The following is a 70,633-nucleotide window of genomic DNA, read 5'->3' on the forward strand; positions in this document are numbered from 1 at the left end:
CGCCAGCGGCCCCGACTGCTCCCACCCAGGATGCCCCACGCTCCCCGCAGCCTCGGGACCAGGTGCTCAGCCTCAGCCCCAGGCGCTAGCCTGTCACTGGACAAGGCTCCCGGACAGAGCACAGCCTCTCCCGCACACTCTGCGGGGCCCTCACCCAAAATGGGTGCTTAGAGGACTTGAGGGGTCTGGGGTTTGTTCAGGCAAAACTTAAAGGAAGCTGTGCTTGGCAGGCTGCAAGCAGAGCAGAACCGTGTGTTCCTGTGTGTGTGTGTGTGTGTGTGTGTGTCCGTGTCCACTGGACCGACATGGGAAGAGCAATGTGGAATGCTCTTCCCTGTGCACTCCACATCATGAGTCAAAATGACTGGGGTCCCCAGGATACCATGGGGTTTCCTTGTTTTTTTTTTTTTTTTTTTTTTTTTAAATATATTTTATTGATTTTTTACAGAGAGGAAGGGAAAGAGATAGAGAGCTAGAAACGTCGATGAGAGAGAAACATCGACCAGCTGCCTCTTGCACACCCCCTACTGGGGATGTGCCCGCAACCAATGTACATGCCCTCAACCGGAATCGAACCTGGGACCTTTCAGTCCGCAGACCGACGCTCTATCCACTGAGCCAAACCGGCTTCGGCTCCTTGTTGCTGAAAGGATTTCAAACAGCGTGAGAGGACGGGGACCCACCTTCCTCCAGAGCAGCAGCGGGCAGGCACGCAGAGGGCGCTGCCAAGATCCTGTCCATGCTGCGGCCCCACAGAGGCCAGACTGGTTCTCAGGCAGAGCTTGTGTTTGCTTCCTCACACCAGATCCTCCGCGTCCCAGAAGGGAAGGGGGTGAGCCCACTCCGTGGGGAAGGCTGTGCTGGCTCCCGCCTGCACACTCCTCTGGAGACCGCACTCTGGCGCTGTGTCCTGCACCGAGCTCCCTCCCCTGCTCCCTGGGCCGGAGCCCAGCTCAGCAGGGGGCAGTGGTGCTCCTCGCAGTGGCCACATTGCCTCCTCACTTTCTCTAGCCCTGAAGAGGCAGGAAGGCCAGTGTCCCGCAGGGGGCCCAGACACTGCCCTCCACTAGGAACGGTGTTCGCGTGGCTGGCTCTTCTGTTCACAGATGAGTCACCTCAGATGTCACCTCTGGCCTGACCACCTCACCCACTGGTGCTCATGCACCCACCCACTCCTCTCCTCCGGTGTGCACCTCCTCCCGCTCAGAGAGCTGGGGCTGGCAGAATCTGCCTGGCAGATAGACGGGCTTGGTGCAGCCGCCCACTCCGTGGCTCCCGCTCACACTGCACCACTCAGCTTGGACAGTGGCTGCTCCACAGCCAGGCGTCCCGGGTCCCATTCAGGGTCTCGGAGCTCCTGCTGCAGCTCTGGACTAAGCCGAGAATCCACCCCTTACACATAGACGTTCTGCTGGAAGGGCTCTACCTCAGGGCCTGGGAATGCGAGTTGGAGGCAGGGTCCCTGCCCACGAGACAGGGACCCAAAGTCTAGGCCACATCGTTCTTTCCAGATCTGGCACCACTGAGAAATGGGGGTTTGGAGCCGGACACCATCAGAGGCCAGGGGAGGAGGAAGGCCAGTTTAATTAGAAATAAGCTTTGATCAGAGGAGCCTAAGGCCCCAAGTGGGGCGGGAACCAACTGCAGGGGAGCTAGCCCTGGCGGTGCCATGGAGCTGGTCCTCGCTCAGCAGACACTGGAGGAGCCTGTGGAGAGAGTGGGAATCAGGTCCTCACAACGTGGTCACTACACAGACGCCCCCTCAGCCCTGGGCAACCCCAAGGCTGGCTGGCCCGGCACGGTCCCGCCTGACACACAGCATATCATTTTTATCTCAAAGGCTGTGGCCACCCTGACTGACGCCCGGAGCCCCTCGGAGAAGCCCGCCTCACCTGAAGTGATGAGTGGAACAGCTTTCTCAGACAGGGGGCTGAGGGAGGAACATCAGATTAGCATACGTGGACCTTCTGTACCCAACCAAGATTCCTGGTGCCCCCTCCCAAGAGGTCCCTAACTGCCCCCTTGCTATTCGGTCATTTTAAAAAGGGCAGAGCTCAGAGCTTTCTCTGATGTGGGGCCCCTTTGGGTGGATTATCTGTGAGTAATCCCACCGCAGCCCGGGGAGCAGCCATGAAGCTGTCCTCTCTCTCCAAGTTACAGGGCTTTCCCAACCGTCTGCTCAGCTGGAGGCGCACACAGTAGGGCCTTATGCTCACCTTTGATTGCGATTGAGCTTGCATTTGCATTTGCCACCTGTGAGAGGAAGAGACACCCATGCAAAGGGCCTGGGGACCGTGCTCCCCCCGCCCCCCCCTCACATGTCCTCCCTCAGCCCCTTCCCGCCAGCCCCCCAGCTCACTCAGGGCGAACAAGATTCCAGCGATGCACAGGAGCCCAGCGCAGATCATCCCGCCCAGCTGCAGGGTCTCCCAGTCTAGGGGAGGAGAGGGAGCTGGGGCCAGCCTGCTCCACCCCAGCACTCGGGCAGGTAACCGTGAGCACCTGCCGGTGCAGCTGCACTCACATTCCAGGCAGAGAACCCAGCCAGTAGACATACACAGCACTAGTCCATGATCTGGTGGGAGCAAGGACTAGGAAGAAAACATTAAGCAGAAGAGCACAGGAAAAAAAAATAGGGGGCTTTTAAGGGATAATCAAGGAAGGCTTTTCTGCCGAAACCGGTTTGGCTCAGTGGTAGAGCGTAGGCCTGCGGACTGAAAGGTCACAGGTTTGATTCCGATCAAGGGCATGTACCTTGGTTGCGGGCTCATCCCCAGTAGGAGATGTGCAAGAGGCAGCTGATCGATGACTCTCTCTCATCGATGTTTCTAACTCTCTATCTCTCTCCCTTCCTCTCTGTAAAAAATCAATTTTATATATATATTTTTTAAAGGAAGGTGGCATGTGATCTGAGCGAGGGGGAGCTCAGGGCATTTGGGGGCATTGGAGGACAGTGCAAACCCTCTGGGAGGCTGGGGGGCAGCAGGGACCTGGGTGCTGAGAAAGGGGAGTGAGAGTGAGGGGAAGGAAGAAGGCTGGTGTGAGATACCTGGCCACCCAGCAGCCCAGTGCCTGCAGCTACTTCCCCAGAATCTGCTTCCTCAGCATGGCAGGCGCCTTCCTTCCATGCTGGAGGGAGGTTCTTTCCAAGACCAGGTTGCCTGTTGGCCTTTGTTCTTTCAGTTGACCACACTGGCCTTTACTCTCCAGCCCCCGCGCCATGCTGCCCCTCCTTCTCACCCCCTCAAGCCCCGCTACGTCTGCACTGGGCTCCACATCACCCCTCACCAACCGCTAGCAGAGGTCCAGGACAGGCGTGAGGGACGTCAGCTCTTACCGTAACAGAAGGCACTGTCTTCATCTGTAGGAAAGAAAAAAAATAAGTAAGGACCAAAAAACGTTGGAGGCAGGATGTGGGGTCTTAGAGGGGAAATGTGGGACAGCAAGAGCAGTTTGGGCCTCACTCACCAATCAGGTCGCTGGCTTCCACAGCAGGCAGGCCTGGGTGGGGGAAGCAGAGGATTTGGGTGGTCATGACACTGGTCTCATGGTGAATTGCAGGCCGACCTCAGCCCAAAGAGCAAGGACAGCCAGCTCACTGGGAGGCACCCTGGGGCTGGTTCCCTCCCTCACACCTTCAGCCCCGGCAGTGCTGCTGAGGTTGTCCCAGCCCCCGGCCTTTGGCCCCTCACTCAGCCCTTGCTGCTATTAGCAGGCTTCCTGCTATTTTTGCACTCAAAATGGGATGGCATGTCTGTATCTCTCCCCTCTCCGGGAAGCTTCCAACGCAGACCCTAGCTGACCCTCCTCTTCCTAAAAAAATGGGGACGCTATTCTCTTCATGCCAACAGATGGTTACAGGCTTCCCCGAGTTCATTAGCCCAGAACAGATTGTGCAACTTCCACTTCTTCCCTGAACTATTATCTCCTGTATTATCTTTTCCCTTTAAATCGACAGTGTAAACAAAAACACATTTATTTGAGCCCTAGCTGATTTGGCTCAATGGATAGAGTATTGGCCTGCAGATCCAAAGATCCCAGGTTCGATTCCGGTCAAGTCTGAGTTGCGGGCTCGATCCCCAGTGCGGGGCGTGCAGGAGGCAGCCCATCAATGATTCTCCGTCATTGCCAATGCCAATGTTTCTGTCTCTTTCTCCTCTCTTCCTCTCTGAAATCAATAAAAATATATTAACAACAACAACAACATTTATTTGACACCAGGCCCCCTTGAGAGATGCTGCTCTGCTTTTCACTGCCTCTGTGGGTATGAGGGACAGCAGGGCCCCCAGAGACTCACCTGCCAGCACAAGGAGAAGGCCCCAGGTCACTCCCTCCATGTCACAGCTGCAGGGCAGGGCTGTAGGGGGAGGGTCAGGCTGGAGTCAGGTGGGAAAGCAAGAGCCCCCACCCCAAAGGTGCATTTGCTTGTTGGGAAAGTGCTTAGAGCAGTGCCTTTGCATATGAATAACTATACAGCTTTGTTAAAATCTATGTCAGGCCCTAGCCCGTTTGGTTCAGTGGATAGAGCCTCAGCCTGCAGACCGAGGGGTCCCAGGTTCGATCCCAGTCAAGGGCACATACCTTGGTTGCAGGCTCCTCTCCAGCTTGGACCCTGGTCAGGGCGTATGCAGGAGGCAACCAATCTATGTGTTTCTCTCACATCCATATTTCTCTATGTCTTTCCCTCTTTCTTCTACTCTCTCTAAAAATCAATGGAGCCCTAGCTGGTTTGGCTCAGTGGATAGAGCGTCAACCTGTGGACTGACTTGTCTCAGGTTCAATTCCGGTCAAGGGCACATGCCCAGGTTATGGGCTTGGTATCCAGTGTGGGGTGTGCAAGAGGCAGCCAATCAATGATTCTCTCATTGATGTTTCTATCTTCTCTCCTTTTCCCTTCTCTCTGAAATCAATAAAAATATATTTTAAAAAATAAAATAAAATCAATGGAAAAATATCATCGGGTGAGGATCAAAAAAAAAAAAAAAAAAAAATCTGTCAGATGCCTGACCCAAGGTCAGGTGAACAGGGCTGTTGTTTTAACTCAGGTCCCCCCTCCCCTTTTTTTGTTACTAAAAGAAATTAAATTGCAGTTTACATTCAGTATTATTTTGAATTAGTTTCAGGTGTACTGACTCACGCTTTGATGCCCGCTCTCCTAACCGCACACAAAGGGCAGGTCCCGGGCTATTGTTCCCCAGGGCACGCCAGGTCTGAGCTGGGCAGGAGCCAGCAGCTTACCGGGGGCGTGGAGGACTGCTAGGGGCAAAGAGCCTCCCATCCCACTCCAGCCGGGCTGGGACTCTGCTCCAGGCTGCCCCAAATCCACTCCGAGTGCAAGCTGCTAATAGCAGGAAACTGGGTGATGGGGGGGACATCCATCTTTCGCCTTAGGGCGCCAGAACTAGTCCCTGGGGTGGCCCTCCCCTGGAGATAAGGCCCTTCCCAAGGCTTTGCACATTGTTGGCTGCGGGAGGGATAGGTGTTCCATGGGAAGCCATTGTTACTATTTGCTGGGCTCACCTGGCGGGGAAGCCTAAGCCACTGAACAGCCATGTAACTCGGAGTTACTGAATTTCTCTGTGCTTCTTTGTCCTGGAAAATCAGGATAACTAGAATAGCAGCCTCATGGGGTTACGACTGAATGAAGTAAGTTAATTTGTCAAGTCTAAGAACAGTAAAAGGTGTTACAAGAATAAATACATTAATACCTCGGTCCTACTGCCTTGAAGGGAGGGCCTTTCACATGCTGCCTCTGTAGGCAGGGTGTGTCCTTGGAGCAGTCTCTGAGCTGCCCTCCGGTAGACTAGCCTGCCTCTCCTCTCACGCCCTGGAATTCCTGGACCCTGAGGGCTGCAACTCCATTTTACATAATCTTTAGACTGAGGCTGGCTCCTGTTTCCGCCATCCATCTGACAGGGGTCACAGAATAGGCACCTCCAACTCTCAAACCCTCAAACAGGATCACTGTTCACGAGAGCATCCGGGCACCACCACCCCTTCCTCAGGCTGGTAGTCTGGGCCATTCCTCTGCCCCCCCCCCCCCCCATGCCCCCAGCTGCCAGAAGTCCTAGCAGTCGCCTGCTCACCTGAGAGCCAGTTCTGAGCTCACCAGAGGGCAGGGTGCGCAGAGCAGGTCTGTGTTCAGCTTGGTGGGTTCCAGTTCTTTAAACCCAGCAGCCTCGCCCAGGGCAACAATACCCTCCCACAGGAGGGAACCTATCAGACTCGGTGAGATTCCAGCAGCTCGCTCTCCCTGGTTTGCTTTTGAGGAGCAGGCTAGACCCAGAGCAGAGCTCCTGGGGGCTCCAGACACTGAGGTGGTGGTGGGGGAGAGGGATGGGCAGAACCTCTGACCCTTTCCTTAAGGAGACTTTAAAATTTTAAATATATATATATATATATATATATATATATATATATATATATTTGCTTGTTTATGTTTTTATTAATTTCAGATAAGGGAGAGAGAGATAGAAACAATGATAAGACAGAATCATAAGATTGGTTGGTTCCTTCATGCTCCACACTGAGGATTGAGCCCACAGTCTAGGCCTGTGCCCCAACTGGGAGTCAACTGTGGCCTCCTGGTTCATAGGTCAATGCTCAACCACCAAGCCACATTGGCCAGGCATGGCTAGCATTTAAAATATATATATATATTTTATTTGAGAGAAAGAGAGAGGGAGAGATTGAAACTTCAATGAAGAGTGAGTTCCTTGATCAGCTGCTTCCTGCATACCCCACACCGGGGTTCTGGCCCGAAACCTGGGCATGAGCCCTGACTGGGAGTTGAACCATGACCTCCTTCCTGCTCAACCTCCTGCTCACACCAACTGGGCATGGCTAGCATTTTTTTTTTTAATATTAAATTATTATCTGTGTACATATTTTAACATTGCCCCCCCCCCCACATACCCTCCCTCCCCAGAGTTTTGTGTCCATTAGTTGTACTTATATGCATGTATACAAGTCCTTTGGTTGATCTCTTATCTCCCCCAGATCTCCCTACTCTCCCTGGTGTAATTTTACAGTCTGCTTGTTGCTTTACTGTCTTTATATCTATCTTTTGGTTTGTCAGTTTATAATGTTTTTTAATGTCCATAAATGAGTGAGGCCATGTGGTATTTCTCTTTTATTGACTGGCTTATTTCACTCAGCATAATGTTCTCTAGTTCTATCCAGGTTGCTGCAAATGATGAGAATTCCTTCTTTTTTATGGCAGCATGGCTAGCATTTTTAAGGGCTGTTGCAACCACAATGCTCCTGGTAAAATAGGCCGCCATGCTAACACTGGGACAGCCACTAGAGGTCCTGACCCCACACTACGGTAGATTCAAAGGTTCTTACAGGGGGACCCTCACTAGATACCGGGCCTTACTCCTAGACGCCCCTGAGTGACTCTCAAAGTATGTCAAACCCATTGCAGCCACCCTCCTGCCTGTGAAGGGAAAGGAGGATATTTGGCACTCCTGTGTAAGAATAGTAGAACAAGTTTATTCAGACAGGCCTGATCTAAAATACCAGCTATTAGGCAATTCTGATAAAGTATGGTTTGCTAATGACAATAATTTTAGAAGGAAAGACATTAAGAAAATTAGATATACAGCCGAGACCGGTTTGGCTCAATGGATAGAGCATCGGCTTGGGGACTGAAGGGTCCCGGGTTCGATTCCGGTCAAGGGCATGTACCTTGGTTGCGGGCATATCCCCAGTAGGGAGTGTGCAAGAGGCAGCTGATTGATGACTCTCTCTCATCGATGTTTCTAACTCTATCTCTCTCCCTTCCTCTCTGTACAAAACCAATAAAATATATTTTAAAAAAAGAAAAAAGAAAATTAGATATACAGCAATAGACCATAATAGACCAGCCCTGGCATTGCCTCCTAATGCTTTTGACCGAAGGCTGAGCTCATTGCCTTGACCAGAGTCCTACAGCTGAGGAAGGGACAAAAGTCCATATTTACGACTCCAGGTATGCCTTCCTCCCCCATACAGCAACATTAAAAGGAAGGGGACTCTTAAAGAAAGAATTGCCCTACTCAGCATCTCCAGGAAATACTGACTCTCCTACAAACAAGAGGAAAGCCTGCAGAAGTAGCTGCAGTTCACTATAAAGGACATCAAAGGGAAACACAAACATTACAGGAAACAACCTCACTGATACTACAGCAAAAAGGACTGCTTTACAACCAGCCCCACTTCAGGCTGGACTATTCCCACAGAATTCTGTCTCTCACAGAGGCCACAATACACAAAAAAGAAAAGCAATAATGAACAACATAAACTGATGAACAAAAACAGACCCAGAGAAAGAGAAGCAGCGATCAGACTCTCAAATCTCAGAGGGAAAGTAGAAGAGGGTGAGGGTAAGGGGGAGAGATCAACCAAAGGACTTGTGTGCATGCATATGGGCCTAGCCCATGGCCATGGACAACAGGGGGGTGGGCATATGTGATACCATAATCAATAAAATTTAAAAAAAAAGAAAAAAAGAAAAATAAAACAATCGTGGTTAACAGAGCATGGTTAATATTTTTTAAAAAATATATTAAAAAATATATATATATATTATTGATTTCTTTTTCTCCTCTTTTTTTTTTTTTACAGAGGAAGGGAGAGAGTTAGAATCATCCATGAGAGAAACATCAATCAGCTGCCTCCTGCATGCCCCCTACTGGGGATGTGCCCGAAACCAAGGTACGTGCCATTGATTGGAATCTAATCTAGGACCTTTCAGTCTGCAGGCTGATGCGCTATCCAGCGAGCCAAACCAGTTTCGGCAGAGAAAATATATATATTTTATTGATCTCTCACAGAGACAGAGAGGAAGGGAGATAGATAGAGAGTCAGAAACATCAATTAGAGCTGAAACCGGTTTGGCTCACTGGATAGAGCCTTGGTCTGAGGACTGAAAGGTCAAGGGCATGTACATTGGTTGCTGGCACATCCCTGGTAGGGGGTGTGAAGGAGGCAGCTAGTCGATGTTTATTTCTCTCTCATCAATGTCTCTAATTCTCTATCCTGCTCCCTTCCTCTCTGTAAAAAAATCAATAAAATATATTTTAAAAAGAAAGAAAAACATCCACCCGGGATGTGCCCTTGACCGGAATGGATCCTGGGATCCTTCAGTCTGCAGGCTGACGCTCCATCCACCGAGACAAACCGGTTTTGGCAATATTTCTAATAACTACAGCTAGTCCCCAATATTCTATTTGTGCCCCTAACAATTGTTTTATTCTGATTAAAGATAGCGCATTCTTACACTGCTCGGAGTTGTAAGCCCCCGGGGAATCAATGTTGGAAGGCCATGCATATCTTTCAAGAATTGCCTTATTATCTTGGAAAGATTAACAGTCTTGTTGCCTAAATAATGGAATCCCACCCTAGCTTAATTGCTATTTCCCCAAAGCTATAATCTGCACACCCGTTCTTATTCTTTTTGCCTACTTCCCCAGGTAATCTTTGTCCTGCTCAAGATAAGCAGCTGGGTTATGGGTGGGGTGCAAAGCAGATTTTCAAGAATGACTTGCTGCCCTCCCGTGCTGCTTTCGTTTTGGAATAAATACTCATATGATTCTAACCTGTCCCTGCTTAATTGGCTCAAGCAGTGACCGGCAGCACAGACCCATTGGTTTTCCGGTTTCACAATCAAGGTTCACAAAGCATGATTACTATTTCTTATAACTATAGCTAGTCCCAGTATTCTATTTCTGCCCATAACAAATTGGCATGGAGCCAGCGACTGACATGGAGTCAATTCCCTCTGCTCAGTGCTCCCATTGCTTTTCCTTTGACTGGGTGACCATGGAGGAGAAGGCTGGGATCGATGCACCCCTCAGAATCATCTACCCTCTGACCAGGCCCCACTCTATCCGGGGAGACTGACAGCTGGACGTCAGAAAGCATCCAGCCCGGTTTCTCCCCTACCTTCTGGGCGGTGGGCAGAGGAGGGCTGCCAGCTCCAGGATAAGGAGTGGGCCGCCTTCCTCTGTGGGCCCCCAGGCCTGATTCATGTGCTGCTGGCCAACCCTCCTCTTGCCTCACATTCCACTGTATACCTTTAGGCTGTGCCATTGGCTCTGCGTGACCCAGGCCTCTCTATTCTGCAGTCCCCTCCCCCCAATTTCTCCCTGTTCACTGCTTTTCCCACTGCCTGGTGCCAACCGAAGGCAGGGAAGTTGCCTCCTTTATTTCCAATGCCCAGCTATGACCCAATAAACAGACTTTGACTGGATAGTTATTAGAGGAGGGTGTGGCTGCTGGTTGACCCTCGAGCTGGATCATGGCAGTCAAAGGTTCCTCATTTCATCCCACGTTCTTGAAATGTACGCTCTGCCTACCAACCCCACGAGGGGAGCTGTTCCAAGGACACATGTGTGTGTCGTACTGAACTCAGCCTATCCATAACCAGTCCTGTGGTTCTTATGATTGCAAGATGTCCTTCAGCAATCATCATCAAGAAACTGGAAAGAATAAGAGGTTTATTACTCATAGAACCTGGAAATTACACAGCACACCTGGGACCACTCAATGAGGATGGAAAGAGAGAGAGAGAGAGAGAGAGAGAGAGAAAGAGAGAGAGAGAGAGAGAGAATGGGCCTGGGTTCTGAAGTTATTAGGGTTGAGGGTGGGAGCCTAGGGTTTCACAGGCTCACACTTTTTTGGTGGATTTAAAACATCACAGCAGGAATTTAAAGTCCAGGAAGAGAAAGAAAAACAAATAGCACTAATGGCCAATTACTGAAATAAAATTTCTTAGAGCAAAGGAGCCTGGAAGGGAGGTGACCTGGTTCTTTATCTATCATAGCTCTTTATCTACGTGACCAGCCATGTGTTTCTCTGAGATAACCTTCTTTGAAATGGATATTTCATACCTGGACAATCAAGCTTAAGTCAGAGGCTTGCATTACAAGAAATAAATACAGTAACTGTCAGGGCTAACACTAAACCTTTTTTAAAAAAAAAAAAAAAAAATATATATATATATATATATATATATATATATATATATATATATAATTGATTTTTTTACAGAAGGGAAGAGAGAGGGATAGAGAGTTAGAAACATCGATGAGAGAGAAACACCGATCAGCTGCCTCTTGCACATCCCCTACTGAGGGCGTGCCTGCAACCAAGGTACATGCCCTTGACCGGAATCGAACCTGGGACCTTTCAGTCGGCAGGCTGATGCTCTATCCACTGAGCCAAACCGGTTTTGGCTAACACTATACCTTTGAGAGAGAAAGGTGTTGTTGAGAACACTTTCTTTTTTCTTAAATACATTTTATTGATTTTTTTACAGAGAGGAAGGGAGAAGGATAGAGCGTTAGAAACATCATTGAGAGAAAAACATCAATCAGCTGCTTCCTGCATACCCCCTGCTGGGAATGTGCCCGCAACCAAGGTACATGCCCTTGACCTTTTAGTCCATGTGCCGAGCCAAACCTGTCAGGGCTGAGAACACTTTTTGATGGGACTGTACCACTGTGCCCAGTTAAGGGCTCTATATAAACGTTTAAGTTTCTGGTGGGCAGATGTGGATATTTACTCCTCTTGTACTTGACCGAGACAGTAAGTTCCCTTGCTTGTTAACCTCCGCCTGCCCGTCTGGAGTGGTCTGCCTCTTTCTTCGGTCTCCTCCTCTCTTCCATGTAGGTGGCCAGTTTTCGAATGAATGATGAGTCAGTGAGGACAAGAAGTCATCGGATGCTCCCAGTGCTGGGGGCAGGGGACAGACAGGACGGGCCCAAAGGCAGGGCAGGGGGGATAGGAAGGGAGGGGGGCATTTCTCCTGTGAGTATGTTGCATTTCCTCATGAAAATTTTCCTTGGAGCTCAGTTTCCAAGATTCAGCTTCTGCACAGAGTCTGAGCAGAGGTTCTGAGGTCAGAAAGAGCTGGATGTGAAGCCCAGCTCTGCCACTCGCTTTCTGAGCTTCATTTGGTTCCCTCTCCCACAAATGGAAGGATGGCAGGTTTTCCCTGGGAGGTTTGGGTGGCAGTGCTGCAGGGGCTGGGGGCCACCTCAGTAGCCCTGTGTGTACTTGGGGAATGACCGCCTCTCAGGCCTGGTGTGTGGAACGTTGTTAAGCTCAAGACTCAGAAGAAACACTCAGAGCCACATACTTTGTAGTCAAATGCAGGCTCTGTTGGTTGCTTGCTATGTGCAATTGAGGAACTGACTGGACCTGTTTACTTATCTATAAAGTGCCTGCTTTGAATGTTTACGGTACGATGACATCTGATTACGCTTCTGGGTTCCCAGGAGCTGTTAACTGGAATTAGGAATGGCCCTAACGTACACACAGAGATCTGCAGCATGAGGAAAGGGGATCAACATTGGGAGAGATCCCCGTGGGAAATCTGCTTTCCAGAGAAAAAAAAGGTCTTGCACAAGGTCACACTCTGGACACTCAACCAAAGTTTCTAGGCTCCTCGGGGAGTTCTTCTGCCCTATCAGGCCACGGTTGGAAATAAGCAGCAAGAAAGCAGGCATGGTAGGAAGGGGACACTTTTAAGTCCCAAGGACTTAAAAGGCTTTGCTTTGGAAGGTCTCCATGAAATACGAAAAGAACTTCAGATCCACCGCTCCAGAGGGTCTAGTGCTTTTGCCCTACAGCTTCTGACCTCTTGAGGGATTCACCCGCTACTCTCCCTATTACCACAGGGATTTTCACCTTCAACAAGTAGAAAGAAAAAGTCACTGAGCCAGGTGGTATTGACACTGATCTAAGGCAGGGGACAGGCTGAGTCTGGGGCAGATCAGGAAGAGGATCCCAGCAACCTGTGTGATGTCTGCAAGCACAATGGTGATCATTGCCTCATCTCTTCCTGCCCAAGTTGGCTGGAGGTGCAGGTGTACCATGGCCAAGTCCTGCGTCTGACCCCTCTGAGAGGCACCAAAGGTGGTCTACACACTCAGTGATGGTAGCAATGAAGTGGTGTCAAGTCAGTTCCCAGGTTAATGAATTTTTTTCTTAGCTATTAAACCCAGTACTTATAAATGGTCACAAAACTCGGTATAGAAAGCATTAGAAGCTTTACAAACTAAGAAGTATTTACTATACAGTGGTGCCTCATACAACGAACTTAATTCGTTCCAGGAGCAAGCTTGTTATGTGAAAAGTTCGTTATGTGAAAAGCGTTTTCCCATAACAATACATGTTAAAAAAAATAATTCGTTCTGTAGCATAAAATATGCTAAGATGACATAAAAAAAATATGCTAAGATGACATATTTTTATTTAGATACATCTAAAAACATAATTTTTTTAATTTTAAGACAGACTAAGTAGAGTCTACCGAATCTTGCACATCTTCATCCATTTTCTGCTTTTTGGCCGATGGTTTCATGAAAAACCTGTCCAAAGTTCGCTGTGCGAGGCGTTCGTTATGCAAGGCACCACTGTACTGTCCTTTTATTCATTAGGAGTGTTTAGAATGAACAACCATTCCAGTGGCTGGCAACCTCAGCTCAAGAGCTACATGCGGCTCTTTTGCCCCTTGAGTGTTCTAATGCCACTTCTTCAAAATAGACTTGCCTAGGCCAAAAACTGACTTCTGCACATAGGCCACGAAATGCCCGCATGTGGTATTTTGTGGAAGAGCCACACTCAAGGGGACCAAAGAGCTGCATGTGGCTCATGAGCCACGGTTTGCCAACCACTGAACTACTCTCTCAAGATGTGATTCCTAAAAAAAAAAAAAAAAAAAAAAAAAAAAAAAAAAGATGTGATTCCTGAGGGCTGGACTGGTAGGGAAGGATATTTTCAGGAAGTCACGTTCAAGGAGCATTGCCCACTGGCCCTGCTTCTTGGATATGCATTTCTTTTTGCTGTTGTTAATCCTTATCCAATGATAGTTTTTTCCATTGATATTTATTTAATAAATATATTTTTATTGATTTCAGAAAGGAAGGGAGTGGAAAAGAGAGATGGAAACATCAATGATGAGAGAGAATCATTGATTAGCTACCACACTGGGGATCAAGCCTGCCACCATTAAGCATACAGTCTCTGAAATAAAGAATATATAGAAACTCAACTATAGATCAACGTACCCCAAGAATCAAACCAAAGATCTGGAATATAAGGAAGAAAAAATCACCCAACCAGAGAAGCAGAAAGAAAGAAGAATCCAAAAGTGTGAGGATAGTGTAAGGAGCCTCTGGAACTGCTTAAAACGTATCAACATCCGGATTTTGGGGGTGCCAGAGGAGAGCGAGCAGGATATTGAAGGACTATTGAAAGAAATAATGATAGAAAGCTTTCCCTACCTTGTAAAAGAAATAGAATTACAAGTTCAGGAAGCATACAGAACCCCAAACAAGAGGAATCCAAAGAAGAACACACCAAGACACAACATAATTAAAATGCCAAAGGCAAAAGACAAAGAGAGAATCTTACAAGCAGCAAGAGAAAAGCTAGTTACCTACAAGGGAGTACCCATACGACTGTCAGCTGATTTCTCAACAGAAACTATGCAGGCCAGAAGGGAGTGGCAAGAAATTTTCAAAATGATGAACAACAAGAACCTACAACCAAGATTACTCTACCCAGCAAAGCTATCATTCAGAATTGAAGGTCAGATAAAGAGCTTCACAGACAAGAACAAGTTAAAGGAGTTCATCAACACCAAACCAGGATTACATGAAATGCTGAAGGGTATTCTTTAAGGAGAGGAAGAAGAAGAAGAAAAGTAAAGGTAAAAATTACGAACAACAAAAAGACATAAAATACATACCTACCAACAAGTGAATCTAAAAATCAAGTGAATAAAAAATCTGAAGAACAAAATGGACTGGTGAACATAATAAAATCAGGGACATAGAAAGGGATTGGACCAACAATTCTCAGGGGGAAGGGAGTCTGAGGGGTGAGGAAAGAGATTGGACAAAAATCTTACATCTCACCGCTGCCGAGGGCTCCGGCTGCCCGGGTGTGGACCTTTGGTCCCTGCCGGCGGTGCCCTTGCTGTCCGGGGGCGGCGGGGAGTGAGTGGCCGCGGCCTTCCGGGCTGGGATGAGCCGCACTCTCGGCGGAGGCAGGGGAGCCGAGCCGGAGCCATGGCCAGTACAGTGGTCGCAGCTGGATTGACCATTGCTGCTGCAGGATTTGCAGGCCATTATGTTTTGCAAGCCATGAAGCATATGGAGCCTCAAGTAAAACAAGTTTTTCAAAGTCTACCAAAATCTGCCTTCGGTGGTGGCTATTACAGAGGTAAGTTTGAACCCAAAATGACAAAACGAGAAGCAGCATTAATATTAGGTGTAAGTCCTACTGCCAATAAAGGAAAAATAAGATGCTCACTGACAAATTATGCTGTTAAATCCACCCAGACAAGGGAGGATCTCCTTACATAGCAGCCAAAATCGATGAAGCTAAAGATTTACTAGACGGTCAAGCTAAAAAATGAAGTAAATGTATGGTGAATTTTAAGTTGTTAGTCACATATATAAAAACAGCTTTTTGTAATAAAATGTCCCAAAGCTACACATTTAAAAAAATGATTTAGCCGAGACCGGTTTGGCTCAGTGGATAGAGCGTCAGCTTGCGGACTGAAAGGTCCCAGGTTCGATTCCGGTCAAGGGCATGTACTTTGGTTGCAGGCACATCCCCCAGTAGGGGGTGTGCAAGAGGCAGCTGGTCGATGCTTCTCTCTCATCGACGTTTCTAGCTCTCTATCTCCCTTCCTTTCTGTAAAAAATCAATAAAATTAAAAAAAAAATGATTTAGCACAAACTAAGTAAAAAAAAAAAAAAAAAAAAAAAAATCTTACACCTATGGATGAAGACAGGGGCGGGGGTAAGGGCATGGGGTGGAGTTGGGAGTCAAGTGGAGGGAAACTATGGGGGAAGAGGGGGGAAAGAGGAGCACCTGTAAAGATTTATTATAATAAAAAAAAGAAAAAGAAAGAAAGAAAGGTCAGAGCCAACCACTCCCTATCTAATTGAGACAATGGTAACTGAGGCAACTTCTCCATCTTATAATCATGTAAATCCTTACTGATATGATAATCCGCTTATTACCTGCCTAAGGGCTATGGGTGTATCCCAAACCTGCTTAAGGGTAATGGGTGTATCCCATAGTCTCAATAAAAGGAATAGCAAGGCCTGAGCCTAGTGGTAGTCCTCCCCCTAGAGGTAGACTCCCACTTGCTTCCCATTTTTCCCAAATTAACTTTTTTCCAGTCTGTTTTCATTTCTGTGCGGCCTTCTCCAGAATTGGACTCTGAACCGGAATCCTGAACCACGTGGAATGTGATAAGGGATCCCACATCTGGAGCCCAACGTGGGGCTCCTGGGGGAGATGATATTTTCCGCCTAGAGCAAAGGAGGAAAAATTCACCGGAAAAGGTGATGGAAATTAACCGCACTCAAAAGCCCACAGACCAGCTGAAGAATCTATAACTATGGTGGAACATCTTTTCCAGGCTAATGGGGAAGAATTAGGTTATAAATATAAAGTAAATTGTATTATAGAATTTTGGTTTTATGCTTAAAGAATGTGGTTTCTTTCTTTAAAAAAAATATATATATATCTTATTGATTTTTTACAGAGTCGAAGTTAGAGGGATAGAGTTAGAAACATCAATGAGAGAGAGACATTGATCAGCTGCCTCCTGCACCCCCCCCACCCCCCCACTGGGGACGTGCCCACAACCAAGGTACATGCCCTTGATCGGAATCGAACCTGGGACCTTTCAGTCCATAGGCCGACGCTCTATCCACTGAGCCAAACCGGTTTCGGCAAGAATGTGGTTTCTTGTTCAAATTTAAATATTGGTTTTTATTTGGAATTTGAAATCTGTAATAAGTGAAACTCCACTGCTGAAACCACCTCTGATGTGGAAAAATTCAAAGGTGGCAGGAGAGGGCAAGGCTATCTGCTCTCCCACAATGAGATTACTCAGTGCATTGTTTAAAAATTATTAAAGAATTTGCAAATTGGGTGTTATCTTGGCCAAATTGGGGGTTAGTTATTACTTTGGAAAGCAAAAAAGAAAGAGAAATTTAAGATCTGTCTGTCTTTTAAGGATGAAAAGAAATCCGGCCAGATCTGTTGCGGAGGCTTCCCCCGAAGTAAGCAGGATGTGGGGAAGGGAGGGGGACACGTGGAGATCCAATATGGAAGCCCACTCTCCCAGGATGCTAGGGAATGTGGTAATTTGCATTTGAATGGCTACAAACTTCCTCCAAACTGTTTGGCAGCAAAACATTTTTTTTTTTTTTTTAAAGTTTGCTTAATTATATAAATAAGAAAGTTAAAGGTTTAGATAAGCACACTGCCACCTGGGCATATACCCTGACTGGGAATTGAACCCTGATCTCCTGGTTCAACCGCTGAGCCACACTGGATGGGGCTTTTCTATTGATTTTCTATTGAGAGAGAGAGAGAGAGAGAGAGAGAGAGAGAGAGAGAGAGAGAGAGAGAGAGAGAGAGAACATCCATGTGTGAGAGACACATCAATTGGTTGCTTCCTCACACACCCTAGCATGGCCTGGGATGAAACCTGCAACCCAAGTATGTGCCCTTGACTGGGAATTGAACCTGTGACCCTTCGGTGCTCAGGCAATCACTCTTAACCACTGGGTCACAGTGGCCAGGGCTTGGATATACATTTCTCATCCAAAGCCATCCATTTGGGTCTGATTTTTTATTTACTACACTAGAGGCCTGGTGCATGAAATCAGTGCACTGTTGGGGGGTACTGCCTGGATTGTGAGAGGGTGCAGGCCAGGCCGAGGGACCCCACTGGTGCATGATAGGGACTGGGGAGGAATGGGGGAGGTTGGCCAGCCAGGGAGAGACTGTGGGAGAGCTCCAGGGCATGTCTGGCCCGTCTTACTCAGTCCCTATCGGCTGGACACCAGCAGCAAGCTAACCTGCCAGTCAGAGCATCTTCCCCCTGGTGGTCAATGCATGTCATAGCAACTGGTCAACTGTCTGCCCCCTCGTGGTAAGTACATGTCATAGCAAGCAGTTGAGCAGCCTTAGCATATCATTAGCATATTATGCTTTGATTGGTTGAACGTCTGGATGATTGGACACTTAGCACATTAGGATTTTATTATAAAGGATGGGAGAACTAGGCAAGAGGCACTAAGACCTACAGGGAAATCAAACCTCAGATGGTGAAAGGCTGGGAGGAGTGGGTGATGGAGAGCCAGCCTCAGTTGGGTGGGTGCAAATGAGAGCCTGTAGGTATCAGAAGCTGAGAGAAAACTGCTAGATCCAGCTCTGAACTCTTTTTTCCCTTCTGGACTCAGCACTGCAAAGGATACATAGGACCTTGTGTGGAAGGAGGGAAGTCTATTGACAAGAGTAGGCTGGAAACCAGCACTCATACCTAGGACTCCTTCCTTTGATCAAATCAATCATTGCCACAGCCCCCACACTCACAAACTGTGCTTCCCCCCTTCTCCAAGCACTGCCTATTGTCCTGTGAGAAAGATATATCCTAAAAGCCATTGATTTCCCCGAGGAATTCTAACATTGCCAAAGGTAAAATGAAAGAGAAGTGGCTCGTGTCTTGTCTGGTATATAGTGGTGAGAAGATAGTAGAAGAGGGCTAGGTAGAGGGGCAGGCCCACAGGGGCTGGGAAGGGGAGCGTGGCAGGCCTGGGTAAAATACAACTTGCTGACCTTGCCTGGTTCCGAGAAAAACCAGGGAGATAGGCAAAATGACCTAGAACTAGTCCCAGCTAGGCAAAATTGCTAAGGCAACCCAGCTGGTGGGGAAAGAAGGGTGCGCACGGGACACATGAGTTTTAGAATGTATGGACGTTGAGGCTGAAAGATGGCAGCGGCCATGGAGTTGATGCTGCTGCAGTCCCTGGGGCTGAGTAAAGGGAACAAGTACAGCGCTCAGGGCGAGCGCCAGTTCCAGTTCTTCAAACAAACAGCGGTCCATGTCTAAGAGGATTGGCTATTATAGCAGCTCATCTAGTCAAAGAAGCCAACAAAGAATATTAGCTTGGGAGCACTGTAGAAGAGATAGCAATGGTTCAACAATGGTTGGAGTACAAAGGAACTCGAGTACATGGATCCACATTCTGTTGAAGGATCTTAAGTAAATTTTAAAAAATATATTTTATTGATTTTCCACAGAGAGAAAGAGAGAGGGATAGAGAGCTAGAAACGTCGATGAGAGAGAAATATCGACCAGCTCCCTCCTGCACATCCCCTGCCTGGGATGTGCCCGCAACCAATGTACATGCCCTTGACTAGAATCAAACCTGGGACCTTTCAGTCTGCACACCGACGCTCTATCCACTGAACCAAACTGGTCCTGGCTGTTGAAGGATTTTAATTTATATCTTGAAGATAAAGTCTATCTTAGAGGATATAACTTTACCTTAGCAGATATTGTTTTATACTATGGATGCCATCACTTCATAGTTGACCTGACAGTTCAAGAAAAGGAGAATTATCTTAATGTGTCTCGCTGGATTGTCACATTCAGCTCAGGCAACATCTGTCTAGTTTTGTCTTCATCAAGAACATACTGAAGCTACCCATGCAGTGCAGAAGAAATATTAAAAATATTTTAAATGGAAAATGTATTCTGGACCAGTGGGCTAATGTAAATTGATGTGCACTTTTTATTTGCTGAAGTTGATAGAATTTTTAAAGTGTAAACATGTCTAGCCCTAGTTGGCCTGTGGACTGAAAGGTCCTGAGATCGATTCCAGTCAAGAGTACATGCCTGGGTTGCGGGCTCAATCCCCAGTAAGAGGCATGCAGGATTTAACCAATCAATGATTCTCTTTCATCATTGATGTTTCTATCTCTCCCTCTCACTTCCTCTGTGAAATCAATAAAAATACATATATTGAAAAATAAAATGGTTAGCCGAAACCGGTTTGGCTCAGGGGATGGAGCATCGGCCTACAGACTGAAGTGTCCTGGGTTCAAGTCCAGTTAAGGGCATGTATCTTGGTCGCAGGCACATCCCTAGTGGGGGTTGTGCAGGAGGCAGCTGATCGATGTTTCTCTCTGATCAATGTTTCTAACCCTCTATCCCTCTCCTTTCCTCTCTATAAAAATTCAATAAAACATATAAAAAATAAAAATAAAAAAATAAAATGGTTAACCAAAAAAACCCATGCCTGAATGTCTTATTTTTTCTTTAGTTGAAATTTTGCAATTTTTAATGTAAAAATTCAACTGCTATCAAAACGAGTTAAGATCAAGTTATAAATCAACTTGTTTTTATAGATGAAATTTATTTTAATAAAAGTTGCAAATCAGCCGAGACCGGTTTGGCTCAATGGATAGAGCGTCGGCTTGGGGACTGAAGGGACCCGGGTTCGATTCCGGTCAAGGGCATGTACCTTGGTCGCGGGCATATCCCCAGTAGGGGGTGTGCAAGAGGCAGCTGATCGATGACTCTCTCTCATCGATGTTTCTAGCTTTCTATCTCTCTCCCTTCCTCTCTGTACAAAATCAATAAAATATATTAAAATAAATAAATAAATAAATAAATAAATAAATAAATTTCAAAAAAAAAGTTGCAAATCAGTGGCTTAATTTTAAATCATTAGTCCTTTTAATGATTGACCTATTTGGCTATTTACTGACCTTTCATATTTTAAAATGCATTTTCCCCTATGACTACTTACCGCTGTTTGTTTATTAAGATCTATAATATATTGTGCCAAGGATAGAGAAAGGAGACACATGTGTTTTCAAATATTTATGCGAACCAGTAAATGTGATTGAAAAAGTAAGAAATAAAATAAAATGTATGGATGTTGTCTGACTGGTGTGGCTCAATGGTTGAGCACTGACCTATGAACCAGGAGGTCATGGTTCGATTCCCTGTCAGAGCACCTGAGCAGGTTGCAGGCTTGATCCCAGTGTAGGGCATGCAGAAGGCGGCCAATGGATGATTCTCTTCCAACTTTGATATTTTCATCTTTCTCTCCCCCTCCCTTCCTCTCTGTAATCAATAAAAAAATATTTTAAAAAAATGTATGGATGTTGCAAAGACAGGCACCTTGCAGATAACCAGTTATAACACAGTGAGGCGTAGGAACCATCCCAAGGATGTTGATAAGGCAGAATTATTTGGAAAAAAAAAAAACCCACCAAAAAACAATCAGAAGCTATCAAGCATGTATCTTACCCCTAGGGCCTACCTAGGCAGAAAGGCCATGCTCTCTCCCCAACCCCCTGACACTCGCCTGCCCCACGTGTCTTATGGCCATGTGGACTCCACACGTGGGCTAATGGATTTCAATGAGCTTGGATGCTGAACTACCCCTGGCTGCGCATGGCGTGGGAGCTCTGTACACGGTCCTGTTTCAAACCCTAGCTGCACTTTTCCCAGGACTGACTTCTCTCAATAAACTCTGCTTCTGCTAGCCGTTTTTGTCCATGACTTCATTCTTCGAGACAACAGACTTGGACCTAAACACCCCATTTCGGTTTCCATGGGAGCATAATATGAGTCTTTTCCCTATCGTCTGGGACTAGGAGGATTGAATGTCACAGGCTCAGTGGGAGGCTGAAATGGTCTATTTTGAGGGCTCTGGTGTAGGAGGAAAAATGCCTCTCTTTTTTTGTGTGAGTTTTTAAGTTTTTTTTTTTTTATTGTTTTATAGATTTATTTCAAAGGGCACAAAAACTTAGACAATTTAAATACAAGTTTAAACAGAGTTGCTCTGTCGATGTCAGCAATGATGCTAAAACTGGTTCTCTCGGCCAGACGCTCGCCTCTGTCTTCTTGGTGAAGATAAGGGGTCTGATCTTTATTCATATACATCCTTCTTATCTGCAATGTAATCTACAATTTCTTGTGGACACATCAATTTCTCCGCATCTATATCAGGAATTTCAAAACCAAATTCGTCCTCCATGGCCATGATGATCTCCACTTGGTCCAAACTGTCTAAGCCCAGGTCTTTCATAAAATGGGAATTTACTGAGAGCTTTTCTGGATCAATCTTGTCATAGAGTTTCAAGACATAAAGAACACGGTCCTTGATCCCCTCTAGCGTCAGTGGGGGCGCGTCACTGTACTGGCGGCACAGCTGTGGAACTCTGCCTGGTACCTGCGCGAGCGCGGAGCCCGGAGCCCGGGGCCTCGGCTGGGTCTCCGCGGGGCGCAGCGTGGCGCTGAGCGGCCGGGCGGCGGCCAGCGTGGGAAGCCGGGGCAGCGACGCCAAGGCCGCGGGCAGGCGGCGGACACAGGAGGAAAGGACACGAGCCGCCATGGCTACGCCGACCCAGCATGCACTGCGCTGCGCCCGCCGGTCTAGTCCAGTTTTTAAGTTTTTATTTGTTGATGAGAGAGAAATAGATTTCTTGTCCCATTTATTTATGCATTCATTGGTTGATTCTTATATGTGCCCTGCCAGGAATCACACCCACAATCTTCGTGTACCAGGAGGCTGCTCTAACCAACTGACTACCTGGTCAGGGCAAAATAATCCCCATTTGTGAGAACCAGAATGTGGTCTCTGAGAAGTCTCCCATCTGGACCCACTTCCGAGGTTGTCTCCCTCAGGGATCCCCTTGCTCTCCTTGCCCTCTTGTTGCCAACCCTTTGGGGCCAGTGACCCAGATGAAGGCAGGCCCTTCTGCGCAGCGCAGATAGAACGGGAATGAGGGATCCCTCTGGTAAAGCAGAGAAGAAAGTGTCTTCTTCGACCAAGGAGTGGAGAAGGGTGCGTCTCGTTGGGAAACATGCCTTCCCTCCCAAGTGGAGGTCAGGGAACTTTTAAGGGGTTTAAGGTCGGTAGGTATGTGGGATACGGAAGGTGATGCATTTCAAGAAAAAGGGAACCGATTTCAGGGAAGAACTGGGCAACTCGGAGCACAAATGGTTCCCTGGGTGTGATTTTTAATATGTTAAGACAAATTCCCCAGAGGGAGGTACTGCCGTGGAGCTCTCTGCTGGAGCTGCCTGCGGTGTTGCCCTTAACCAGTAGCAGTTGCATTTACTTCCTGTGAGCAAGCGTGGCTTGTGACCTGACCTTTGGGAACAGTTGGGCATCCTAGATGCTCGCCCTGCGACACTGCATGCTCCTCAGTCCCCTATGTGTGCCGAGCGCCTCTGTCCTGGGCCCATAGCACCGGGCTCACTCCCCGGGAGGCTGCGTGTTTGGGTGTGCGGGCGGGGGGCGGGGATGGGAGAGGAGAGGGGGAGAGGAGGCAGCCTCACTGCTCACTGGCTGCCCCTGGGAGCAGGAGGGAGCGGTGTGAGGCAGGAGGGGAGGCGGCCACCGGAAGGGGTGGCTGAGGGACCAGGGCTCACTTCTCCAACTCGGCCTGGGCTCATCCCCAGCGCGCTGGGGAGGCGGCGGGAGGGGCCCTTCGCGCAGCGGGCCTTCAGCCTTCGGACAAGCGGGTACAGACACGGTGTGAGGGTCTCAAGAAGGGGAATCCTGGGATCCCCGAGGCAGCCACCGCCCCACGCGAGTCTGGCGTGAAGGACCCGCTCCCTTCCGCAGACTCCACCTCCGGGAACCACTTCTTCCCCCTCCAGGAGATCACGTCCCGGATGCTCGCCACCTCCGCACGGAAGGACTGGAGAGGCAGCCAATCGGAGCAAGGCCTAGGTGGCTTCCAGCCAATCAGCACCTAGGGACGGCCGTTGAGGCGGGGGCGGGCTCCCCGCGGCGGAGCGGCCCCGCCCTCCTCGCGCGGATTGGCTGCCGCCGTCCGCGTCCTCCCGCGGCGGCCGGGCTCTGGGTTAGCGCGTCGCCGGCTGTTTGTGGTTCTTCCCTCCGCTCCGCGGAGCGGGCCGCGGGCCCGGGAGGCCGCCGTGTTCAGGAGCGGCCGCCCCGGAAGCAGGAGGGGAGCTGAGTGAGGGGCCGGCGGAGGCGCAGGCCCGCGGGCAGTGGGCCGGGAGTGGCCTGGGACCCGGAGGGCGTCCTTCGGGGGTGAGCGAGCAGACTGTGCAGGGGAGAAGCGGAAGGGCTGACAGCAGAGGCAGGCGGTGTCGCTTGTCATCAACCCTTTCCATATTCTTTTTAAAATCCTCACCCGAGGATCTTTTCCCATTGATTTAGAGAGAGGCGGAGGCAGAAATATCAGCGTGAGAGAAGAACATCCATTGCATGTGCCCAGCCAGGGCTTCGGCTGGGCAGGAGCCTGCAGCCGAGTTCCGTGCCCTGGTCCGGAATCGAACCCGGGACCCTCACTCAGGCCGAGGCTCTGTCCACTGGGCCACACCGGCTGGGGCTTCGCGCCTTGTAGAGCTCGCCGCGTCTCCCTCCACCACACAGGGCGCTCCCCACCCAGGGCCCCCAGGCCTCTCAGCCTTCCGCCTTGGAATTACCGCCAAGACTCACCGGGTTCATTCCCATCGCACTTCACGGTCATCTCCAAAAACAGGCGCTCTGCCCAGCTGGCCCAGGGGTCGGGCCTCACCTGCGAACCAGCTCATGGTTCCCTCCGCGCACATGGCTGGTTGCCACATGGCTGGTTGTGGCTCCATCCCTGGAGAGGGGGAATGCAGGAGGCAGCCAATCAGGGATTCTCATCATGGATGGTTTCTCTCTTCCTCTCTGAAATAAATAAAAAAAAATAAAACAAACCTTCTGGCCCTGGCCGGTTTGGCTCAGTGGATATTTGATTCAGGTCAGGGTATCCTCCAGTGAGGAATAACCACAAAAAAACAAAACAAAAAACCCCCACGAAAAACAAAAAAACAACAGTAACAAACCCCCTTGGTGGTCTCACCCCCGCCCCAGCCTGTCTGTCTCATGGAGTCCTCCACATCAGATCGCTCCCCGACCCTCCTGTCACCTCCCTGGGGAGATGGTCTGCTGATGCGCCTCCCCTGCGCTGTGACCCTCTAGGGCTCCGGCACTCCTCCCTGGTGACAGCAGCTTGGCTCCCAGCAGCAGCCTTTGGGCTGCCTGGTGCTCTTCCAGGACTCCCACATGCTGACGCAGGTCCTCCTCACCCACCAAGGCAGGCTCTCAGCACCCAATTTCAGAAAGAGGAAATGGGTGAAGAGGGTAGTGAAGGCTGGGCCTCGCAGCAGCAAGTCTGGCTTCAGGCGGCGCTCCCTCCTCCCCCATTACAGTTTACACAGCTCTTCAGCACCCCACTCCGTGTTAAACTGTATGTGGATTCTCTTGTCTTTTTTCTCTTCCCCTCCCTGCCTTCCTCCCTCCTTCCCTCCCTTTTCCCCTTCCTTGTCATTGACTTTATTGGGTGACATAGATTAATAAAATTATATAGGGTCCTGGATTCGATTCCAGTCAAGGGCACAGACCTTGGTTGCAGATTCCTTCCCTGCCTGGGCTCTGGTCAGGCCCTGGGGCTGGTGCAGGAAGCAACCAATTGATGTGTTTCTCTCACATTGATGTTTCTCTCTGTCTTTCCCTCTCTTCTACTCTCCCTAAAAAATCAATGGAAAATATCCTTGGGTAAGGATTAAAAATTTTTTTAAAAAAAAATTGATTTAAGTGAAAACTGGTTTGGCTCAGTGGATAGAGCGTCAGACTGCTGACTGAAAGGTCCCGGGTTCGATTCCGGTCAAGGACATGTACATTGGTTGCGGGCACATCCCCAGTAGAGGGTGTGCAAGAGGCAGCTGATCGATGTTTCTCTCTCATCGATGTTTCTAACTCTCTATCCCTCTCTCTGTAAAAAAAAATCAATAAAATAGCCGAAACCGGTTTGGCTCAGCGGTAGAGCGTCGGTCTGCAGACTGAAAGGTCCGGGTTCGATTCTGGTCAAGGGCATGTACATTGGTTGCAGGCACATCCCCGGTGGGGGGTGTGCAAGAGGCAGCTGATTGATGACTCTCTCTCATCGACATTTCTAGCTCTCTATCTCTCTCCCTTCCTCTCTGTAAAAAAATCAATAAGATATATTTTAAAAAATCAATAAAAATATATTTTTTAAAAAAAGAGTGATATGTCAAGGGTTCTTAAGAGGTCAAGTAAGATTAAGACCCCCCCCAAAAAAAAATTTGATTTCAGAGAGGAAGGTGCTGGGAAACCTAACATTGTCACTGGAGATAAAATGTAAAAAGAGCTAGCCGACCTTGATGGCTCTGAATGGTCAGAGTTTATAGCTCTAGTTGAGATAGTGGTGCTTGAGGCAACTTTAATTTGTTAATCATATGTAAATGTAAGTTGATTTTCTGCTGTTGGAACTTCCTCCTTAAGAGATGTCTTTGTTTCAGAATCTCAATAAAAGGAATGGTAAAAGGCCAGAGAGGGGTTAGTCTTCCCATAGAGGTAGACTTCCCGCCTGGCCCCCATTTTCCCAAATTAACTCTTTTCCAGTCTCTCTCTTCATTTTAGTGTGCGGCCTTCTCCAGAAACGGGACCCTGAGTGGGCCCTGAACCACGCGGGTCGTGTTAAGGGATCCCACAGGAAGGTAAAGGAAGAGAGAAAGAGAAACAATGATGAGGGAGAATCATTGGTCAGCCACCTCCTGAATGCCTTCCACTGGGGATCAAACTGCAGCTGGGGCATGTGCCTTGACCTTGAATTGAACCATGTCCTCCTGGTTTCTAGGTCAACATTCAACCACAGCTATGCAGGCTGGGCTGTACTGTGCTTTTTAAAAATATATTTTATTGATTTTTTTTAAGGAGAGGAAGGGATAGAGATAGAGAGCTAGAAACTTTGATCACGGAGGATGTGCATGCAACCAATGTACATGCCCTTGACTGGAATCAAACCTGGGACCTTTCAGTCCGTAGACTGACGCTCTACCACTGAGCCAAACTGGTTTCAGCTATACTGTGCTTTTTTAATTTAATAGATTATAATTTGACTTTACAACTTTTAATATATTTTCATTCTAATATAATTACTGATTCAGTGCTGTTTTTTTTTAATCTTTATTGTTCAGATTATTACAATTGTTTCTCCCTCCCACACCCATAGCTCCCCTCCACCTGGTCCCCACCCATCCTTTGCCCTTAAGTGCTGGTTTTTAATTTTTATTTCTATACAAATATTTATTGATGGATTCAACACTGATTTGCTACTAGTGCTATGTTTTGAATCACACAATAGTTCTGGCATTTTCCAGGAACTGGAACTTCTGAACAGGTCAGTGCAAAGCTCCTGCCTCAGATAGCTGACAAATAGGAAAAAGAAGTAGATGGTAAGATATTTCAAGTATTGATTAACCAGTGGTGTAGTGAAGAAAGACTCACAAAATGGCTGAGATGTAGAGAGTGATGTGTTAGAGCAGTGGCTGGCAAACACATTAGTCAGCAGAGCCAAATATCAACAGTACAACGATTGAAATTTCTTTTGAGAGCCGAAAACTTCTGCACATGGGCCATGAAGTTTCAATCGCACTGTACGTCTGTGCCCGCATGTGGTATTTTGGGGAAGATCCACATTTAAGGGGCCAAAGAGTTGCATGTGGCTCCCGAGCCGCAGTTTGCCGACCACTGTGGTAGAAAGACAATTTTTTTAGGTTGGATGTCAGAGTTGGCAGTGATAGGAACAGGTTTAAGACATTTGTATGCCACAGTCCTAAATTTCCCTTTGCATTTTTTTCTGATTAAACTGAGTCAATGAAGTAATATATATACTAGTATATACCCAGATTTTAGATTTGACTATAATCTATGAAAAGGGTTTATTATCTAGAACCAGTGGCTCTCATCCCAAGAAATGTCTCTCAATGTGATTTATCTACATCTTTATATGTTTGTTCTAATAAGAGTTAGTGTCTGATAAGAAGAATTACTTACATATTTGGCAGTAATAAAATAAAAATGTTTTTCTTGGCACTGAACGTTGAAGTTGAAAGACTAAAAACAGTGGCTCAAGCGACCAAAGACACTATGATTGGAAAGGATCTACATTTAAGACTATCTGTGTTTTGTTTTTAGCATTGAATGTCACTATGAATGGCAATAGTTTTTATTTTATTTTATTATTATTTTTTAGCATTCTAATTTTTAATTGAAATAAAATGATAAGAAAAATAAATTTTACATTCACATCAATGAATCTAGAAAAATATACATATAATACAATGTTAAGCTAAAAGAAAATCAGGAGAGAGAGAGATCTTATAAAGTATGTTTCAATGACAATAACACCAAACAACTGTTCACTCAGTATTTGTGGGCATATGTTACAAGCTGGGAAACAGTCCTGCCCAAATGTCAAAATACAAAGCCAAAAAGATTTTGAATTTTCTAAAGATACATTTTTGAGATAGAAAGAAATCATCCCCATTTCTTCATACCCCTGTCCCAAATAGGAGAACTTAAAATCATACCCATCTTTGATAATATTTTATAGAAAATAAATGCCCAGATACAAGGACAATTTATTTCCTCTTTAATTTGTTTTTTATGGTAGACATATTAATTTCATTTTGAACATGGTATGCCAAATATCCTGAACTTCCAGGAATAAAATCATGTAGCTCCCCAACGAATTTCTTCATGGCATCAATTGATATATAGTCTGCTACCATGTTGTTCACTGGATAATTCTGAAGAGGGCAGTACATCTGCTTTTCTACAACTGGAGTCCTTATAAAATGCTTTTTTTGTGCTTTTGGATAATTCTTTTTTGTGATCTGTGGCCAGTTCACAGTTTTCCTTAAGGATGTTTCTTTCATTTGACATTACTTCATCATGCTCAGCACTTTGCGGCTCCCAGTCCGACCCGTGAGCCTCTCTCCTTCTTTCTAGGTGTAGATTTCCCACTCCGCCAGCTTTCCTGTGATTTTAGTTGTTGTTTATTTAAATTGTTGTGTGAGGCGGCAGATTAGGTGCTTACCTAGGCCGCCATCTTGGTTCCCTCCTCGGCAATAGTTTTTAGAAGCTTGTCTGTAAATAAAGAATGCACTAAAAGGATTCAAATGCAATACTGTATAAGCTTGACAGAGTTTTTGCATTGCAATAGCTAATTAAAAAACCCTGCAGTCATTTGTGTTACGAAGCGAGTCCCCAAGAGATGGACCACCGGAGCCAATTTGATTAAGTATGCTAGAATTTATTACAGATTCGAATCTGGACTCAAACCATGGCTGACGCAGCAGCCAGTAAACACCGAGATAAGAGCCCCGATGGAGGGGCAGTCCCTCCAGAGCACTCACACAAAAACACAGACAAACACACACCTACCACAGCCAGTCAGGCTCTCCGGAATGGGGGTCCCTCATGGTCCTGGCTGGGGATTCCAGTCATGATCCCCAAGGACCACCAGGGAGCCGAGTCCGATGCAATAAACAAAAGAGCCATCTCCATGCTAGCATGGGCTCCTCCCACTCATGCTGGCAGCATGGCGGAAGAGAGCGAATTTCGCCCAGTCCAGGGGTTTTACTCAGGTCGGTGATGTCACTGCCTCGGCTAACCCTGATTGGCCCCTCAGGACTAAATTCTAAAGACTGGGAACAGCCCGCAGGATCGGTTCCCAGTCACACCCTGCTTGACATTGGAATGTGGCCCTATCTTGCCCATAATACAAAAGCAGAACTAAAGGTTATCTACTGAGTCAGTGGAAGTCAATCTCCTGCAACTACCCTATTGTTCAAGCAAGTAATCGAAGGTCAAAGTCAGATAGCAAGGTTAAAATTCAAACAGCAGTTTTTACCCTAGTATGAGTGCTACCATATTTCAATTTGTTATGTAGTTTTATCAACAAAGGGGCTAGTGTTGTATTCTACTCCAGTCAGACTACAAAAGAGAATAAAAAGCCCTGGCTAGTGTGGCTCAGTTGGGTGAGCCTCATCCCATGCACCAAGAGGTCTTTGGTTAGATTCCCTGTCAGGGCAAATGCCCAGATTGCCTGTTCAAACCCCAGTAGGGACCATGTATCTATGCATGTTTCTCTCTCACTAATGTTTGTCTCTCCCTCTCCCTCTCTCTAAAAATATCAATAAAAAACATTTTTAAAAGAATATCAAGTACCTTCAAGCAATGTGAAATAATAAGAAGTTGAAGTATAGTAACAATGGAAAAAACCATATTAAAAATTAAATAGCAGCCCTGGCCCAGTGGCTTGGTTGGAATTGGTTGGAACTGGTTAGAGTGTTGATCATCGCCCATGCACCAAAAGGTGCCTTCAAGTGCTTAGCACACTAGTAAAATATTAATATCTTAACTTCTGATGATCAACATTGGAATTTTCCACAGTGAGGGTCTGAAGCCATGCCCTCTCCCACACAGCACTTAGAGAACCAGTTTGGCCACTATGGATGGGTGGAGTTGACAGTATTAAACTTTTTCATTGATGGGGTTAGGACAAAAAGGGGTTACTTGCTAACCTGGCTAGCTTAGCCAACAGCTGCATAGCGGCCTTGCATACTCAGACTTAAGTAGCCACAATGGATGGTCTCAAATTAAAACCTTTTAAAAATATGTACATATTTTATTGATTTTTCAGAGTGGAAAGGAGAAGAATAGAGACAGAAACATCAATGAGAGAGAAACATCCATCAGCTGTCTCCTGCACGCCCCCTACTGGGGATCGATCCCACAATCAAGGTACATGCCCTTGACAAGAATTGAACCTGGGATTCTTCAGTCTGTGGGCCAATACTCTGTACACTGAGCCAAATCGGTTACAGCAGTGGTCTGCAAACTGCGGCTCCCAAACCACATGCGGCTCTTTGGCTCCTTGAGTGTTCTAACGCCACTACTTCAAAATAGACTCGCACAGGATGAAAACTGACTTCTGCACATGGGCCACAAAGTTTCAATCGCACTGTACGTGTGCTTGTGCACGTGGTATTTTGTGGAAAAGCCATACTCAAGGGGCCAAAGAGCCACATGTGGTTTGCGAGCCGCCGTTTGCCGACCACTGGATTAGAGCCATTTAAAACCTTTAACAAAAGCAATTTTAGGTGGGTAGTCAAAAATTCTCTACAGCAGCGGTTCTCAACCCCGTGACCCACAGGTTGAGAACTGGTAGCAGGGTCACCTAAGACCATCGGAAAACAGATATTTACATTACGACTCATAACAGTAGCAAAGGTACAGTTATGAAGTAGCAACAAAAATAATTTTATGGTTGGGGGTCACCACAACATGAGGAACTGTATTAAAGGGTCGAGGCATTAGAAAGGTTGAGAACCACTGATCTGTGATTACATGTCTTTGGAATGGCAAAATAATTTCCTTTTTCCAGACCCCTCCCAGCACAGGCACCACTCTGGAGACCACCCTCATTGTTATTGAGTTAATTGTTGGCTGTTAACTATTCTGCACCCACCAAGTAAAAGAAGTATTCGTCTATCATTTTACTTTTGACCTAATCCCAAAGGTTTCCTGCTTTGCTTCCTCCCACCTCCCTAATCTATCACTAATGGATTTCATGCAAACCACTTACACTTTCTTTTTTGATGGTAATGTATAAAATAAGGTGCAAAACTGTCATTGGAGCATCATCTCAATCCGTTGAGATTTGTTTCCCAGCAGTTGTTGACAGTTTTGTCTCAAATAAACTCACAAAAATTCTTCACAGGTTTGAATGTTTCTTACATTGACACAACTAAGACCTTCTAGCTCCTCGGTGTGGACAGAGTGGGGTGCATGGGTCTCAGTTCCATTCCCCAGTTGGTTCACCTGCCTTGGGGGACAGTCAGCATGGCCTCAGACGATTGAAGGTGTGCAAACATGGAGCCCAGCAGCGATGCCCAGGCGGGTCCTTCATAGCACAGTAGCACCTGCACCAAAGAAGTGCTCATAGTAGAAGTGGACCTTAAGGTGGTCCAGTGCTGTGAGTTCTCTATGAAAAGAACACAAAATTATGAGCATAAAATGTTTGTATCTTTTCTTTTAATCTGAAGGAAAAACATGTTCACGGCTTCTAAACACTAAAGAGAAAATGTTGGCTTAGACTGGTGCCAAACTTCCAATAGATTCAAATCCACATAAGAATTTTATTCAAAGAGGCAATCTTAATAGAGTAATCCTTCAACCTTCTAAAATTTGCTATTTCAAAAAACAATATTAAAATAACACTTTTGTGTCAGTTTATTTTTTTTTTAAAACATGTTATTAAAAAAAAAAAAAAAAAAAAATATATATATATATATATATATATATATATATATATATATATATATAGAAATATGGTAGCACTCATACTTGGGTAAAAACTGCTGTTTGAATTTTAACCTTGCTATCTGACTTCGACCTTTGATTACTTGCTTGAACAATAGGGTAGTTGCAGGAGATTGACTCCCACTGACTCAGTAGCTTCAGGGGTAGAAACTGTAGATAACCTTTAGTTCTGCTTTTGTATTATGGGCAAGATAGGGCCACATTCCAATGTCAAGCAGGGTGTGACTGGGAACCGACCCTGCGGGCTGTCCCCAGTCTTTAGAATTTAGTCCTGAGGGGCCAATCAGGGTTAGCCGAGGCAGTGACATCACCGACCTGAGTAAAACCCCTGGACTGGGCGATATTCGCTCTCTGCCGCCATGCTGCAGGCATGAGTGGGAGGAGCCCATGCTAGCATGGAGATGGCTCTTTTGTTTATTGCATCGGACTCGGCTCCCTGGTGGTCCTTGGGGATCATGACTGGAATCCCCAGCCAGGACCATGAGGGACCCCCATTCCGAAGAGCCTGACTGGCCGTGGTAGGTGTGTGTTTGTCTGTGTTTTTGTGTGAGTGCTCTGGAGGGACTGCCCCTCCATCGGGGCTCTCACCTGGGTGTTTGCCGGCTGCTGCGTCAGCCAAGGTTTGAGCCCGGATTCGAATCTGTAATAAACTCTAGCATGCTTAATCAAATTGGCTCCGGTGGTCCATCTCTTGGGGACTCGCTTCGTAACATATATATATATTATTGATTTTTTGCACAGAGGAGGAGAGAGGGATAGAGTTAGAAACATTGATGAGAGAGAATCATCGATCAGCTGCCTCTTGCACACCCCCTACTGGGGATGTGCCTGCAACCAAGGTACATGCCTTTGATCAGAATCAAACCCGGGACCTTTCAGTTCGCAGGCTGATGCTCTATTCACTGAGCCAAACCGGTTTTGGCTAAAACATGTTATTTTTATTGATTTCAGAGAGGAAGGGAGAGAAAGAGAGAGAAAGAAACATCAATGATGAGAGAAAATCATTGATCAGCTGTCTCCTGCACACCCCCTTCTGAAGACTGAGCCTGCAACTTGGGCATGTGGCCTGACTGGGAATCAACTGTGAGACCTCCTGATTCATAGGTCGAAGCTCAACCACTGAGCAACACTGACTGGTTCTTTCTTCTTATTTAAAAAAAAAATTTTTCCCCCCCATCATTTCTATGTTCATTTCAATGCTGTTGAAGTTCTCACTATCCTTGAGCATCCTGATAACCATTGTTTTAAAATCTGTATGTGGTAGTTTGCTTGCCTTCATTTCATTTAGTTAATTTTTTGGAGATGTCTTCTCTTTTATTTGGCACTAGGGGCCCTGTGCATGAATTTGTGCACCTTGAAAGGAACTGGGGTTAGAGAGGCTGAGGTGTGCACAGGGGTGGGTCTCAGCCTATCCTCCGAGCCCCACCGTGGCCCTTGGTTCCCTGTCTGCCAGCAGTGGGTGGGAGCAGGAGGAGGTGGAGAAGCCCTGAGGGGCGATTGGGTCCGCCTGTAGCCCCTGCCCCTGATCCCTCAGTACCTGGGAGTGGTGGCCCCAACCCTGCTGCCACCGCCAGTTGCTGTGTTGGGATGATCAGGGTTGGGCTGGTGCAAGCAGCGGGTGTGAGTGGGGCCGGCATGGACAATAGGTGTGAGCAGGATAGTTACGTTAAGAATTTTTGACAAGTGGGGAAAAAGGAAACTGGGGCAAATGGTTAGACAAATAGGGCCAAACAAGTCAAGCAAATTACAGCCAGCTAGTTAACCACAAGATCTTGTCTTCCCCAACTATGGACACTTGAGAGTAAATGGATTATACCCCTCCTACCTAACCAGAGAGTAAAGAGCTTAACTCACTCTGGTCTGGAAGATAGATAACAGAGACCCAATTAGTGCCATAGTGCCAGCCACGCCAAGGACAGACAAGTCAGGGGACTAAATACCAAAAAACTCCAATTAGACCCGACAAATCCAAGATGGAGACAAAGCTGACTAGAAAATACCCTAGCCCCTCCATGCACTCATTTTGGTACATGAGTATTCTGGAAAATACAACTGAAAGCCCATGGATTTCTGCTGCAACCTGCCCCTCCAGTTCCCTCCTACCAAAGAGGGGTAAAGGCGTCAGGGCCAGAAATTGTGCAGTGTTTATCGAATGTGCCTGGAGGTGAGACGGGTGAGGAGGGTAAGAAGGGTGGGAAAGGAGGATGAATGGTAGATTGAGCTGGAGAGGTCAGTGTTTCCTCCCTTCACTAGTCCCTCCATTGTCCTGGTTCTGGTTCTGATAAGTGGTGAGCTGAGCGGACTCCCCTGAGCATGGAAGCCACAGGCTGTCCACAGTAAGTTAGAATAAGTTCTGTCTGTCCGTCAGGCTGGGTGGAAGCCCAGGAATGATCTCTAGGCCCTCCAACTTGATCAGCCTCCACCGGACAGAGCCAGATGTTAATCAGCTTAACAATGTTAATCAGCTTAACAATAACGCACAACCTTCAGACCAACTGGGACAGAGCCAGATGGAAGGAAAACCTGAGTCAGTGTTGTTTTCTCCTAGGCAAGTGCTACAGAGTTCTATGGATGTGAAAATGCACATTCTGTGTACCAAGGCGAACAGCACACACACTCACCTAGAGAAAGAAGGGGTGCAGGGAAGCTGTAAGGCTGGGCCCTCCAGAGCAGAGGCAGCACCTCGCCTGTCTTGGGGAAAGCCCTGTGACAAACTGATGTTGAGAAGGAAAACCCCTATTTTGTAAAAACTGCTGTTTGAAATTTTCTGCAGTTTTTCTTAGATGGCCTCTTATTCTAAAAAAAAAATAAAAAATAAAAAATAAAAAATGTTTGCTTTCTAGCCTGCTTTAGCCTGCTTGTAGTTGTCTGACCTTGCAGGTCAAGACTAGGTATGTCCATAAATTTAGCTGTGTTTGTTTTCGAAGACAGCAGTGAGATAACCACTGATTGCACAGAGAGCTGGCTCCTTAATAAAAAGGGAAGCTCTGCTTGTACCTTTGCTTAGAATTTGAAATCATTTTCTCTAAGCCCACCGCGGTGAATAAAGCGAGTCTCTCCAAACTCTCCTCCTGCATTGTTTGATTGTTTGGGATAGCTGTGACAATGTGTGCCAAGAAAACCAGAGAGGAGTAGGCACTGGAGCGCCGGGTCTTTGGAAGGTGGGTGTGCACACAGGCTGCAGGATTGCCTGGGAAGCCAGGACAGTGGCAGCCAGGGCCTTCCTGCTGGAGAACCCTCCCACGGGCCTCAGCCTTCGGTGGGGCTGAGTGTTCTGCATCCCTTGTTCCTTCCGGGGTCTTTTCTGTCTCTTTGGACTCTGAGTTGTCCAATTTTTACTTCTCTATCTGATGCCTCCCGGTGTTTGCTTATCGCGGAAATTTCTGTCGCTCCAGACGTCTCCTTTGTGTTTCCCTCCAGACCAGGCACAGCAACTCCGCCCAGGCCACCATTTTACCCACCCAGCCCCACCGGGGCCCGGCCTGAGGCAGGCAGATAAGGGCACAGGATCCTAAGGTGGTTTCCCTGTGGGAAACAGGACTGAGCCCATTCCTCTGGCCAGCAGGTGGCAGTGAAAGACTGATGCAGCATTATTCCTGCCTCCCACTGATCCTCACAAGCTGGAAGGTTTAGAATTACCAGTGTGCCAAATATTCCTTTTGGGACCCCAGTTGCCTCTACTCTAACTTGGGGATAATGGGATAATTTTCCACTGGAGGTAATTTGAAAGGAGGTGCCCACGTGGTACATACTGAGTGCTCAGTGCTAATTCAATGCCCTTGTCATCACTTTCTCACATTTCTCATCCAGCATCACCGCTGGCTGGTGCTGCCCCTTTGGGCATGTGCTCCCATTGGTGCCCGAGGGCCCAGACTGGACAGGACCACTCTCCTCTTGACCTGATGAGCTTTTGGTGGGAATAACTTTTCAGAGTCCAGATGCCTTAACAACCGTACTTAAATATCTGAGCGTATATTTTTTGAATCATGGTATCTATGTGATCTGTCAAGAAATCTGAAGAAATGAGCTCTACACAGTATCCATTTAAACATTATATTTATCTAATCACTATATACATATAAATGTATGTCTTTACCAATCTACAGAGATTGCATGTGTGCATGTATGCGTATCTGTACCATTTATCTGCCTTAGAACTAATTTTAACACTATGGTATACTTTTTCTGTCATTCTTTCAATATTTATGTAGCCACTATACTTCTCTAACCATTTTATGTATTTATATATAATTTAAAAATATTTTTAATTGATTTTTTACAGAGAGGAAGAGAGGGACAGAGAGTTAGAAACATCGATGAGAGAGAATCATCGATCAGCTGCCTCTTGCACCCCCCTACTGGGGATGTGCCTGCAACCAAGGTACATGCCCTTGACCAGAATCGAACCTGGGACCCTTCAGTCTGCAGGCCGACACTCTATCCACTGAGCCAAACCGGTTTCAGCTATATATAATTTAAAAAAAAATTTTTTTTTAATCCAAAATGTGTTTATTGGGATGGTTTCCCACTCATCTTGATTTGAGGTGCTTTTAGTGCTGCTTCCTTCTGAAGGAGCATCCTTCTGTGAGCCTTGCTTTTCCTCCTGTTGGCTGACAGAGAACAGTGGAGCAACCAACATACAAAACTACCGTTTGTGCATGGCTAAAGACGGTGGTGATTTTATAGCATCCTGGGCATTTGACGTCCATGAAGTAGGAATTGGGGCTCTGCACCAGGCGCTTCTTCTTGTGTTTCCTCTTCTCCTCTTCCGGAGAGGGATGGAGGAGATCCTTAGCGAGAGGCATATTGTCGTGGGGAGGTCGTCACCGCCGGAAAGAGCTATATATAATTTTTATTAAACCAGTCTACATGTCTTTTTGGTGTTGTTCACTAGTCTACATGTGTATCTGTAGGAAGATAGATGTGTAATACATTTCTTGCATGTCTGGCATGTCAGATTCCCTCTGTGCTTCATAAAACAGCTAGGTTTAGCTCTAGCTGCTTTGGCTCAGTGGATAGAGTATTGGCCTGCAGAGTGAAGGGTCCCGGGTTTGATTCTGGTCAAGGGTGCATGCTGGGGTTGCAGACTCCATTCCCCAATGGGGGGGTGTGCAGGAAGCAGTTGATCAGTGATTCTCATCATTGATGTTTTTATCTCTCCCTCTCCCTTCCTCTATGAAATCAATAAAAATATATTTTAAAAATGCTTTATATAATACATGCTCATATCTCTTTTATATTTAAAGGTCAAATGGTCATAGCTGACATAATTTAGGTTCTTCAGCCACTCAAAGTAAGACACTGTCACTAATCCAGCATTTAAGTAGAGATCTGGAATAACCACCATGTTCCTCTCCAGGAAAATCTGATCAGCTTCTGGAGTTGTCAGTCCATTGGCACCTTCAGCGATGATCTTGGCTTTGGTTCTGGGTGAATTGGACTTGGTCAGCTGCTTCTCACTGGCAGCAGGGATTAGTATGTCACAGTCGGCCTCAAAGATGCTCCCTTATAAAGCTTTGGCCTTGGGGTGGCCAGGATTGACCTATGTTGCAATTGGAAGTCTTCCAGTTCCTTTGGGTCAGTACCATCTGGATTCCATATGCTCCCATTAGATTCACCAACACCAACGCATTCAGCACCAAAGTGATGTACATATTTCAGAGTGCAGGCCCACATTACCAAATCCCAGAACAACAAATGTCTTATCTCCAAACCCTGGTGTCATCCTAAAATGCTCATGGAGAAACTTCACTGATGAAGTTTTCAATCCCATGGAAAACTCCCTTGGCCAGTAGCAGAGGTCCATCTGTCTATGGAATCCACCCTGACTGATGGGCTTGCCAGTGAAGGCATGGGCATTGCTACCATAGTGCCCAATGGTGCTAGCGTAGGCATCAGCACTCCAGGGCATGTCCAGCTGGCCTGTGCTCAGGCCAGGGGCAGGCACATCACTGCCAGGACCAATAATGCCTTTCTTTACCAGCTCCATGGTGAACCTCCTTTCCATCATTTTAATTCATGATCAGTAGTTCATAACCTTAGTAGATCAGTTGACCTTAACACCAGCTTTGGCATCCCCTATATGGCACATCAATCACTGCATGCTTATGTCATCAGAGAAGCCAAAGCTTTCACTTCCTCTACACTCACATCAGTGCTGTAACGAACATCTCCCCGGCAGGGACCGCAGTGCTGGTTGTGCTGGGCTGGGCAGCCCTCGAGGACCTCCCAGGAGCCACCACGCCAGATCAGCACCTGGCTTCAGGGCTTCATGATTAAAGGATACCACCCACCCCGCTCCATTTCTGCTCCTCTCTCTCCTGGGTCTGAGGTCCTCCAGCAGCTGGAAGAAGTTGGGGTCTTCCGGGTCAGCCGCCACCTTGCTGTAGTGTTGCTGGAAAGGCAGGGACCTGAATCACTTGTCATTGTTCCATCACTAAGCCATGCCAGCTGGGCAAGATCTTCTTATTCTCATCCCTGGTCTTGCATTGGTGCATACACTTCCATTTATTTGAGTTTTGTTGCTGATGAACATGTAGGCAGTTTCTGAAATAGGGCTGTTAAGAATAGTGCTGTTGTAAACTGTATGAGTTTTCTTTTCTCTAAGAGTTTTCTTTCCATTTACAACAGCATGGATGGACCTGGAGAACATTATGCTAAGCTATATAAGCCAGTCAGAGGAGGTTAAGTATCACATAATCTCACTCATTTGTGGAATATAATGAACAACATAAACTGGTGAACAAAACTAGATCCAGAGACATGGAAGCATCGAGCAGACCATCCAACCTCAGAGGGAAGACAGGGCAGGGTGTGTGTGTGTCGGGGAGTAGGGAGGGAAGAAATCAACCAAAGAACTTGCACACATGTAAGCATAACTAATGGACACAGACAATGGGGGGGTGGGGTGAAGGCCAGGGCCGGGGCTGGGGGCAAGTTAGGAGAGGACAACGCAGAGCAAAGGGGACATATGTAATCCTTTCTATAATAAAGAATTTAAAAAAGAACAGTGCTATTAGGTAAACCTCTGTCCACCTTTCTCTTGGGTCTCTTCTTGGCAGTGAGAGGCTAGTCAGAGGGAACACAGGATACGCATAGGTTCTCCCTGCAGAGGCCTGGCTGGTCTCCCCTTCACAGGCTTGGCGTTTTCCAGAGTTTTCACGTTAACCTTTCTGGTAGGTGTGAGAGGAATCACTTGTGCTTTCTTTCTTTCTTCCTTTTTAAAAAATATATTTTATGGATTTTTTACATAGAGGAAGGGAGAGGGATAGAGAGTTAGAAACATCGATGAGAAAGAAACATCCATCAGCTGCCTCCTGCCAACCCCCCCCCCCTCCCCCCCGGGGATGTGCCCGAAACCAAGGTACATGGCCTTGACTGGAATCAAACCCGGGACCCTTCAGTCCGCAGGCCGACGCTCCATTCACTGAGCCACACCGATTTCGGTGCTTTCTTTATTTTATTAAAAAAATAAATAAATATATCTATCTATATATCTATCTATATCTATATCTATATCTATATCTATATCTATATCTATATCTATATCTATATCTATATCTATATCTATATATATTATTGATTTCAGAGAGGAAGGAAGAGGGAGACAGAAATATCAATAATGAGAGAGAATCATTGATTGACTGTCTCCCACATACCCCACCCTGGGAATCGAGCCCACAACCTGGGCATGTGCCCTGACTAGGAATCAAACCATGACCTCCTAATTTCTAGGTCAACGCTTAACCACTGAGCCATGCCAGCCGGGCTCAACAGACATTGATTTCTCACAGTCCTGGAGGACAGGAGCTCCAAGATCACGGTGTCAGAAGGTGTGATGTCTGGGGAGAGCCTGCTCACAATGGCCGCTTCCTCAGTGTGTCCTCACGTGATGGAAGAGGTTCCTGACTTGTCTTTGTTGTTGTTTTCTCATTTGTTTTGTGGTCTCGGGACTTTATGTGAGTGGAGCCTCCTCCCCTGCAGTGAGGAGCCTCTGTGACATTCCTTGAGGGCGCTTTGCGGGCATGTCCACATTTATCCAGGGGTGACCATGTTTTCAGCAGGGTTTTTAAAACCATCTTTGCCCTGATCTCTGTTAAGCTGTCGGCTTCATTTGGAATTACACCCCTATGTGTAATACCAGGCTGCACTAATTACTGGCTAATTACTGTATTATTTTCGACAGTGCCCTGGGGCATACATTGTTCATAGTCTGATCCAATTAAGTTCAGTCAAGGGTAGTGTTTGAGGACAGTGTTTGAGCAGGTGGGCTCTTAGCTGTCTCTTCTATTGGTTTTCTCAGGCGAACTAGCTGGCCTGCAGTTTAGTTGCTTTTAATTAAGAGGAGCGATTGAACTGGTACCTGAGCTTCATACTGTTTCAAGTAAAGTCAGTTTCTTTGGTGAGAGCTTCCAAACTCTCTTTCCTTGCCCTAGCAGGCATGGCTCCGTGGATAGAGCGCCAGCCTATGGACTGAAAGGTCCCTGGTTCAAGTTCAGTCAAGGGCACATGCCTTGGTTGCAGGTTCGATCCCAACCCTGATCGGGGTGTGTGTGGGAGGCAACCAATTTATGTGCCCCTCGTACATCTATGTTTCTGTCTCCCCCTCTCCCTGTCACTCTCTAACCAAAAGGAAAAAACAAACATACAGACAAAAACAAACAAACAAACAAAAAACCCCCTCTCTTTTCTATTGGAAGCCTCTCCCTCTGGGCAAAATCTGTGAACCCACTTGTTCAGGGAGCTTAGTTGGTGTGGTAGCTTCTGGTCTTCTCAGCTTCCTTTCCTAGTATGGACCTCTGCCTTCCCAGTGAGCTGGGGAACCAGCGCTCAGGACCTGCTGCAGCTGAGATGGAGCCATTATCCTATTGTTGAGAAAGGGGGCTCCTGACCTCTCAGACACACTCACCAGGAATTTAGCCTCTTCAGCTTGAAGTCAGAGATGAGAATGCTGGTGGCCCACTTCTCCTGGTGAAACATAGTAACCTTTTTGTTTTTTTAAAATATATATCTCTTTATTGATTTCAGAGAGGAAGGGGGAGAGAGAGAGAGAGAAATATCAATGATGAGAGAGAATTGATTGGCTGCCTCTTGCACGCCCCACACTGGGCTGAGCCCACAGCCTGACTGGGAATCGAACTGTGACCTCCTGGTTCATAGGTTGACGCTCAACCACTGAGCCACACCGGGTGGGCCAGTAACCTTTTTTTGTAAGAAAAACAATCGGATGTTTTTCTTATTCTCACACTACTACCACACTCATAACAGTTCTGACACAAGATGTGTAGGATTTCCATACACCAAGCAATTCTGTAACACCAGCTGAGTGTCCTACAATTCACTTCAGTTCTGAGCCAGCTGATATTTACTAAGAGCAATTTACTAAACCCGCATTCCAGTGTGGCCCCTTCCCACCCTCCACCCACTCCCTTTCCTACTGTTCTAGGACCTGTCCCCACTGGGAGATCCAGCCCTGGTTTTTCTCTCTGGTCAGCAGATCCCGGTGAAGGGTTTTATGTGTGTAGTGCTAATTTCTTGTGTCTTTTTTCGACTCCATTCCCTATAATTACTGAGTTCTAGTTTATACTCTGTAGTCTCAGTCGGTGTTTGATTCCATTGCCAGGAAATAAAAAGTGTGTTATACATACTGCTGAAGAATCGTCTTGCAACTTATGGCTTCCCCCTTTACTACAAGACTACAAATAGAAACTTATTTTATCCTTAAACAAAAGCATGGTACTGGCATCAAAACAGATACAAAGGTCAAGGAGGTAGAATACAGAGCCCAGAAGAAAACCCATGCTTGTCTCTACCACAATTAATTTACCACAAAGGAGGCAGGAATATACAACCAACAAAGCCAGTCTCTTTATTTTTATTTATTTATTTATTTTAAATCAATCTTTATTGTTCATATTGTTACAAAGGTTCCTCATTTCTTCCCCCCTCCACCAGGTTCCCACCCCACCCTCCGTCCCCTCCCCATCCCCCATTGTCCTCATCCATAGGTGCACAGTTTATGTTCAGTCTCTTCCTCCCTCCCTCTCCCCGATAGTAAATCCCTTTTCAGATAGTAAATCAGTTACTTAGCATTTTCTCATATCAATAATACCACCACATGCCCAATGATACATTTCGCACAAAAGACATTTCCAAATAGGTCAACCAGCCTCATCCAGGCCCCACCCAAGGCACTCACAGATCAACACCCCAGCCCTATACTAACTCAACACATCCAGATCTAAGCCTTCATCACTTGATTCAGCAGACCCTCAAGTTCCCACAAAAGTTTCCAGCCATGTCTGAGAGGCAGTCGTGGGGCAGGGGCAGGCGAGGAGCGAGCTGTTCCGGGCCTGGCTGCTCCGGGCCTGGGCTCTGTTGCTCTGGTTCGTTCCACAACCAGCTGCTCCGGGTCTGGTCACTGTCGCTCCCGACCTAGTTGCTCTGGACTTGGCTGTTGCTGCTCCAGGCCTGGCCGCTCTCAGCCTGGCAGCCGCTGCTCCGGGCCTGGCCGCTCCCAGCCTAAAGCCAGTCTCTTTAATAAACAGTGCTGGAAAACCGGACAGGTACATGCAAAAAATAAAGCTAGACTATGTTCTTATACCATGTGAAAAAATAAACTAAAAATGGATCAAAACCATAAAATTAATACCATAAAATCCCTGAAAGAGCTGCAGCTGGGGAGCTCAAGTCCAGGGCTTGTGGCCTCCAGCACACACTGACTGCTGGACGCTGGACGGTGAGCTCACTGTGGCCCTGGCGGTGGGGGCACTGAAAAGCAGAAGGAAGCTGGGCCTGGGTCTCGGGCAGGGCGGGAAGCGGGAGGGCCTACTCCCCTGCTGGGGGTGGACATGGGGGCAAAGATGGACAGCTGGAGGAAGAGAGCCTGGCTGTCTCTCCCGGCCTGAGGCAGAGTCTGATGCTGTGGCTGGGTGTCTAGAGGACACTATCCTGGACTCCCGTGGAGAAGTGCTACCAGGAGTTCGAATACACAGAAGAGAATACTCACCTAGATACTTTTTTTTTTTTTCATCTAGAAGCATTTATGCAAAAAAACTTAAATATGATTATGTTTACACAAAGGTGCATACATTACCTATGCTGAATGATGCCAAGCAACAATATATTGATGCAACAGTTGTCTTCTCAGATAAACATAAAAACGGAGCCCAGACTGGCAGACCAAAGCAAAAATCTTATGTCCAAATAGCACAATGCTGAAAATTAATAGTAACCTTAAGCACCTTCAACGTTTTTTACAAAGTTGCCAAAGTCCAACTATTTTAAAATGTTGACTTTTTTACATTAATAATCAAAACATGGTGACAAACTTCATAAAACCAAATGTTGGACAGTCTTTGCTCTTTTAAAATTCCAGATATTTCAACATAATCACAGGAGTAAAAACCATTTTAATCAGCTTAACAATAATGCTACAACCTTTGGACCAACTTAAAAACCGTTTTAAAGTTGTATGCTTTATGAAGCAACAATATGTACATTTATTGCAAATTATATTAAGCTAAAATGGAGCAGAAATAAAAATATGAAGTGATATAAAATCAATAATAATCTTCAATATTTTCTCACTTTGATAAAAATCAGAAAGCAAAATTTATAAAATTGCCACATCACTTTTCATAACAGGGAACTGCAATCTGTATATTGTAGTTTTGCAGAAAAGTAGGCAGGCAGAAAGAATCCTATATAATAGAAGTGTAGTATGCAAATTGTCCCTTCGACCAGGCGTGGGGGGAGGGAGACCCTGGCCAGCAGCTGGCAGCTGCTAGGGACCCTCCCAGTTATACATAAAAGTTTCCAAAAGGAAAACCAAATATTTGATTTGTTCTCTTTTCCTCTAAAGAGTAGACTTCCATTTTTTCTTGTGTAACATGGCAATTCCACTGGTGAATTTTCAGCATCGGTGAAGGACATTCTGTTATTTCCTTTAAAAACTGAAGCATGAAAATTAATGGTGTATTATGCCTTTAAACTCCAGCTATGCAGGAACTGGAACCATGTGTTATGCAATTTGCTTAATTATTAACCTTTTGTAAGGAAAGCTTTGGGGGAGGTAGAAGAGTTGCTTTAGCTTCTCTCTGAAGAGCACCTGCTGTACATTTCCATCAAAGGACTTGCGACCACGTGGAAAGGAAGTGACAGTGCCTTTCAGTTTTCAAGGCAGAAAGTGTGTGTTCTAAAGTGAACTTCATTTTCTGTTCAGGGACATTTTCAATTCAAGTTTTTGCAGAAGCTGACCCAGCTTCTGTTTAGCCTTTATTTTCTCCTTTGCAAATGAGTTTTCTTGTTACCATTGTTAGTCAATTTGTCTCTATTGGTGCTGTCTTTTCTTTCTTTCTTTTTTAAAAATATGTTTTTATTTCAGAGAGAGAGAAACATCAGTGATGAGAGAGAATCACTGATCGCCTGCCTCTTGCACACCCCTTACTGGGCATGGAGCACACAACCCAGGCATATACCCTGACTGGGAATCGAACAGCGACCTTCTGGTTCATGGGTTGATGCTCAACCACTGAGTGATGCCCACCAGGTTGGTGCTGTCTTTTTGGCTACATCTTGAAGTTGGGTCTTTTGGCAAACCATTTCCAAACCCCCAGGGTTTTTCTGTCTGACTATGGCTCTCTTTCTTCCCTTGCTAAGAGGCTCACTTATGTTGTTACTAGAGGCCCGATGCACAAAGATTTGTGCAAGAATGAGTCTTCCTTCCCCTGGCTGTGGCACTGCCTTCACTCTGGCCGTAGCTGCCTTTCCCTCTTTGCTCCCACCTGGAGCCGCCTTTGCACCTTTGCTGGGCCCGAAGCTGCCTTTCTACCTTCCCACACTGCCCACAGGCCCAGAGTGGCTGGGGCGGTGCAGAACGCCTGTGTCATTGACATGGTGATGATGCAAGCATCTTGCCTCTGGACTCTTGGCGCCTGTGTATGCAAATTAACCCGCCATATTTGTTGGGTTAATTTGCATACTCACTCCTGATTGGCTTATGGGCATCAGATTCAGGTTGACTGCCTCTCTTGGGCTTTTGAGAGGCAGGTGGTTCTGATTCACCTATGTTCTCCTCTGTCTTTTGTTAGATAAGTTCTGCACTAATTGCTATTACTGTTCTTTTCTTGGTCACTGCTGATATTGCCCTGAGCAGCCTGATCAGAATTGATCTCCTTATTCGGTATTGGGTCAATATTCTTTTTTAAAAAATACACTGAGTGGCCAGATTACTATGATTTTTGAAAGCATAATAGTCTGGCCACTCAGTATATATATAAGCCCGGTGCATGAATTCGTGCATGGATGGGGTCTGGCCAGCCTGGCCAGGGGGAGGAGACATGGGCAATTGGCTGGCCTGCCTGCTGGTCGAACTCCTGGTCGAGGGGACAATTTGCATATTAGCTTTTATTATATAGGATATACACTGAGTGGTCAAATTAGAATGCATTCAGAGATCATAATGATCTGGCCACTCAGTAAATATTTTTATTGATTTCAGAGAGGAAGGAAGAAGAATAGAGAGAGAATCGTCAATGATGAGAGAGAATCATCGATTGGCTGCCTCCTGCATGCTCCCTACTGGGGATCGAGCCCACACTCTGGGCATGTGCCCTTGGGCAGAATCAAACCTGGACCCTTCGGTCCGCTGGCTGATGCTCTATCCACTGAGCCAAACCAGCTAAGGCCTGGGTCAATATATATATATATTTTTAAACAACAGTATTTTTAAAAAAAATATATTTTATTGATTTTACACAGAGAGGAATTGAGAGGGATAGAGAGTTAGAAACGTCGATGAGAGAGAAACATCGACCAGCTGCCTCCTGCACACCCCTGACTGGGGATGTGCCCGCAACCAGTGTATATGCCCTTGACCAGAATCGAACCTGGGACCTTTCAGTCTGCAGGCTGACGCTCTATCCACTGAGCCAAACCGGTTTTAGCTGGATCAGTATTCTTTACAGGTGTGACAGAAATAATTTCCACAGGGTTCTCTTCATTTTCACTAAGTCTAGTTTCTGCTGCCTCTGAACTCTGTTCACTTGGTGGATTTCCCGTTGAAGGGCTCAGCTCTGAATTCACATCCATATTTCTTCCAGTCTCTCTCTAGTGCTTCTGACACATGGCTTTCTTCCCGTGACAGATAAAGGCTTATTTCCTGCACCTAGTACTCCAGCAGGGTTTGGCTTTCCTGTTAACAGAAGTACTCTGGTCTCTTCTGAAACATAACCCTTGTCATTACGTAACTCATTCCCTGCCATCCTTTCATAAAGGCACGGCTATTGTTTTCATTCTTTGTCATTAAAACTTCGAGCATGGGCCACAGACACATTTGGGGACCTGCTGGGACACTATCTGGGGAGAGAGACTGGCAGACTCTGTCTTGGTGCTCCCTACACACCTGTTTTTAACAAATGGACTTATTTGTAGAAAAAATATATTGAAGAACAGCTGCTGGAGTGGACTCGGGGCTTAACATGGCGCTTTCACAGCCTTATAGCACCATGCAGACGAAGTGGCTGCTGACATTTTGACACGCTGCTCATGTTTACCGATTTTCTGGCTTTTAAAGAGATGTTCTGGACTACAGAGCAGGGAAAGAGGCCAGGGGCTGGACTTAGGCAGTGGCTTTGCGGTGACTTCACTGTGTAAGTCATCCTCTCTGCCAGCGGATCAGAACCATCTGCAGCGTGAAGTCACCTCCAGGCAAGGAGATTGTCCCCTGTCCACTGCCCAGGACACTGGGGAGGCTTCAGCCAGTGACAGAAGAAAACATTCTAGAAAGACTGACTATTCGGTAACTCTTCAAGTACTGATGGGACAAAAACAGCGGCCTGCCCCGCTGGGACCTATTTTTTCTTGTTTAATAACCCTAGTACCCCGCCCAGAGTGTGCCTCTCAGGGACTTCTGAGTTGGTTTCCTCTGGAGCAAGCCCACACATACCCAGCTTTCCTTGGAGGGGCTGGCGGCGGGGGTGGGAGGGGTCCCCTCAGCACATGCTGGCGTGTCAGCACCCACTGTCGTATTCTCTTTGTCCCAGAAGGCTATACATCAATCTTTTTGTGAACTCACAGCTTTTATGTGTATAAAATTTCAGTCCTTCAGCCTCCATGGGGTTTTTCACTGGGAGTATTTATCCGGAGTGTCACTCAATCCAGCTCTGCCTGTCTTATGATTTCTGAAGCTTCTTTAGTATAGCTAGTCTTGGCTGTAAGAACCAACCAAGAGATATCTTCTTTATTTAAAAACTACATGTGAAAATCAACTTCTAGCCTTACATTTGTGGTCTTTGTAGCATTTTGTCTTCTATAACCTTGGAACTTCCATGATTACCCACTTAAAGTTCAAAGTATTAGATGCTGTGTGCTTTTTAGTTGTTATTGGTATGAAAGTGAAAATACTTTTTATATGGGTGCTATCTTGCTGGGCACCAATGGATGTGTTCATGCTGGAAATAGACTTATAGCATGCAGAGTGTTTGAAACCTTTTCTGTATAGATCAGCTTATAGGTTTTCTGTTGTTTCAGGGGTTCAGTAAGTCCTTCTTCCTGTCAATGGCTTCCTACCAAGATGTTGTTCTATTGGTGTAACTCAGCAGGAATAGGCAATAGCAAACAGCTTTACTGGTCACCTGTCTTCTTTGGTTTAGAACATTGGATTAATACAATGTTTGATAGAACATTACTGACCAGAAAACAGATGTCACATCTCTAGAAAGAAGAAAAAAACATAGTAATTAAATTCCCAATAGGTATGTTAGATTTTTTTAAAAGTAGAAATATGAATCTGTATTGAGCCTTAGTTAGTTTGGCTCAGTGGATAGAGAGTTGGTCTGTAAACTGAAGGTTCCAGGTTCGATTCTGGTCAAGGGCACATGCCCAGGTTGTGGACTCGATCCCTGGTGGGGGTGTGCAGGAGGCAAGCAACCGATGTGTTTTCTCACATCAGTGTTTCTCTGTCTTTCCCTCTCTCTGAAAATCAATGAAAAAAATATTCTTGGGTGAGGATTAAAAAAAAATAATAAATTATATATATATGTAAAGTACAGCAGAGGGAATACAGTCAATACTATTGTAATGATGTGAGATGGTAATAGATTTAGTGAGATAGTCACTTTGTAACATATAAGTTTCTAATTATTATGTTGTACAACCAATATAATATTGTATGTCAACTGCATTTGAAAAAAAAATAGTGTCTTGCAGAAACCAACATTCTGTACCATTTATCTGCCTTAGAACTAATTTTAACACTATGGTATACTTTTTCTGTCATTCTTTCAATATTTATGTAGCCACTATACTTCTCTAACCATTTTATGTATTTATATATAATTAAAAAAATATTTTTAATTGAGTTTTTAGAGAGAGGAAGAGAGGGACAGAGAGTTAGAAACCTGTCCTCCTTGAGGCCCCACTCTGAATAGCGAGTCTCCAGGAATCAGCTCAGAGCCAGCGTCTGGCAATCCCTGGAAAGTGTGATTATTTCTGTCCCCACCACACACAGTGACCCTAGCAAGCGGCTCTTGGTCCTCTGGGTAAGGCTGAAGATTAGGATGTCAATCTTGCATTGTCCTCTGGCCTCTGTTTATTGCTTACCGCTGTTCCATGGCTTTTATTTATTTAAAATATTTTTATTGATTTCAGAGAGGGAGGGAGAGTGAGAGAGAGATAGAAACACCAATGATGAGAATCATTGATCAGCTGCCTCCTGCACCCCGGCTACGGGGATCGAGCCCACAACCCAGGCATGTGCCCTTGACCGGAATCTAACCTGGACACTTCAGTCCTCAGGCCAACGCTCTATCCACTGAGCCAAACAGACAGGGGTTGTTCCATGGGTTTTATTTTTATTTTTTTTTTAAAATAATCATCTAGTGGGGAGGGAGGAGACAAGGTGGTAGGGACAGAGACAGAAGGTGATGTGGTGTTTTTTTGTTGTTGTTTGTGTGTGTGTGTGTGTGTGTGTGTGTGTGTTAAAATATTTTTATTGATTTTTTTACAGAGAGGAAGGGAGAGAGATAGAAACGTCTATGAGAGAGAAACACCAACCAGCTGCCTCTTGCACACCCCCTACGGGGATGTGCCAGCAACCAACGTACATGCCCCTGACGGGAATCAAACCTGGGACCTTTCAGAGGAAATCAAACCTGGGACCTTTCAGTCCGCAGACCAACGCTCTACCACTGAGCCAAACCGGTTTCGGCTGTTCCATGGGTTTTAAAGAATACGTTTCTTTGGGGAGTACGGGGGCGCAGGAGTAGCCAGAGGTAGACTATTTTTATAGAACGTGGGTGTTGGTGGCCTTGCCAGGGGAAAGTGTGGGTGAGGCTTCTGTCCCTGCTCTTAGTGCCTCTTAGCTCCCTGTGGTGATCCCATAGTCGTAGGAAGGGCCGTCCTCTCCCTCTGTCTGCCTTTGTCAGGGCTTAACAACGGGCTCCCTTCAAGGCAGCGGCCCTGCTGGCCCCGCCCCTCCCCGCCCCGCCCCCAAGGCCTGACTGGCCAATCGGGGCTCCCCTCCGGGAGCATCACAGTGGGGCCTCGGGCCCCGCCCCCGCAGCCCGCCCAGGCAGCAGCGTTGTCATGGTGACGGTAAACAGCCGGCCTTTGGAGAGAGGGGCGCTTGGACCAGAGGACGCGGCCTCGCCAGGCGCAGGTATCTGGGAGCAGCTGAACAGCTGAGGGGCTTCGACCTTGGGAAAACAGGTCCTTCAGGGCCCCCACAGCCCGCCGGGCTGGGGATCCTCCTACATTCACTGGCCTCCCAGGTCCTCGCTCCCTGTCCCTGAAAACAAAGCTGCTTGTTCCCCAATAGCCATTCCTTTCTTTTTTCCCCCTCAAAATAATAACGTTGTTGGGGCGTGCTGAGCAGAGCGAGGAGCCTTCTGAGGGCCCGTCCCTGTGTCCGGAAGAGGCAGTCCGCCCAATGCTGAGCCACAGGACGGAGCCTAGGCCTGTGTGGTCTGAGGGAGTGCTGTCCTTGGTAAATGAAGTGTGGGGTTGTGGGCCCTCCATGACCACGAGGGGAAGAAAGAGCCTGTTGGGGAAGTGGCCTTGGTGCCTTATTTACAGAGGTTGAGGGGCTGAACCTACCAACCCTGCGCTGGCAATACCGTTCCAGCCAGCTCTCACCCACATCTCCAAGCTCGCCCTTCCCCTTTCTTGGGCCTTTTTTCCTACCCAGGTTTGGGTGATATTCCATGGACCCCCTGAATCTCACTTTCTCCACCTGGAGAAAGTAGGCTTAGCTCTTGGACTTTACTTTTTCTTTTTTTATTTCTTTTTTTAATTTTTATTGTTTGAAGCATAACAAATAGTAGTACATATGTCTCCTTTCCCCCCCCTTTGATCTCCCCCCAGCCTCTCCTACCCCCCTCATATGTCTTTCCCCCCTGCCTTCCTCCCCCCCCCCCCCTTCACCCCCGTCTTGTATCCATTGGTTATGTTTACATTTCCTCTTTTTCTTGACCCTCCCACCCCCAGGTGGCGTTACCTGGCCATGGTGTTGTGTGTGCTGACTCTCCAAACCACTGTTCCTGAAGGCCCAGCTTAGCCTGTTTCTCTCCCGTCTCCTGTGCTGTCTGCGTCTACATCCCATCGCTCCCCACCGCTTCCACTGTCTGCTCTGAACTGCAAAAGCCCGAGAACACATTCTCCCTGTTGCTGCTCTGGATCCCAGCCCACTCTCCCCACGTTTTAAATGAAGCATGTCACTGTGACATGGCGCCTGGCTCCCTCCCACCTCCCCTGTTCCTCCCTCTGCTCACACTGGCTCTAGGGCAGTTCTCCAAGCGTTACAAGCTCATTGTTGCTTCAGAACTTACCTTCTCCGATCTTCCTATCTAAATCTGTCCACTGGCCCAAGGCACTCCCAGCAGGCAGGCCTCCCAAGGAAGAAATGCTGCTCATGGGCCTGGGACAGCATTCAGCTGCACAATCGGGGGGAATTACTGATCTGGATGCTTCACTTGCCAGCAGCAGTGGCTTCCACTGTGCCATCATGGTAAGGGGCATGGACTTCTTGCCCCTTGATACTTGGCTTGGCAGGTGATTTGCTTTGAAACTCCGGTGGCTGTGATGTAGCAGGGTCTCGTGTGTCTGTCATTGCCAGCCGAAGAACATACCCAGGTTGCCCGTTGGTCCCAGGAGAGTGAGACCAACGTAGAAGACCCGAGCACACGCTGGAGTTGGGGCTGAGCCAAGCCTATTGGCTGAGGCCCAGACACCTCACAGGTGCTGAATGTGAAGCAAATCTCATCTTCCACTCCACAGACTGCCTGGCTGTTTGTTGTACAGTATTCCGGCAACAGCCAACCAATATACTTTTATGAGAACTTTTTATATTTCACAAAGAGACATAATCTTTCATCTCTGAAATTGACAAAGACATATAGAGACTATAAAATATATGTCTGGCAAGGGCTCAGGAACCATGAGTGCTAATTTGTTGCTGGTAAAAGTGCAAATTGGTAGCAGCTTGTTTGTGTCAAAATTATTACACAAGCCCAATAGTTCTATCACCAAAAATTTATTCTAAGAAATAATTAAGGGCACGCACAGATGCTTATTGGTGGGCATTTACTGCAATGTTACTTCAAAGAGTAGTAAGATGTGAATGTTAGCAGGGGACACTGTAGCTTTATAAGTCCTAGTGACAGACCCTAGAGCCCTCTGACAAGCGTCAGGTGTGGGGCATGCTTAGCAATGTGCCAGGCAACGGCTCTGAGGATGACCGGGACCACCTTCCAGCCCATTGCTCAGAGTTCACCCTCAGGCCTACGTACATGGAATAAAGTTCACCACGGCTGTTTGCTCGCTCACCCTGCTCCTGGGTGAGCAGGAATCCTGCTCTGAACTGGAGGCAAAACCTGAGGCAGGAACTATCGGTAGGGAGGAGCCCAGCCAGGCTGGGAGCTTGGGCAGGTGCAGTGGAGCAGGAAAAACACAGTCCCATGGAAGCAAAGGATGCACACTGCAGTGCTCCCGGGCCTACCCCTGCCCTGCCGGGAGTGGCCTTGATGAAGCTCTTACCATGATCTCAGCTGATCTCCAGGAGGGGTCTGAGATGAACCTGGTCACCAAAGCTCAAAGGAAGACTTCCGTGAGGCCTGTGAGTGCAAACCACAGGCATTCATCATGCTGTGCTGGTCTGTACTCTTTAGACATATGTCCTCTTTTAAGGTTCGGGGGGCAAGGGAGGAGGTGCTCCTCATGATTCCATAGAACGGAAGAAGGGAAATACAGAGGCCCAGCCTGTGGTGGCAGAGCTGGTGCCAACTCAGAAGTCGTTACTCAGGGTCCATGCACTCGGCCACGGTGGCCTGGACCCAGCTGCCGTCCCCATGGGTCTACCTCACAGGTGTCCAGCCTGGCTCAAGTGCCTTCTCTGCCTCGCTGCCTCACCCTCTGGGCCGGACCATGTGCCTGGGGCATGAGCCCAGTCATTTATCATCTCAGCCGGGGCGGGCAGCAGGCCCCAGGCTCTCACTGCGCTGTCAGCTCCTGGGGCAGGTCAGTGTGTGGGCGTCAGCCTGTGTGTGACGTCGTTCCCCCTGCACGCCGAGGGCAATGCAGGGCCAATTCACGAGGCAACAATGCTCTGATCTCTATGCTTTCCCAAAACACAGGCCAGAGCCCCAGCACAGGTGTGACATTGCCTTGTTTCTGTTCTGCCCAGAAGCCCTCACGCACTTCCCTGGGACAGTTGTCCGGTGATGTTAGCCGAGGCTGAGGATCCTGGACCAGGAGTCTCTGTGTAGTGCCCTTGGCTGAGCACCCACTCCAGTCCTCCTCATCCGGGCTTTGAGACGGTCCTGGCTTGGACATGCAGTTTCTTTTTCTTCTTTTTTTTTTTTTTTTTTTAGCTTAACATGGATCTTGAGGCAAGCACAGCAGGAAAGCAGAAACCATGTGCCAAACACAAGATTGAATGGCCTGGTTAAATGGTCTCGGTAACCAGCAATACCAGAATGAAACGGTGTGAACTTCTGTGAGGTCTGATGTAGAACTAGGTCACAAGAACAGCCCCAGAGGGCAAAAACGGCACAGACAGCAGGCAAACTGACAGCCAGGTTTTCCGAATCACCCTGTAAAGCGATGAGCTCTAGACCACATGTGTCAAACACAAGGCCCGCGGGCCAAATCCAGCCCGCCAGGCCTTGCAATGTGGCCTGCACCGCGCTGTCATCACTGCACTCCGCTGTCAGTTTATGACATTGTCAGTTTATGACTGTTCAGTAAACCATTCGGCCCGCGATTTAGGCTGGATTTTAGATTTTGGCCCCTTCTCTGATTGAGTTCGACACCCCTACTCTAGAGCATCTACCACTATAAGATTTTATTAACACTTTCTACTTTTTGCATATACAAAGCTAGCTTCCAAAGGCTGAGCTTGCCTTTTAGATTTGAGAGATTTTCCTACCCTATGGGCTGGATAAATAGGTCAGCAGGTCAGCAACTGGATGTTGTGCTAATGAAAAACGCGAAGCTAATTAAATATAGAGGATGGCACTGTGTCGGTTATTTCCAGATCCTTTGGCACATGATTGCGGGGTCAGGAGAGGGAGCAGGCTGGGCTCCAGCTCTCCGGGAAGCACCAAGATGGGGTGGGTGTAAAACCCTGCTGACAGTCTTGTTCCAGCCCCCACTCCCGCAAGCTAGTGTCTGATCATAAGGAAGACAACACCAAAAAGGCTCGCCTGAGGAGGCTGGCCCCTGCCTGAGGCTGAATCCTACGCCCCGAGAGGAAGACAGAGGCACAAGGCCATGGATAAAGTGTGTTCAGGGACAAGCCCTTTCAGGAGACACACAAATGTAGTAAAACTCCAAAGAAAAGCAAGGAAATCATTAAACTTGAAGGCAAAAGTGAACCAGGGTGTTTCAGGGGATACGCCCATACCTGGGGCCAACAGTTTGCAACCTTGAGCTGCAGGTGCAGACTCAGGTCCACAGATGGCGTCTCAGATGTGTGCTCTACTCACAAGTTGAGGCCTTACCGATGAATGCACTGGCCTTTTTATTAGTGCTCAATATGCCTTTTATAATCTCTCATATACATAACATCATTTAAAAATATATTTTTATTGATTTCAGAGGGGAAGGGAGAGGGAGAAACATCAATGATAAGAGAGAATCATTGATTGGCTGCCTCCTGCAGGCCCCATACTGGGGATCAAGCCCACAACCTGGGCATGTGCCCTGATGGGAGTTGAATCATGACCTCCTGGTTCATAGGAGATGCTCAACCACTGAGCCATCCCAGTCGGGCAATGAAATCATATTCTTTTAAGGTAAGAAACATGATTACATCCAAAAACTTCCATCACACAGTCTGTGGTTCTCCCTGACATAATGTCATATACAAATGATTCAGGAGAACACACACACACACACAGTAAAGGAAACACAAATGGAAGTGTAAGAAGACTGTTGCCGTGAAGCACTTGAAAAGCCTCGCCTAATATCTTGTATCCAATGACACAAGCTGATGAAGGAGTCACCGCTGCAAACGAGACCCATGTGGAGACATAAGAGCTGAGGGTGAGATGCTGGACCTGAGGAGATGAAGGGTGACTTGGCAGAGCTCAGGAGGGGAAACACCTAATGTGGAAATGAGGTCTTCTGGGAGCAGGCAGAGGGAAACAGAGAAGGGAATCATTGCTGTCTTTGATACAGTGTTAGAGAAGTAGTTGACTATTCAGACTATGTGATATCTCATTTTGATTTGAAACATTTACAAGGAGTTGCTCTCACTCCCACCAAATGTCTGAGCCCTGTGGACAGATTCCCTGCAGGAGCGCTAAGAAGTCTGTCTGCTCACCTGGCTGGGGGTTGGGAAGCCGGTTATAGCAGCGGTAGCAAACATTTTGGACCTCACAGGCCACTAAATTCATAATTTTAAATCCTGTGGTGCTGGAAACCAAATCAGTTTCACTGAAAAAGAGATATTGACAGGAAGCCAGGAAGGCTGGTCAAAAACCTTAATTGCCCTAACCTTTAGTTGAGATTTTGTTAGCTGAAGCAGAATCTACCTTGTCTGTGAAATTTTATGTTATTTCCTGCCTAAGGGCTATATGTAAGTTTCTGTTTATGTTGCTTAAGATGTGTTCCCCAAAGCCTCAATAAAAGGGGATGGCAGGGCCAGAGCAGGAGTAGTTCTCCCACTAGAGTTGGACTACCGCCTGGCCCCCCAAATCGCCAAATTGAATTTCTTCAAGTCTCTTTTCATTTGTGTGCGGTCCTTCTCCAGAAGCTGAACCCTGAATTGGAACTCTTTCTATGCGGGCCGTGAAAGAGAGTCCTATATCTGGCGCCTTCAATGCGGGACTTCTGGAGGAGAAGGTATTTTTCGCCTAGAGCGAAGGAGGAAAAATACACCGGGAAAAGGTGTGGAAAATTCACCGAGAAAAGGTGTGGAAAATTCACCAGAAAAAGGTGAGGGACGATTCACCAGAAAAAAGGTGAGGGAAATTCACCGCACTCAAAGCCCACGGCCAGCTGCAGCGTCGCGAACTGTAAGTAGGGTGGAAACGTCTTTTTTCAGCCAGGCTAATGGGGAAGAATTAGGTTATAAATATAAAGTAAACTTTATTATAGATTTTTGGTTTGTAAGCTTAAAGAATGTGGTTTCTTGTTCAAATTAAAATCTTAGTTTGTATTTGGAATTTAAAATCTGTAATAAGAAATGAGACTCCACTGCTGAAACCGCCTCTGGTGCGGAGAAATTCAAAGGTGGCAGGAGAGGGCAGAGCCATCTGCTGTCCTGCAATGAGATTACTTAAAGTTTTCTTTAAAAATTATAAAAGAATTCGCAGGGAAATGCTTATCTTGGCCAAATTGGGTGCTAGTGATTACTTCAGAAAGCAAAAAAGAAAGAAAAAAAATTTAACATCTGTCTTTATCTTTTAAGCATGAAAAAATGTGTGGCCAGATCTGTTGAAACTTCTCCCAAAGTAAGCTTGATGTGGGGGAAGGGAGAAACCAGGCAATCCTATAAGGAAGACCACTCTCCCAGTAAGCTAAGGAATGTGGTAACTTGCATTTGAATGGCTACAAACTTCCTCCAAATTCCTGTGGCAAAATTTTTGTGGAAGTTTGCTTAATTAAAAAAAAGGGTAAAGTTTAAATTTGCCTCATAAAAAATCTAGAGGACAGAATGGAAGCTCTTAATTGATTATGTCTTGTATTTTTCTTAGAAATGTAAAGTGTCATTAATCTAGGTCATGCAATATATATTTGATTTGGCAGCTTTAAAAGTTCAAAGTGCAAATTAAATTGGGAGAAATTATATAGTTGTAATTAAAATACCTAAAGTATAACTTGTTTTTGAGAAAATAAAAAGTGTGTTTTCTCTAATGATTAAGAATTCAAAATAAGTTGCTTATTATTGGTTTAATTAAAAAAAGAGGATTAATTCTGTGATCTCAACCAAATATTTTCTATGCAAAAACTAGTCTAAATTTAATTGATATCTTAAGATAATAATAAATCATATATGATATAGATATTTGTTTGATGGTTTTTTCCATGTTAAAATTTCAAGACCTTAACAGAGATGATTCTTGGAAAGCTCCAAGGGCCCGGAGATATACAAGAAATTTATTCTCTTCTTAAATGATTTAAAACAGATTTAATATACTTGAAATTGCATGGAAAGCCTTATCAAATAAAAATTAATAAATATAAATATTTTAGAAGGTTTATAGGCATGTATTGTTACTGGCAAAGGAAAGCAGTTAACTTTCCTGGCGCATGGTGAAGAAGACGGTACAGACGCCTGACACCTGAGAATGTCTTTCTTGCCATGTTAGCAGTAATCATCTGTACGGTAATATTACCTGGGACAAATGTGGAAGTGTTTAGGACTTATGTTCCTGGCCCTTCATGGGTAAAAGCCCTTAAGTGGGCTGATCCCTTGCCAATGTAGTCACCAATAATACTAAGCACCTTAGTCACCCAGGAAGAAAATGGGTGGGGCAAGGAAGTATAATTACACAGGTGTTGCCACCCAACTTCCCTTTTTGTATGACACAAAATCAAACCAATGCTCCTTTGTGTATAAAATTAAAGAGAGGTTTCTGGCTTGCACCAAAGTAGAGGAATATCACTACTTGCTCCTGGGAGAGGTGCAGAGAATGTAACTAAGACCTTGTCTATACAAAAAGAAATTGACAGCCAGTTTGAATTTGAATTGCCATTGGCTTAGAACAAAGAATATCCTTGCATGGTATTATTCTACAATGTCATTTATAATTTTTGATATTTTACAACAGCATATTGTACAATTATTCCAAACAAAATTAAAAATCTAATGTTTGAATGTTTGGCAGCAATTTAAAAGGACATGAAAGGATTTAATCCCTTCCACTGTGTGGAAAGCCTCACTGGGAAGGCGCTTGAGCATTCTATATTGGCCTTTCTTGCCTTATTTGCAAAGAGGGACCCTCTCGTCACAATCCAATTGCCCACAGCTGTTGCTTGAGTTTTCAGTTCATGCTGAGGTTAAAGCCTCGTGGTGGCTGGTACCATGGATCCATCTCTCGCACAATGGCGTGAGTGGGGACATCCCTGGAGAAGAAACCTGGGTTCCCCAAGATATGTGATCAATGCCGGCGCCCCGCCAGCAGGCGAGGGGATCCCAAGGCAGGTACTGGGCATGGAGGCCATAGGGGCATAGGCTACCAAGGAGACAGAACTGAACCTCACATCACCCTGCTTGGCCCCGGAGAATGGCTGGTTAGCCAATGACGGGTAAGATTCCTCAAGGGAGGGACAACCTAAGACAGGCACAGCCGCAGAGGGCCATCAGGAGAGGACCTGGGGGCCAACAGAGGTGGGGCACAGATCCTCACCCCCCCAACGCTGTCGGGGCTTGAACACTCACCCTTTTGAGGGATGTCTCCTGCCCCATGGCTGCTTCACGCTTCCCATGCCCAGCTCAGATTGGGACCCAGGCAACAAACAGATTTGGTCCAGCTCAGATTGAGACCCAGCTACAAACAAGAGACTTGGCACAGCTCTTATTGAGACCTAAGCAACAGAGAAGTGGCTGATGGCGACTGTCCTACATCTAAATCCAGCCTAAATCTACGAGTGCTCAGGGCTTTCTCAAGGATGCATATAATCTTTTCCATTAATATTTACAGAGTAAACTAAAATTGTTGTTTAAGTATTAAATTTGACAGTAAAATAGTCAAGTTTTCAGATTAATTTAAATTGGCTAAATGAAATGAGTTAATATTCAAGAAAATTTAATTGTACAACAGGCTGTTCCTAAAGTATTAACCAAAATTTCTATTGGTAGTCCATTTCGTGGTAAAATTGTTGAACATACAATAAACCCTAAAGCAGTCATAGTTTTTGTACAAAATATTAAAAATTAAAAGTTATCAAAACAGCATTATAAAAAATTTTTTCAAAAAACCTCCTAATAATTAAATAGAAAAAAGGGGGATAGTGGAAAATACCATGTAAGAAAAAATGTCCTGTAAGTAAATTACATCTAGAAAATTTTTTTTTTCTTTTGAAAACCAATTTTCATTTGTAATGATAACAGTAAGACAGCCATGAAAAACACACATAGTACCAAAATAAGTCAAAGAAAAATTGTTTGGGCAAAAAATTAAAAGTATTCCAAGTAAAATTTATAGAAAAGATTCCTTTATTAATTTTGGTCGAGATATGTTTGTATATTTTCAGAAAACAACTCCAAGACCATGTGGATTCCTGCAACAGAGAAGAATTGACAGAAATACTCCAGCCGGGACCGGTTTGGCTCAGTGGATAGAGCGTCGGCCTGTGGACTGAAAGGTCCCGGGTTCGATTCCGGTCAAGGGCATGTACCTTGGTTGCGGGCATATCCCCAGTAGGGGGTGTGCAGGAGGCAGCTGATCGATGATTCTCTCTCATCGATGTTTCTAACTCTCTATCCCTCTCTCTTCCTCTCTGTAAAAAATCAATAAAATATATTTAAAAAAAAAAAATTAAAAAAAAAAAAAAAAAAAAGAAATACTCCAGCCATAAAGACAGGAGGAAAAACAGACCAGAGATGCAAGATGCTGATGACGCCTTGCCATACTAGCAGTCAGCAGATGTGCGTCGCTGCAGGTTGTCCAGGACCAAACCAGAGGTCGGACCTGCATTGCCACTATTTTTCCACCATTGCTGACATGGACTCAGAACTGTTGGACATTAAAATTTGGACTAAAAAAAACTGTTGGACATTGAATCTGGGATTCAAATACTGTTGGCCCAGAAAGAAACATACTGCAGACTGATTTCATTTGACTCAGCATAGCCATTGTTGCTTGTTTCATTTTTTTTGTTTGTTTGTTTATTTCTAGTCTGCATATGCAAAATTTTTTAAGGAAAGAAAACGGGGGAGATGCTGGAAACCAAATCAGTTTCACTGAAAAAGAGATATTGACAGGAAGCCAGGAAGGCTGGTCAAAAACCTTAATTGCCCTAACCTTTAGTTGAGATTTTGTTAGCTGAAGCAGAATCTACCTTGTCTGTGAAATTTTATGTTATTTCCTGCCTAAGGGCTATATGTAAGTTTCTGTTTATGTTGCTTAAGATGTGTTCCCCAAAGCCTCAATAAAAGGGGATGGCAGGGCCAGAGCAGGAGTAGTTCTCCCACTAGAGTTGGACTACCGCCTGGCCCCCCAAATCGCCAAATTGAATTTCTTCAAGTCTCTTTTCATTTGTGTGCGGCCCTTCTCCAGAAGCTGAACCCTGAATTGGAACTCTTTCTACGCGGGCCGTGAAAGAGAGTCCTATACTGTGGACCACTAATATGATTAAAAAAAAAAGATACATTTGCAAAATAATGATCAGAGAACTTACATTGTATTAATATGAAATGCACCTATTTAATATAACATTATACTTATTTAATCCTAGCAAAGTCTTTGAAGGTTGTTTAATTGTAATAAATTTATTAAAGTAAGTTTGATGTTTATGAAATAATTGAAGCTTATTTAAGTATTACACATTTTAAAAAAATTTTAATTAAATCTTTGTTCAGATTACAGTTGTTCATTTTTTTTTTTTTTTTAGTTGTTCCTCTTTTTTTACCCCATTGCTCCCCTCCACCTGGCTCCCATCCACCCTCTGCCCTTACCTCCCTCCAGTGTCCTCATCCATAGGTGTATGATTTTAAAAATATATATTTTATTGATTTTTTACAGAGAGGAAGAGAGAGTTAGAACCATCAATGAGAGAGAAATATCTATCAGCTGCCTCCTGCACACCACCTACTGGGGATGTGCCCGAAACCAAGGTACATGCCCTTGACTGGAATTTAACCTGGGACCTTTCAATCCACAGGCCGATGCTCTATCCATTGAGCCAAACTGGTTAGGTCATAGGTGTATGATTTTTGTCCTGGCTCTTCCTGCACCCCACAACACTTTCCCTCTTAGAATTTCCATTCCCTTTCTATGCCCCTGATTCTATTATATTCACCAGTTTATTCTGTTCATCACATTTTTTTATTCACTTGAGTTTTAGATTCACTTGTTAAGGGATATGTATTTGTTGTTAATAATTTTTACCTTTTTCTTCTTATTATTCTTCTTAAAGAATACCTTTCAGCATTTCATATAATATTGGTTTGATGGTGATCAACTCCTTTAGCTTTTTCTTATCTGCCTTTCAAATCTGAATGATAAAGTATTGCTGGGCAGAGTAATCTTGGTTGTAGGTTCTTGCTATTCATCACTCTGAATATTTCTTGCCACTCCCTTCTGGCCTTCATATTTTCTGTAGAGAAATCAGCTGATAGTCCTATGGGTGCTCCTTTATAGGTAACTACCTGCTTTTCTCTTGCTGCTTTTATTTATTTATTTTGATTAGTAATTTCTTGTGTTTTATTCAGTATCAAAACTATAATATTTAAAAAACAAAACACCTTTTATAAATGAGTCACTACAACATCTCAAAATACTTAACATACAAAAATGTAAGTATTAGTGTATTTGATAAGAAATAATGACAAGTTGAGCAGTGTTTTTATATTTAAAAAAATACCCTAAGAATAAATATATTTGAAGGAGGAATTGATGGGTTAAAGTGGAGCAAGTTGTCTTTTAGTTCAATTTAAATTATAATATTGATAATACTTATATATAATGAAAACATCAAAACATATAAAAATAAGTAAAAATTTCCCTTCCCTTATCATTCCCAGGCCCCAGTGTTTCCTTTCATAAGTATAACCCTTATTTTTTTCTTATTTATTCTTCCAGAAAAATGTTTGCATCTACAACATATATATATTTGGGGGGTAGAATGGAATCTTGTTATGGAATCTTTGCACATTTCTTTTTTCACTTAATGCTATTACATGCACATATCATCACCTATAAATGCATTTCTTTCTTTTAATAGTTACATAGTATATATATTTTTTATTTTTTTAAATATCAATCTTTATTGTTCATATTATTACAAAGGTTCCTCATTTCTTCCCCCTTCCACCAGGTTCCCACCCCACCCTCCGCCCCCTCCCCACTCCCCATTGTCCTCATCCATAGGTGCACAGTTTATGTTCAGTCTCTTCCTCCCTCCCTTTCTCTCCCCCCCCCCCCCAACAGTCAGTCCACTCCCCTCCCATATCACCGACTCTACTACAATGAACCGCTATTATTGTTCATCAGGTTTTTCAATCTTTTTTTTTTTTTTAATAAACTTTTACACTTCTAAGAATAAATTTTAAAATCTAATAATTTTAAACCTTGTTGTTTTTTTCTGCCCTGGGAATTGAGAGCAAACTTGTTTACATGTAAACTTGCCCTTAGGCTATCAAAAGGTGTAGCCATTCAAGTGTAAATGGACACATTGTTTGAACATAGCTGCTGGTTGGAATTGGATTACCTGTTCTGGGTGGGAAGGGCTTGTCATTCTCTTTCTCCATTAAAATTAAGGTGTTAGCTTTAAAACCTCTTTTTGGCAAGAGACCTTAAACTTCCAGAACTTTAAATTTTTCAGATAGTAAATCAGTTACTTAGCATTTTCTCAAATAAAAAATACCTCCACATGCCCAAGGATACACTTCACACAAAAGACATTTCCAAATAGATCAACCAACCTCATCCAGGCCCCACACCAGGCACTCACAGATCAACACCCCAGCACTATACTTGATCTAACTCAACACATCCAGATCTAAGCCTTCCTCATTTGATTGAGCAGACCCTCAAGTTCCCCCAAAAGTTTCCAGCCATGTCTGAGAGGTAGCCTTGGGGTGGAGGCAGGCGAGGAGCGAGCTGTTCCGGGCCTGGCTGCTCCGGGCCTGGCCTCTGTTGCTCTGGTTCGTTCCACAACCAGCTGCTCCAGGTCTGGCCACTGCCGCTCCCGACCTGGCTGCTCCGGGCATGGCTGCTGCTGCTCCGGGCCTGGCCGCACCCGACCCGGCTGCTCTGGGCCCGGCTGCTCCAGGCCCGGCCGCTCCGGGCCTGGCCGCTCCCAGCCTGGCTGCTGCTGCTACGGGCCTGGCCGCACCCGACCCGGCTGCTCCGGGCCCAGCCGCTCTGGGCCTGGCCGCTCCCAGCCTGGCAGCTGTTGCTTCAGGCCTGGCCGCACCCGACCCGGCTGCTCCAAGCATGGTTGCTGCTGCTCTGTGCCTGGCTGCTCCCAACCCAGCTTCTCCGGGCCCGGCCACTCTGGGCCTGGGTGTTCCTGGACTGGCCACCCTGGGCTTGGCTGCCTCTGCCTCAGGCCTGGCTGCCACTGCCCCAGGTCTGGCTGCTCCAAGCCTGGCTGTTGCTGCTCTGGTTCTGACTGCTGCTGCTTTGGGGCCTAGCTGTTGCTGCTCCAGGCTCTGCTGAAACTGCCTTGTGCCTGGCCACTCTAGGCCTGGCCGCTGCCGTTCCAACATTCTGTCCTTTTTTTTTTTTTTTTTTTTTTTTTTTTTTTTTTTTTTTTTAAAACACATTTATGTTGCAATGTTGGCTGCTGAGTTGAGTTCTGACTTAGTCATCGATTTTTCAAGATCTTCTTTGTATTCTTTCTTTAGTAATTTTACTATCTTTTGCTCTCACTTGATTTCTTCACATTGAAAACTTCTTCGGTTTCTTCCTCCTTGTCCTGGAAGCTCAGCAGGTTGGCCTATGGCACCCCTTTGTTCTCCGCGGTCTCCTGCGCGGTTTCAGCCTGTTGCAGGGGTCGGCGCCACCCAGGAAGCAGCCCCCGGCCTCGGCTCCGTGGCCTGCGCTCAGCAGTCGAAGGCCCAGGGGCACCCCCCCCCCCCCCCGGGGGCCCCGTCGCCCGGCTCCCTGCCGGCGCCCGCTGGCTGGTGTCTGGCAGGGGCTCCTGCTCCTTGTCACGTTCCTCCAATCTGGAGCTTTTTTTCTCTTTCCCGCTAGGGGCATCTAGCATCAGAGTCAACAGACTGTCCTCTGCGCGCAATGTGCGTGACTCTGGGGGCTTGCTTTTCACCGCTCCCCCAGGACTCCACCTCACAGCCCCGTCTCCTTCTGCTTGAGCCTGGGTCCCCAGGGATTGGCCTAGAACTGGGGTTCAGAGCTGTCGGGAGTGGGGCCCAGCACCGCCGGAGGTTTTGTTTCTTCCCGTCGGGGCAATCCAGCATCAGAGTCAACATTCCATCCTCTGCGCACAATGTGCACGACTCCGGGGGCTCCGCTTTTCGCCGCTCCCCTGGGATTCCGCCTCACAGCCCCGTCTTCCCCTGCCCAAGCCTGGGTCCCCAGGGTCTGGCCCATAACTGGGGCTCAGCGCTGCAGGTTCGGGGGTTCATCCCAGGACGGGGTTTTTATTTCCTTCCTGCTAGGGAACGCCAGGCATGCACCCAGCCTTCTCCTCCTCTCCGGCTGCGACCTCTCCGCGCACGCGCACGCACACAGCATGTCTCCATACCTTAGGATTTTTCAGCTCCTCTGATTTTCCTTCTGGTTTTCTCTTTCCTTCTTGTTGTAGAATTTTCAGTAAGTCGACTACCTGTAGCTCTGGGCAATGTCCACTCTACATTTTAGTTGTATTCCATTGAAATTGTTGTGTGCTGCTGCGGTTAGGTGTCTACCTGAGCAGCCATCTTGGATCCTTTCTCTTTCTTGCTGCTTTTAATATTCTCTTTGTCTTTTGCTCTTGGCATTTTAATTATGACGTGTCTTGCTGTGGTCCTCTTTGGATTCCTTTTGTTTGGGGTTCTGTGTGCTTGTAAATCAATTTCTTTCAACAGGTGGGGGAAGTTTTTGGTCATTATTTCTTTAAATAGGTTTTCAGTATCTTGCTTTCTCTCTTCTCCTGGCACTCCCATAATTCGGATTTTGGTATGCTTGAAGTTGTCCCAGAGGCTCCTTACACTATCTTCATATTTTTGGATTCTTTTTTTTTTTTTTTCTCCCCCGGTTGAGTGTTTTTGCTTCTTTGTATTTCAAATCTTTGACTTGATTCTTGCGATCTTGTAGTCTGCTGTTAAATCTCTGTGTAATATTTTTTATTTCAGTCAGTGTACGCTTAATTTCTAGTTGGTCCTTTTTCATACCCTTGAAGGTCTTGATAAATTTATCAGCCTTTTCTAGAAAATTCTTGAAAAACCTTATAACTGTGGTTTTAAACTCTATATCCAGTAGTTTGCTTTCCTCCATTTCTTTCATTTGTGACTGTTTCTTTGTCTTCGCATTTTGGCTGCTTCCCTGAGTTGATAGAGTGGCTTTGGGTGCTAGGTGTCCTATAGGGCCCAGTGGCTCAGCCTTCCCAGTTATTGAGGTAGACACTGTTGGTGCACCCCTTTATGGGCTGTGTGCAAAGTCTTGTTGTAGTTAAGTCTTGATTGTTGTTGGTATCACTGGGAGGAATTGATCTCCAGGCCAATTGGCTGTGATGACCAGCTATGTCTACACTGGAAGAACTTCTGTGCTGGAGACACCCTTATGAGGCAAGACTTGCTTTAGTGGGGCTCTGGTGCTCATTGAGTCTGCCCCCTGAGTGTGTCCCTTATGGATCTCAGGAGTTGTAATCTGGATGGTACCACTCTGACCCCTGGGTACACTGGGTCTTGGGTCTCCAAAAAGGTGGTAATTTACCCTCTGCTTGAGGCCATTCAGGAGGAGCTACGGAAAGGTCTGCAGATTCCTCTTCTTTGTTTGGGTTTTGGAGGTGTCCAGATAGGCCCAGCTGTGAAGCAATGCAAGCTGCTGTGGGGCCTTGGGCCTTCTTTTGGATGTTCTGTGTCTTTCTGACTCAGCTACAGTTTGTTAGGTAAGTTTAGATTTCAAAGGACCAGGCCATTCATATGCAAAAGCCTTTGTGCACAGCTAGGATGGGGTAGATTCTCAGGGCAGAGCAAACAGCACTGGCTTCCCATCAGCCCTGCCCTAAGAAGCCCCTGGGTTTCAGCAGCTCCTCTGAACTCAGTGTGCTTTTCTCTTCCCTTCTACTTGTAGAATTTCCACCCAGTCAGCCTTCCTGTGGTTCTGGATGATGTCCATTTTGTCTTTTAGTTGTAGTTTTGAAGTGTTGTGCAAGGGAGCAAGTTCAGGTGTTTACCTATGCCATTATCTTGGTTTCTCCTCAGTATTACACATTTTTAGTACTGCTCCTATTTGCATGAAATAAGTTTATGTATTTTTGGCTCCAATGATGTTACTGCAAAATGAAGAGCCTATTTATTTCAAGCCAAGACCAGTACAGAGTTTTAATTGCTGTGACAGATGAAAATGTTTTTTTTTTTTTTCCGCACAAATATGTTGTTCAAAATTGAATAAAAATTTTCATTGCTTTTTCACTCAGCAATGGGTATCTACTTTTAATGGAGATCCAAAAATGGGGTCTTGATAAGGATGACTGGAATTTAACTGTGACTCTTGTCGAATGATAGACCGATGAGGCTTTCTTTTTCATTCATGCTTAAATTGCTATCTTCAATGTTTGCTGCAAATGGATCTACTATCCCATATTACCATGTCTGGGATCTTCTTTCCTTGGGTAAAAATGATCCCGTGAGCGATTGTAGGTGCTGTTGAACAATGGTTACCACCTGCCGTTTGACATTCTTCTCTCTCATATATTCATCAAACTGAAAACATCTGCAGATCTTCTTCAGCCAACAGCGTTGACACAGTAATATTTCCTTTTGAAAAGCATTAATTTTACCTCATAGTGTGAACATGTCCTTAAGGTGTCCTTGCAAGGATATGTTTAGTTCATTTAATTGCGTAAAAAATATCTGCCAGGTATGCAAGCTTGGCTACCCACTCATCATTGGAGAGTTCTTGTAATTTTGGATTATTTTGCCACTGGAAAAATATTTTGACTTCTTCGTGCAGGGTGAATAGTCAGGTTAGTATCTTGCCCCTTGACAGCCATCTCACCTCAGCATGAAGAAGGTGAGTATACTGGGAACCAATTTCTTCACAAAGTGCCTCAAATATGTGATAATTGAGCACTTTGTGTTGAATTTCATTTTTAATTTTAATAACATCTGATAATACTTTTTGTAGCTCTGGGGACATTTTTTCCCCCCACGTTGCTCACGATGTATAATGCATTGTGTAGACAAAATATCTGGGTGAACATTTTTCACCTTTGCAACAATTCCAGAAAAATGTCAGTCATGTTTGCGGTACCATCTGTACATATCCCAATACATCTTTTCCATTCAATTCCGTGTTCCAGGAAATAACTATTAATTGCTTCAAAAACCTCAGAACTCGTTGATCTACCTGGCAAGCTGAACAAAGTAGTTCTTCCTGTAACTTTCCTTCACACTCAACCCTCACAAAACAAGAGAAGTAACTTGTTACTTACGTCCGTTGATTCATCAAGTTGAATTGAATAAAATGCATTTTTCACCATTTTTATAACTTTTCAATATCTTCGCCATGACTTCAGTTCTGCATTTGACAGTGTTAGCGGGCATAGGAATTGCTTTCAGTTTCCAGACAGCCTGCTTTCCCAAAACCTCTTCACAGGTTTGTAACATGCAAGGCTTAATTTTTCTCCAACCGTATATGATTCTTTATTTTTCTCGATCTGAAGTGCTATCGGATGAAAAGCCTTTAATAAGGATTTATCTCTAACAGTCATTTTTGTTAGAGCAATTACTTGCTTTTGCATATTTTCATGCATTCTTTGAAAATATTCAAGAGGTTTTTTAGCTAAATCCGGGTGTTTTGATTGCAAGTGTCTTTCAAGTTTTGAAAGTTTCATGTGGCATCATTGGATAAACTCTCAGAACACACAACACAAAGCAGCCGTGGATTCAGTTCACTACCAGGTTCTTGAACAAATCCAAATTTCAAGTAGTTTGAATCATATTTTCTTGATACTTTGAGTTTTTTCTTCTCTCTTCATTCAGTTCGAATGTTCTTCCAAGTGGTGCCTGATGAGAACTGTGAGACTCTTATTGATCAGCTCACAGTTAAGTGAAGTACACATATTACTATTGTTACTATTATCATTAGTTATATTATCCTTTGTGTTATTAAAGAAATGCAAAATATTCCTTTGCTTTTTTTCATTCATTATGGGTTTATTTTATTTGAATCTAAAACAAAAAAAAATGAGTTATTTAAAAAATATATATTTTATTGATTTTTTTACAGAAAGGAGAGTGAGGGATAGAGAGTTAGAAACATTGATCAGCTGCCTGCAGCACACCTCCTACTGGGGTTATGCAACCAAGGTACATGCCTTTGACCAGAATCGAACATGGGTCCTTTCAGTCTGCAGGCCGATGCTCTATCTACTGAGCCAGACCGGTTTCAACTCCAAGGTGCAGTCTGAAACCTGGTCAGGGAATATACAAGAGTCAACTGCCATAGCTGGTGAATAGAGCACTCAGCCTGTAGACTTAAGAGTCTCAGGTTCGATTGTGGTCAAGGGCACCTGCCTGGTTTACAGGCTCAACCCTGGGCAGCCAATCAATTATGAGCTCAGGCCGAAACAGGTTTGGCTCAGTGGTAGAGCGTTGGTCTGCAGACTGAAAGGTTCCAGGTTCGATTCCGGTCAGGGGCATGTATGTTGGTTGCGGGCACATCCCCGGTGGGGGGTGTGCAGGAGGCAGCTGGTCGATGTTTCTCTCTCATCAATGTTTCTAGCTCTCTATCTCTCTCCCTTCCTCTCTGTAAAAAAAAAATTAATAAAATATATTAAACACACAAACCAATTATGAGCTCAGGCAGTTGAGGCTTGTTTACCATCACCATGGAAACCCTGGCTGCGCGCCCTGGGCGGGGCTTCCAGAGGCCGGAGCGCCACAGGCCGAGTCCACAGCCAGCGGCCTGTGCGCAGCAGCTTCAGGAGCCGCTGCCCTCGGCCCGCGCCCCCACACCCGGAGCTGCAGCCCGGAACCCGCGCCCCCACCTGCTTTTCCCCCGGCGCGACCCCTGCTCGGTTGCCCCACGGAACCCCACCTTTTCCAGGAGGACGCAACGCAGTCGTACTTCCAAGACGGAACCGGAAATACGCAGCAAGCCGCGGGGCGGGGCCTCCACGGCGGGCATCCGGGAACCGGGACCACCTAGTCGCCATTGTGTCGCGCCCGGAGCGGAGCCGGGGATTGGTCAGCCGGACGGGGCGGGGCCTGCGGCGGGGGCGGGGCGAGGAGGGGGTGTTGGGACAGCGGTAGTTGGGGGCCAGTGCGCCCCAGCGCTGAGTCCCTGGAAGTACTGACAGGGGCCCCAGTGAGATCCAAGGACCTCTGAGTTGGAAACAGCGTGAGAGGAGAGAGCCGTTTCCTGCCGAGAACACGGATGGAGGCTGCTCTGGTGGCAGAATTAAGGGGGATTAATAGATCGCTTATGAGATTAGATCTTGGGCTAAACACCCCCCAAAGCCCCACCCCAAGGTGACCCGGAAGCCTCGGGGGGGATGCGGGCTTTTCAGGCCCAGAGCACCTGAGCCCGCAGCTGGCTGGAGGCGCGATAGGTTCTAGAATTAGTGATTATTACCATTTCCTGGACACTTCATAAAGGATAAAGTCAAGGCACTCGTCACAAGTTAAGCAGAAGATTATTTAAAATCACCAGTTACATTAAGGGAGTGCTTGGAGAAGTGTCAGATGCTGACTGGCCAAGGAGAAGAGAGGACAGAGGAGCACAGATGTCCAAAGAAGTTTCCGAGAAAGGAAACATTGGAGAATAAGGGCAGGAAGGTGACAACGAGAGGCTAAATGGTAGAAAACAGGTCCTTTGAAGCAGCACCAACGCTTACTCAAGAAGTAAGTTACCACCTGGTTTGCAGTTCTTTCAGGGACTTAACGTTCTTTTGAACAGCATTCTGTGTTAAATAGTGAAAGGGGTTGTGGCACCCCTGAGCTTGGTGGTTACTTGCTTGGATTGGTTCCTTGCCTAGCAAAGGACTACAGGCGGAGACAGGGCAGTAGCGAGTATCTGCTCTTCCTTTGACCGCTTCCTGCGCAGGCCAAGCCTGCAACAGTCCTGACTGGGATGATAGGTAGCTAAGGGGCTAGCTCCTTCCATTGTGAATTGTCAGCTTTGGCCTGATTATAGTTTTTCTGCCCAAAAGTATGTAGATCCCTTCACTTACTGGGGCCTCAGAAAAGTCAGAAAATCGCCGAAACCGGTTTAGCTCAATGGATAGAGCGTCGGCTTGGGGACTGAAGGGACCCGGGTTCGATTCCGGTCAAGGGCATGTACCTTGGTTGCAGGCATATCCCCAGTAGGGGGTGTGCAAGAGGCAACTGATCGATGACTCTCTCATCGATGTTTCTAACTCTCTATCTCTCTCCCTTCCTCTCTGTACAAAATCAATAAAATATATTTAAAAAAAAGAAAAAAAAAACAAGAAAAAAAAAAACACGTTTAAAAAGGTTTAAAAAAAAAAGAAAAGTCAGAAAATCACCAAAACTGGTTTGGCTTAGTGGATAGAGTGTTGGCCTGTGAACCGAAGGGTCCCAAGTTCGATTCTGGTCAAGGGCATGTACCTTGGTTGCAGGCACATCCACTGTGGGGGTTGTGCAGGAGGCACCTGATCAATGTTTCTAGCTCTCTATCCCTATCCCTTCCTCTCTTAAAAAAAAAAAAAAGTATATATGTCAGAAAATTATTTGGATTAAGATGTGCTATTATATGTCAATTATAAAACTGGAAGGAAAAAAAGATGTTTGGGTGAAATGCAGCTTGCAGCTTCTCTTAAAAACTTATTGAATATTTGCGTGGTCAGTGTTGCTCAGTGGTTGAGTATGACTCCTGAACCAGGAGGTCACAGTTCAATTCCCAGTTAGGGCACATGCCGGGGTTTGGGCTTGATCCCCAGTAGGGGGTGTGTAGGAGGCAGCTGATCAATGATTTTTCTCTTATCATTGATGTTTCTATCTCATCTCTAAAATCAATTATATATATATACATATATATATGTATATATATATTCATTAATGTGTTTATTCATCATTTAATCATACTCAGTATATTCTACAGCCTATGATATTCCTGACACTATGCTATATGCATATAGAAGAACAAAGCTACTGCCCCTCTGGGAATATTGCTTCTCTGATGGAGGGAGAATCACTTCCACAAATTCTCCTAAGCAAATGTGATGTGATTATTTATAGATAAACTTTGAAATAAGTAGTCAATGTTATAAAGAAATAAAAAGAACCGGCATATAACACATGGCATTTTTAT

The 70,633-nt window shown here is 46.0% G+C and overlaps 3 protein-coding genes and 2 pseudogenes across 8 annotated transcripts; 1 reads left to right on the plus strand and 4 right to left on the minus strand.

Annotated features, from left to right (window-relative positions):
• Positions 1-268: 268 nt before the first annotated feature.
• Positions 269-24,691, minus strand: FXYD4 (FXYD domain containing ion transport regulator 4). 4 transcript variants are annotated; one of them, XM_084904803.1, is made up of 9 exons: positions 6,087-6,333; positions 5,521-5,592; positions 4,298-4,357; positions 3,469-3,501; positions 3,338-3,361; positions 2,360-2,434; positions 2,217-2,253; positions 1,893-1,930; positions 269-1,706 (listed from the first exon to the last, which is right to left on the minus strand). In XM_084904803.1, the coding sequence occupies exons 3-9, from the start codon at positions 4,335-4,337 to the stop codon at positions 1,687-1,689; spliced, it is 267 nt and encodes an 88-aa protein (XP_084760929.1). In that variant the 5' UTR covers positions 4,338-4,357; positions 5,521-5,592; positions 6,087-6,333; the 3' UTR covers positions 269-1,686. The 4 variants fall into 4 exon arrangements, with proteins under 4 accessions (XP_084760929.1, XP_084760928.1, XP_084760931.1 ...); XM_084904802.1 differs by lacking the exons at positions 5,521-5,592; positions 6,087-6,333 and adding an exon at positions 24,300-24,691; XM_084904805.1 differs by lacking the exons at positions 5,521-5,592; positions 6,087-6,333 and adding exons at positions 24,300-24,389; positions 24,426-24,446 and having other exon boundaries at positions 3,469-4,357.
• On the plus strand, positions 14,880-15,477 carry LOC311632815 (mitochondrial import inner membrane translocase subunit TIM14-like; annotated as a pseudogene). Its single transcript has one exon. The product of its transcript is annotated as a mitochondrial import inner membrane translocase subunit TIM14-like (transcript).
• LOC311632875 (acyl carrier protein, mitochondrial) lies at positions 21,573-22,250 on the minus strand. Its single transcript, XM_084904831.1, has one exon. The coding sequence runs from the start codon at positions 22,215-22,217 to the stop codon at positions 21,753-21,755; it is 465 nt and encodes a 154-aa protein (XP_084760957.1). The 5' UTR covers positions 22,218-22,250; the 3' UTR covers positions 21,573-21,752.
• Positions 24,692-36,507: 11,816 nt separating the features above from the next.
• Positions 36,508-36,854, minus strand: LOC311632523 (small ribosomal subunit protein eS27-like). Its single transcript, XM_084904124.1, has one exon. The coding sequence runs from the start codon at positions 36,824-36,826 to the stop codon at positions 36,572-36,574; it is 255 nt and encodes an 84-aa protein (XP_084760250.1). The 5' UTR covers positions 36,827-36,854; the 3' UTR covers positions 36,508-36,571.
• A 364-nt stretch (positions 36,855-37,218) lies between these two features.
• Positions 37,219-41,000, minus strand: LOC311632672 (glutamate dehydrogenase 1, mitochondrial-like; annotated as a pseudogene). Its single transcript has 2 exons — positions 40,930-41,000; positions 37,219-38,280 (listed from the first exon to the last, which is right to left on the minus strand). The product of its transcript is annotated as a glutamate dehydrogenase 1, mitochondrial-like (transcript).
• Positions 41,001-70,633: the final 29,633 nt, after the last annotated feature.

This window comes from Pipistrellus hanaki, assembly GCF_964339955.1.
Source record: "Pipistrellus hanaki genome assembly, chromosome: 14".
Classification (NCBI taxonomy): domain Eukaryota; kingdom Metazoa; phylum Chordata; class Mammalia; order Chiroptera; family Vespertilionidae; genus Pipistrellus; species Pipistrellus hanaki.

Bases quoted from the DNA above. Each gene is read 5' to 3' on its own strand.
- LOC311632875 (XM_084904831.1), bottom strand. From the start codon at position 22,217: ATGGCGGCTCGTGTCCTTTCCTCCTGTGTCCGCCGCCTGCCCGCGGCC.
- FXYD4 (XM_084904802.1), bottom strand. From the start codon at position 24,330: ATGACCGTGAAGTGCGATGGGAATGAACCCG. The intron at 4,358-24,299 runs GTGAGTCTTGGC...CTCCCCCTACAG, and splicing joins GTGCGATGGGAATGAACCCG to CCCTGCCCTGCAGCTGTGAC. The intron at 2,435-3,337 runs GTAAGAGCTGAC...CTCCTCCCCTAG, and splicing joins AGACAGTGCCTTCTGTTACG to ACTGGGAGACCCTGCAGCTG.
- LOC311632523 (XM_084904124.1), bottom strand. From the start codon at position 36,826: ATGCCTCTCGCTAAGGATCTCCTCCATCCCTCTCCGGAAGAGGAGAAG.